Source organism: Bipolaris victoriae (assembly GCF_000527765.1).
Source record: "Bipolaris victoriae FI3 unplaced genomic scaffold scaffold_134, whole genome shotgun sequence".
Lineage (NCBI taxonomy): Eukaryota > Fungi > Ascomycota > Dothideomycetes > Pleosporales > Pleosporaceae > Bipolaris > Bipolaris victoriae.
The window spans coordinates 1-68,034 of NW_014575258.1; the positions used below are offsets into that span (position 1 = coordinate 1).

General features: G+C 52.1%; 17 protein-coding genes across 17 annotated transcripts; 7 read left to right on the forward strand and 10 right to left on the reverse strand.

Annotated features, from left to right (window-relative positions):
* Positions 1–804: 804 nt before the first annotated feature.
* Positions 805–2,467, reverse strand: COCVIDRAFT_20191 (hypothetical protein; the record flags this gene model as incomplete). The annotated part of the gene is made up of 6 exons (XM_014696088.1): positions 805–1,677; positions 1,730–1,926; positions 1,989–2,106; positions 2,161–2,192; positions 2,249–2,329; positions 2,392–2,467. 6 exons carry the CDS (start codon positions 2,465–2,467, stop codon positions 805–807), a joined length of 1,377 nt encoding a protein of 458 aa, XP_014551574.1.
* An 818-nt stretch (positions 2,468–3,285) lies between these two features.
* COCVIDRAFT_30899 (hypothetical protein) lies at positions 3,286–5,202 on the reverse strand (the record flags this gene model as incomplete). The annotated part of the gene is made up of 4 exons (XM_014696091.1): positions 3,286–3,360; positions 3,415–4,805; positions 4,855–5,034; positions 5,091–5,202. 4 exons carry the CDS (start codon positions 5,200–5,202, stop codon positions 3,286–3,288), a joined length of 1,758 nt encoding a protein of 585 aa, XP_014551577.1.
* Positions 5,203–6,735: 1,533 nt separating this feature from the next.
* COCVIDRAFT_112530 (hypothetical protein) lies at positions 6,736–9,087 on the forward strand (the record flags this gene model as incomplete). Its single annotated transcript, XM_014696092.1, has 5 exons — positions 6,736–6,912; positions 6,976–8,169; positions 8,241–8,403; positions 8,468–8,809; positions 8,876–9,087. The coding sequence occupies 5 exons, from the start codon at positions 6,736–6,738 to the stop codon at positions 9,085–9,087; spliced, it is 2,088 nt and encodes a 695-aa protein (XP_014551578.1).
* A 1,831-nt stretch (positions 9,088–10,918) lies between these two features.
* COCVIDRAFT_112533 (hypothetical protein) lies at positions 10,919–12,725 on the forward strand (the record flags this gene model as incomplete). The annotated part of the gene is made up of 3 exons (XM_014696093.1): positions 10,919–12,306; positions 12,354–12,551; positions 12,602–12,725. The coding sequence occupies 3 exons, from the start codon at positions 10,919–10,921 to the stop codon at positions 12,723–12,725; spliced, it is 1,710 nt and encodes a 569-aa protein (XP_014551579.1).
* Positions 12,726–15,904: 3,179 nt separating this feature from the next.
* Positions 15,905–17,776, reverse strand: COCVIDRAFT_20195 (hypothetical protein; the record flags this gene model as incomplete). Its single annotated transcript, XM_014696089.1, has 3 exons — positions 15,905–17,316; positions 17,430–17,718; positions 17,765–17,776. 3 exons carry the CDS (start codon positions 17,774–17,776, stop codon positions 15,905–15,907), a joined length of 1,713 nt encoding a protein of 570 aa, XP_014551575.1.
* A 1,452-nt stretch (positions 17,777–19,228) lies between these two features.
* COCVIDRAFT_30903 (hypothetical protein) lies at positions 19,229–20,987 on the reverse strand (the record flags this gene model as incomplete). The annotated part of the gene is made up of 2 exons (XM_014696094.1): positions 19,229–20,716; positions 20,799–20,987. 2 exons carry the CDS (start codon positions 20,985–20,987, stop codon positions 19,229–19,231), a joined length of 1,677 nt encoding a protein of 558 aa, XP_014551580.1.
* A 5,090-nt stretch (positions 20,988–26,077) lies between these two features.
* On the forward strand, positions 26,078–27,744 carry COCVIDRAFT_112520 (hypothetical protein; the record flags this gene model as incomplete). Its single annotated transcript, XM_014696095.1, has 2 exons — positions 26,078–27,024; positions 27,072–27,744. The coding sequence occupies 2 exons, from the start codon at positions 26,078–26,080 to the stop codon at positions 27,742–27,744; spliced, it is 1,620 nt and encodes a 539-aa protein (XP_014551581.1).
* Positions 27,745–28,191: 447 nt separating this feature from the next.
* COCVIDRAFT_112492 (hypothetical protein) lies at positions 28,192–30,062 on the reverse strand (the record flags this gene model as incomplete). Its single annotated transcript, XM_014696096.1, has 3 exons — positions 28,192–29,047; positions 29,109–29,946; positions 29,996–30,062. The coding sequence occupies 3 exons, from the start codon at positions 30,060–30,062 to the stop codon at positions 28,192–28,194; spliced, it is 1,761 nt and encodes a 586-aa protein (XP_014551582.1).
* Positions 30,063–30,411: 349 nt separating this feature from the next.
* On the reverse strand, positions 30,412–33,002 carry COCVIDRAFT_30907 (hypothetical protein; the record flags this gene model as incomplete). Its single annotated transcript, XM_014696097.1, has 2 exons — positions 30,412–31,572; positions 31,623–33,002. 2 exons carry the CDS (start codon positions 33,000–33,002, stop codon positions 30,412–30,414), a joined length of 2,541 nt encoding a protein of 846 aa, XP_014551583.1.
* Positions 33,003–33,609: 607 nt separating this feature from the next.
* COCVIDRAFT_30908 (hypothetical protein) lies at positions 33,610–40,222 on the reverse strand (the record flags this gene model as incomplete). Its single annotated transcript, XM_014696098.1, has 3 exons — positions 33,610–36,973; positions 37,023–39,957; positions 40,033–40,222. 3 exons carry the CDS (start codon positions 40,220–40,222, stop codon positions 33,610–33,612), a joined length of 6,489 nt encoding a protein of 2,162 aa, XP_014551584.1.
* A 3,711-nt stretch (positions 40,223–43,933) lies between these two features.
* COCVIDRAFT_30909 (hypothetical protein) lies at positions 43,934–45,368 on the forward strand (the record flags this gene model as incomplete). The annotated part of the gene is made up of 3 exons (XM_014696099.1): positions 43,934–44,006; positions 44,066–44,550; positions 44,604–45,368. The coding sequence occupies 3 exons, from the start codon at positions 43,934–43,936 to the stop codon at positions 45,366–45,368; spliced, it is 1,323 nt and encodes a 440-aa protein (XP_014551585.1).
* Positions 45,369–47,764: 2,396 nt separating this feature from the next.
* COCVIDRAFT_42137 (hypothetical protein) lies at positions 47,765–49,176 on the reverse strand (the record flags this gene model as incomplete). Its single annotated transcript, XM_014696100.1, has 2 exons — positions 47,765–48,782; positions 48,845–49,176. The coding sequence occupies 2 exons, from the start codon at positions 49,174–49,176 to the stop codon at positions 47,765–47,767; spliced, it is 1,350 nt and encodes a 449-aa protein (XP_014551586.1).
* Positions 49,177–50,092: 916 nt separating this feature from the next.
* COCVIDRAFT_112489 (hypothetical protein) lies at positions 50,093–50,815 on the reverse strand (the record flags this gene model as incomplete). Its single annotated transcript, XM_014696101.1, has 1 exon — positions 50,093–50,815. The coding sequence occupies one exon, from the start codon at positions 50,813–50,815 to the stop codon at positions 50,093–50,095; it is 723 nt and encodes a 240-aa protein (XP_014551587.1).
* Positions 50,816–51,608: 793 nt separating this feature from the next.
* COCVIDRAFT_20204 (hypothetical protein) lies at positions 51,609–52,646 on the forward strand (the record flags this gene model as incomplete). Its single annotated transcript, XM_014696090.1, has 3 exons — positions 51,609–52,071; positions 52,287–52,552; positions 52,590–52,646. The coding sequence occupies 3 exons, from the start codon at positions 51,609–51,611 to the stop codon at positions 52,644–52,646; spliced, it is 786 nt and encodes a 261-aa protein (XP_014551576.1).
* A 1,526-nt stretch (positions 52,647–54,172) lies between these two features.
* COCVIDRAFT_112521 (hypothetical protein) lies at positions 54,173–61,111 on the forward strand (the record flags this gene model as incomplete). Its single annotated transcript, XM_014696102.1, has 5 exons — positions 54,173–57,598; positions 58,370–58,414; positions 58,483–59,821; positions 59,868–60,266; positions 60,318–61,111. The coding sequence occupies 5 exons, from the start codon at positions 54,173–54,175 to the stop codon at positions 61,109–61,111; spliced, it is 6,003 nt and encodes a 2,000-aa protein (XP_014551588.1).
* Positions 61,112–61,292: 181 nt separating this feature from the next.
* COCVIDRAFT_30914 (GMC oxidoreductase) lies at positions 61,293–63,580 on the reverse strand (the record flags this gene model as incomplete). Its single annotated transcript, XM_014696103.1, has 6 exons — positions 61,293–62,174; positions 62,250–62,738; positions 62,795–62,978; positions 63,041–63,123; positions 63,174–63,367; positions 63,520–63,580. 6 exons carry the CDS (start codon positions 63,578–63,580, stop codon positions 61,293–61,295), a joined length of 1,893 nt encoding a protein of 630 aa, XP_014551589.1.
* Positions 63,581–64,557: 977 nt separating this feature from the next.
* Positions 64,558–66,275, forward strand: COCVIDRAFT_30915 (hypothetical protein; the record flags this gene model as incomplete). Its single annotated transcript, XM_014696104.1, has 2 exons — positions 64,558–64,896; positions 64,956–66,275. The coding sequence occupies 2 exons, from the start codon at positions 64,558–64,560 to the stop codon at positions 66,273–66,275; spliced, it is 1,659 nt and encodes a 552-aa protein (XP_014551590.1).
* Between the last annotated feature and the right edge of the window lie 1,759 nt (positions 66,276–68,034).

A 68,034-nucleotide genomic window follows, 5' to 3' on the forward strand; every position in this document is an offset into this window, starting at 1 on the left:
CCATCCCATCCTTCGAACCCCCACAACAGATATTTACAACGCGTCCCAATCACCACACCCATACTACAAAGTCACACTCATGCAAAACACACCACTAACAATGCAGCAAAGCAACACAATAGTGTCCAAGAACTGCCCATGCCTGCTCAGCTCCACAAACTACCCACTAATCCACATACACTCTCCCCCAAAAAAAAGTCAATACCAAGTATTACTTTCCAACTTCACAATCATACACCCCCAACCCCCCAATCCAAACTCTTAAAAAATAACCCCCACCACCCATTGTTCTCTCAATCATTCATCCCACTTTCCCATATTGAACCAAAGTAATACACACCCATCCACGAACAACTCCCCCCACACACGTGCAGCCTCGACACGATATCCCCCAACCGTCCCAACTTTCAAACCCCCCATGTCGCCTTAACATATACTTACAACCTGTACCAGCAAGATCTACCACTCCGCTATAAGCAAACCAAAAAGCAACAAGCATTCACATCCCCATATCACACACCACATAGAAAACGAAGTGTACATCACTAACCCCCTCTTCTCCCCTAACAAGTTACCATCATCCGCAAGAAAAAAAAATCGATTTAAATACACCCACTACTACACACCTTTCCCACACCTTCAACCAACCCCCATGTCATTCACTTTCAACCCTCATAAAAGAAAAGTTCATAACATTCATATCCCCTCTTATTTTTACAAATTACCCTTTTCCCCATTCCACACACACACCCCCCCATCTCCCACCTTCATTAAACCCCAAGTTACAAATATAACCCTGCACATTCACACAACTCCCCTCGACCTCTCCAAAACACTGCGCTCAAGCGCCTCATCCCTCGCCGTCGTATACATAACCGCTGGTTCCTGTGCCTCCGTTACTTTGGCGCCCGTGTAGGCTGGTTGATTGGAGGAAGCGGCGATACTACCGCGGGGAGTGGTGCGGTCGGCTTCTGGGCCCCTAAGCGTTGAAGCTCTGTCATTACCATGGTTGTTGTTGGTGGTGGTGGTGGTGGGGGGGGAAGAAGAATAGACAGTGGGGCCATGGGCGTTTGTGTATGCGTGGTCTTTGGTATAGTTGGCAGCGGTGTTGGCAGTTGACGCAGCATGGTTGGCAGCATGGTTGGCGGCTGAGGTGGCAGTGTCGGCAGTCCTTTGGGCTGCATTCGAGCCAGTTTGTTGGGCGTGCTTCAAGCTGCCAGTTGCGGAGCTGGAGACTTGCGAAGCTGTGCCTTTGGCTTGGGAAGAGAGGTCCGACGCTGTTCGTTTACCCTTTTGCGCGAGAGCATTGCCCTGGTTCGCTACTTCCTGCGCACCGGAACTGATGCTGTTTGTAGCCGCGCGACCCGTTTCCTTTGTGCTGTTTGCGAGGGAGCCGACGCGGGCGGTGGCGTCTTGGGCGGCCGCGCGGCTGGTTTCAGTCACGGTGTTTGCGAGTTTCTGAGCGTTGAAGCTGGCGTCGTGGGCGAGCATGCGGCCGTTGTGCGTGGCGGCTGCTGCGAGTTCCTGGGCGTTTGTGCCAGCTTCGCGGGCGATTTCGCGGCCGCGGGGGGAGGCGATGAGGGGCGCGGCGTAGATGGAAGTTACGGCTAGGACGGCGAGCCAGAATGGAGGGACGGCTTTGACGAGCCAGTATAGAGCTGTGAGGCCGAGGAAGGACTGTTCATTGGTAAGCCTGTGGCTCATGTATAAGGTAATAGGGACAGCTTACAGCAAATGTCTTTTGTAAGTCCTGTCCAAAGACGATTCTCTGAGTCTGAACTGCAGCATACTGCACAAAGTCATGAATATCCTTCAGTGTCGCATTGAGCGTCGGCTCCGGGAACGTCTTGTATTCCTTAGGTCGTAGCTGAGCGGACAAAGAGCGGTTGCCCAGCATGCGGCTGGCTGACTCGGTAACTGATACCACTGGTAGAACTAAGGTCAGCTCTATACTCAACTATTATAGGGGTGAATCCGAGAACACTTACATCCCAGGGCGGTCACTCCGCCCTTCAGGGCCATTTGGGTGAGTGGGAGATAGTGTGCGCCAAACAGTAAACTGAGAACACCGATGTAAGAGCCCAAGGTACGGGTCGGGTCATTCCACTGCGGATTTGGGTTAGACGCGATATGTTGCGCGCATTTAAAAGATGGACTTACGTTGATGTACTGGTAAAGCGACTCTTGATGGGCTATCGTACGTGAGCATCGCTGTTATCGTCCCTTACATCTAGTGATTATATCTCACCTATGATCTGCTTCAACGGTCCAGGCTGTGGCTGCGTCGGATGTGCATTCTCTTCCAAAGCATGTTGAATTGTCGTAGCGACTGCGTTCATATCGAATATCAGTAACTGAGATGAAATCAACGGACGATGCGTCTAGGCTTACTCTCTGTTGTATCCTGGCCAGGCTGTCGAGCACCTTCACCTGCTACTGGTACGACGATAACGTTTTGCGTGCTCATGATGAATTTGGGTTGTGTCTGAATGGTTGTGTCGTCTAGAGTAGAGCACCGGTGTTGGATTATATCACACGAGGAACCCAAGGATGCATCATAGTGATTGCATTCAGTGAGGCAACTATGACGATCAAGGTTTGTGACGTTGGTGCAACCAGCTGCCAAGAGTAGGCATCCTTTCACGCAATCAACGCGATACTCCAATCTGATTGCCTAATTCCTTTTGCTTGAGTGATACCGCAGTGCGTGATATATGTGGGGAGCAGGGTCTAGAATGCATGGCCCAGGACGTAAGGTTACGAATTTACTTCATGAACAAATAGGAACAGTGTCAAGTGTTACTTTCCATGAAATCAAACCCGCGGAGAGCTACAGATATCCCAATACGTAGGTATGTTGTGATCACTAGCCACAGCCAGATCCACTTCTGTGCATCACCCGTGCCAAGGCTGGCTGTGGCACTTGTCTAACAAGCGGGCAGGCCCACATAGGTCCAGCCCTGCGCTTTCACGTGCAATTACGGTCAATGATGTCACAGGTGTGATGTTCAACACATGTTGACAACGACATAAGACTAACGTAAGTATTTTCTCATAGACAGCTGTCCCACAAATGAGTACAAGAATACCTGTTGAACAGTGTAGTCTTCCCCGCTTGCGCCACATCTATCCACGACGTGATGTTTTAGCCACAGTAACGATTGAAAAATGACGATACTTTCGTGTATATAAATTATGGATATATTGCGAAAATACTTATATGCTACAAAAGAGATATTGAGGTGCGCTAGCAAGGGGCGCATATACTCAGGGAAGACACAAAGTTCAGAAGTGAGGGGTGTTGAGTGCCATGAGGCAGAGGAGACCGGAAATAAGACCAGCGATAGGAAGGGTAAGAACCTAAGCCATGTTAGAAAACGACAAAGTAAAGATGAGTTTGAAAAAAAAACGTACCCATCCAGAGAAGATGAAGGCAATCTGGCGCCAGTTGACAGCGCCAAGATCGTAGTTCATCAGGGCGACACCAACAGCTGATCCAGTCAAGCACTGAGTGGTCGACACAGGCAGTCCAAGCCTAGAGGCGAGCAAAACAGTGACAGCAGCGCCCAATTCAACTGCAAACCCACGAGTGGGTGACATTTGGGTAATCTTGTTGCCAAGCGCACGGACGATGTGGTAGCCGTAGAACCAAAATCCGAGACCAAGCAAGAAACCGGCAACGATTAACATAAAGATGGGAGTCCTTGATCTAGTCGAGACCTCGCCTTCGAGGTAAGTTTGGTATACGGCCGACCAAGGGCCAACAGCGTTGGCTACGTCGTTGGAACCGTGGGCGATGGACATCATCATGGCAGAGACAACTTGGCAGTAGGTCCAAAGATGCTCAACACGAACATCGTAACGTTTGGCCTTGGAATGGATGGCACGGAGCAGGTCGTTGTCGTGCGTAATGACGTCCATAGAAACACCTCGCAGAAACCCGAATTTGAGATAAGCCCACCACTTTTGGGGGTTGAACCAAGACAGGGACTTGACGGGAACAATCCAACGTTCATAAGGCTCGGGCTTCTTCCGGGCCAAATGGACAGGAGTCGTGGGTGTCTCTTCTACGCGTGGCTTCTCCGGATCACTTGGCAGAGGACCCTCGTTACTTTGCTTTATCGAGTCCGACGGGGATCCATCGCCGAGCTTTTTCATGCTTTCGTCTTGGACAGAGTCTTTGCCAGCATTCTTATCGTGATGTGTTCCGGCGCGAACCTGACCATAGGCATCGGCATAGTAATCGGTAACATACTCCTCGCCTTTTCCAGGCCAAAAGAGATGTGTGTTTTCTTTGAGAAGCATGGGGCCAAGAACGACGTGCCAAACCCGGACGCGAGGGTCCTTCATGATCAACTTGCGTTTGAAAAATGGCATGAAGAAGATGTAGCAGATTGCCAGACACCCAAAAAAGACACCAAGGATGATGCCCACAGCTTTTCCAGCGCCAAACTCTTCGAGTGACGGTGCAGTGGGGGCTTCGACCACAATGAAGAGGGCAAGGAGAGCTCCCGTCGTGGCGAAGTAGAAGGGAATAAAGCGCATGGCATTCTTGAACGGATCCTTTCGTTCTAGAACCAAGTACTTGACTGTACCAAAGATTATGGCTGAGAAGGCAGCAGCAATCAATGGTGCAATGGCCCAGGAGGCGGCGACTTGTGATAGGGAGCCATCTTCCCAGGCCCACTTGGCATCAGTCTGACTTGCAAAGCCGGCTCCAACGATGGCGCCGACAACAGTCTGAGTAGTGGAAACGGGCATGCCTAGCTTTGTAGCAAGCATCAACCAGAAGGCACTACCGACCTCTGCCGATTGTTAGCGTGGTATTTTACAGTTGTTAGTATATGTTCTTACCAGCACAGCCCATGACCAGCATGAGTGCCCCCGGATTACCAATGAAACGATCGATGTCGATGATACCATTCTTGATGGTTGAAGTGACACGGGCGCCGAGCGCAACAGCACCGATGAACTCTGTAGCAATGGCAAGTGGTCCAACTTGAGCCATCGTCAACGTTCGTGCCGCAACAGAGGCTATTTTGATAGTTATTCGGCATGCTTCCCGTGAACATGAGTCTGTTGTTACTCACTGGCATATGCGTTGGCGACATCGTTGGCACCGTTACCAAAGGCAGAAAATACAAAAGCAATGGTGGTGATTGCAAGAATCCAGTCATATTTTGCTGTCACTGGAGACGCCATCTTGACTGTATAGCTGTGAGCCTGTACTTGAGTAGTCCCAAAACGCTGGGAGCACAGTCAACTTTATATGATAGTTGTCTGCGTCGAACATGTAGGGTAGGAAAAGCCAAGTCGATGCGACATGGAGAACGACAAGAAGCGCCCAGGATAGCAGGATGAGCGCCGAGTGCCAGGTTGCCGGTTGCATCGAGTTTCAGTGGTCTTGAGCCATTTGGGTCCAATTTCATAATCGTGTTTCCGCTGGTGGAGAGGTCCCGCCAAGTACATGAGATGTGCCTAGAGTTTCCGCTCTCTTGTCTTTGTCTTGGGAATTGCTCAGGCTGCAAACTCTTGTAGCCAATGAGGAATGGCTATTGGAGCACGCGTGTGGGTAGTTGGGCCTTGTGCGTTCGCATGTGTGAAAGAATCTGGCATGCTTCCGTTGCAGTTGGCCTTGTTGGGTACAACTTGAGTGCGATGGTGTTGCTCTATGGTGCAAACAGGTGAACCAATAGTTGATGCCAAGAGGCGGCGGGATGGCGACATGACACGGCGGCTGCCGCCGTGACACCCAGCTGAAAGGGGAGAAGAATCGGCATTACAGTTGCGTGGCGAGGGACTTGAACAGTGTTCGCATGGGCGCATCGTGAGCACATGGCCATGGTGGTTTCAACGCGACATGTACCTTTGTCTTTGGTTTGTATAGGACTAGACCAGGGTTTCCGGATATCGGCAGTCGATCAGACTAGCCATGCGATCCTACAGGCCGAGACGAGATAAGCCTGGGGCCAAAGGCGTGCACACACTGTAAGCATGCGCCTAGGAAACAATGACTGTTGTCGCAGGTCACGTGCTCCTGGCGACGGGCAACCCAGCAACGCTAATAACGCTTGACAGGGCGGTCCGGGGTAATAAGTACTTATTAGGTTGGGATGTTGAGATCTCCCAAATATGTATGTACAGAGTCTTTTGGGCCCGGCAGCTGCAGCAAGTGCCGAGCCCAATTCCATACATACATTTGTATCATGCGTTTATGAGCATCACATACATGCCCTCACTGGCCCTGTGTGGTGGGTGGTGTGGCAGCTGAGGGGGCTTGAGGCGCTCACCTGAGATGGGTTGCGTCATCTCCCATGTCACTTTGTTCGGGCACGGCGGATAGGGCGAAAGCCATAGAACAGCAATGAGGCGAGCAAAAGCGCAAGGCGAGAGCGAGAGCGAGTGAAGACGGATACAGCCGGGCCAGTGTAGGAGAATAACCGGCAGCAAAAATCAAAAGGCGTCAGTGAAGGGACCGGCGACGGACGGGACGGCTGGACAATTGTCGGTTCTGGCGTGGGCGGCTTCCCCACGCTCGCTCTCTCGCTGTAAGATACCCCCGCCAATGGGTCGCTGTTAAAAATTACCTAGCTTACTACCTCCGAGCTCGCAACCTGGCCGCCAGCTTTGCTCCTCGGACGGCGTGTCGGTCGACTCACCACACGCTCCCCAGGGTCAACAGTCTTCTTCACCGACCTCTGCGGCTCCTCTCGAGGCCAATTGCACTCGCTCGCCATGGCCACCGTCAAGGAAGAAGTGCGCGAGGTGCTCCTCGGCTCCACCGAGGAGCCCCAGCTGTCGCATCTTACGCGCGCCGCCTTTATGAAGCACGCCCAAAAAGACGAGTCGGGCGAATACTACCTCAACGAGGACCAATTCATCACGGCCGTTGCCCCGGAAGGCGAAGACTACGTAAGCAGCCGCCAGGTGCAGTCGTGCGTCTGATAGTCCCGCTAACGCCGCGCCCGCTTCTAGCACAAGATCAAACGATATCAGTATGGCATTCTCTTCCAGGTGGCCGACCGCGACCAGAAGGGCAAGGTCAACATCCACGACTGGTCCGTCTTCCAGAACCTGCTGGCAAAGCCCGATGCCGAATACGAGGTCGTCTTCCGCTTCTTCGACAGGCGGCGCACCGGCTACATTGACTTTGACGAGTTCTACCAGACATGGAAGGCACACAAGACCGAGGACAGTCTGCCCTTTGACTGGGAGGGCCAGTGGGCGGCGCTGTACATTGGCTCCAAGAAGCACAGGCACACTATGACGTATCCCCAATTTGCCCAATTGCTGCGTGGACTGCAGGGTGAGCGAGTACGCCAGGGCTTCACTTACTTTGACCGCAACCAGGATGGCTTCATTGAGCCAGAAGACTTTCAGCGCATAATACGCGAGACTGCAAGCCACAAGCTGTCCGACTACCTGCTCGAGAACCTGCCGACATTATGCAACATTTCAGTGGGGAGCAAGATCTCATACGCCAATGTGCGCGCTTTCCAGAACGTCATTCAGCAGATGGACATGATTGAGCTTATTATCCGCAACGCCGTGCAAAAGAGCCCTGACGGCAAGATTACCCGCACCGACTTCCTCAACGAAGCAGCTCGTATAAGCCGCTTCAACCTCTACACGCCCATGGAAGCAGACATTCTGTTCCACTTTGCTGGCTTGGACGAGGCATCTGGCCGGCTCGGGCTGCGAGACTTTGCTCGTGTGCTCGACCCATCATGGCACAAGATTGGCTCTCTGGCCGGGGCAGCGGTTGCTGATGCAGGACAAAAGGTGTTTGCGAGCACAAAGTCAATATGGCACGACGTACTAGAGTCTGTGCATCACTTTGCGCTGGGATCTCTAGCTGGTGCGTTTGGAGCGTTTATGGTGTACCCCATTGATCTGGTCAAGACGAGGATGCAGAACCAGAGAAGCTCTGGTGTTGGTCAAGTGCTGTACAAGAACTCGCTCGACTGTGCCAAAAAGGTCATCAAGAACGAGGGATTCAAGGGCCTGTACTCTGGTGTGCTTCCCCAGCTTGTGGGAGTAGCGCCGGAGAAGGCCATCAAGCTCACAGTCAACGATCTGGTGCGAGGCAAGCTGACGGACAAGTCAACGGGGCAGATCAAGTTTGCTTCTGAGATGTTGGCGGGTGGCACTGCGGGTGCGTGCCAAGTTGTAAGTGATGCTGGGGGGTTTGTCGCGCAGGGTTTGTGTAGAGGTGAAGGGGCTAACGTGGCACACTGCAGGTATTTACCAACCCGCTGGAGATTGTCAAGATTCGGTTACAAGTTCAGGGTGAACTGTCCAAGAACGTCGAGGGTGTTCCGCGGCGGTCAGCCATGTGGATTGTGCGGAACCTAGGTCTTGTGGGCCTATACAAGGGCGCTAGCGCGTGTCTGTTGCGTGACGGTAGGTGCTTGTGGTGGTGTTGAGGTTGAGGTCGAGGCCATGACTGACGAAAGCTTTTTTCTAGTTCCCTTCTCGGCCATCTACTTTCCTACCTACAGCCATTTGAAGAAGGACTTTTTCGGCGAGAGCCCACAAAAGTCGCTGGGAGTTTTGCAGATGTTGACTGCGGGCGCCATGGCGGGTATGCCGGCGGCATACTTTACCACGCCATGCGACGTGATCAAGACGAGGCTGCAGGTGGAGGCGCGCAAGGGCGAGGTTGCATATACTGGGCTGCGACACGCGGCGGTGACCATTTGGAAGGAGGAAGGGTTCAAGGCGTTCTTCAAGGGCGGGCCGGCGCGCATTATGCGGTCGTCTCCGCAGTTTGGCTTTACGCTGGCCGGGTACGAGGTTCTGCAGCGAGGTAAGTGGGCGCGTAGAGGCGATGACGGGGGGGGCTGAGGTCGGAAGGAAGCTAACAAGAGGACAGCACTACCGATGCCAGGGTCATCGCAGGCAGACGCGTCGAGCCTGGAGCCATCAGTGGGTCTGGAAGAGGCAAAGGCACCGTTGCCGTACCTCCGCAGCCGCAATGCACTCAAGGTGATCCTAGACCTGGACGAGAATTTTGGACGTCCCAAGCTGGCCAAGGATGCAAAGTTTGCGGGGATTCCCGGATTCGGCAGGCGACCGGAGGCTTAGAGCTGGGGCGTGGGCGGTCAGTGGGAGTGGAGTGGAGGGGAGGGGAGGGGAGTGGCATGAGGGCGGCACAGCGAGGATAAGGGATGCAAGTGTATTGTGTAAAAGTAGTGGTAGAGAGAGAGGGGGGAGAAGACGCAGGGAGTGAGGGATGAGGTTTAGTCTACACTAGATGATAGGCAGCAGATGGGTAGATGGATACATAGGTATGATACATGGATAAGTACTTGGTACATGGTCGCGGGCCAAGCAGGGCAGGGCGGCTGTTGCATGTTTTGTTTGTTCTTGTTCTGCAGGTGCGTGTAAGTACTTAGTGTAGTGTAGTGTACATGATTAGGCGCCAGGGAGCGGCAAAGGGAGGATTGTGGAATAGGGCCGATGCAGCTGGTCGGAGCCGCGTCTTCTTCTCTAGTGTTTGGTTTTTTTGCTCGTCTTGGTCTCTTTGCTGGCTCGGCACAGAGGATTTTGTTTTTCCCGCGGGCTACTGGCGAACCCCGTGGAGAGGGCCAGGGCTGGGGGAGGGTGCAGTGTGGGGTCCTGGGCAGGCTAGCGGCTGCAAAAGCGGGGGAGAAGGACGCTCGGGCGAAACCTTTGGCTGTGCCCGGGGGGAGACATGTTTTGGGGCTGGTTGATGGTTGGTGGTTGGCGGTTGGTGGGAGAGGCTCAACTGTGGATTGGGCTGCCCGTCTGTCTCCGTCTGCATCCTCCTTGCTGGCTGTCTGGCTGGGCTTGTGCTTGCTGGCTGCCCGGCTGCGCCTCGTCGCCCGCCTGCCCGCCTGCCCACGCACAAGCAGCCAACAGCCATCCAGCCAGCCAGCCAGCCAGCCAGCCAGCGACGATGCCGTTGCCGTTGCTACTATTGCTGCCACTGCTGCGGTTACTACTCATACTCCCACCACCACTGCTGCCACCCCGTCGTGTCGCCCGCCTGTTCCCTTCACCTCTCTCGTCCTGCTTCACTCGCTCGCTCGCGGCTATTAGCCCGTCCCTTGCGACCCGAGTTGCGCCCTTTCCCACTCCATGCAGGGCAGCCCGTCCACTCAATCCAGTCAACAACCGCCCACTACCACCACAACCACCACCCCCCCGCAATCAGCCTCCTCCCCATCCAGTCCACCCCGTTCCTCACATGTCCTAACCACCACCACTACCACCACCACCACTGCCGTCGCCGCCAGAGCCCCGTCACTGCATCTCCCGCTGCTCCTCTCATATGCCCATCGCCCTCGAAGCTCCGTCCTCGTCCGCAGACTCGCCCCAGTTGATGTTTGTCATCGGCACACGCCTTGGACACCGCCTTGAGGCTGAAAAAGAGCCGTCGCACTGGCTCCCTCGGGTATGTTTCGCACCGCGCAGAGCCGCCTGCCTCCTCCCTCACTTCCTTTGTTTTGGCCTATTTATTACTTTCTTTTTTTTCTTCCACACACACAGAGACGCTTTGCATCATCTGCTCCACATGTAAATTGCCTAAGGCTGCCCTCTTCCCCGTTTTTGCGACATGGCAATGCCCATGACTATCGTTCCTGCTCCACTTGCACTTGCCCATCCCTGTCTGCTGCCCCAGTCGCCTTGCGACTTCTCCGCCTCCACCTCCACTTTGGCCTCGATCAACCCAGCCCGCATCACCACACACGCACACGACATCACTCCCTCACAACCATGCTGACTCTAGTCCAGACTGCCATCAAAGACTGGTCTTCCTGTGCTACTCGCTCCTGTCATCGCCCTCGAGGCCTCTGCTTGGGCGCTTTTGCCGAACGGTCTTTGGGATAGCTTTCCCTCGGCCCGCTCGCATTGCTTACTGTATTCTCCCTTTGCACCCTTGGCTACCCAGATGCTCGACACCAGCCACTATTACGCAGACGACGACGCGGTTTTGCACTCCCCTGGCCTGACGGCAGTCATTGTCAAGACAACTCCATCACCAACTCCACCTCCCATTGGCACTTTAATGTTTGACCCCCCGACTCTTCAACAGAGCCACGACTCTGCTTCTCCACACCAAAAGACGCACCATCCACACAGGCCCCGACCACGCCCTACCCAGGGCGATATGGTCCTCCTCCGGGAGATGAATCCGAACAGGCCGGACATTGCCCTGCAAGCAAGCGAACAGGCCTTAAACTTTGATACCGACTCTGGCAGCGACATGGACGCCGAATCACCAGCCGCAGCCATGGGCCCGTCCGGCTCGAGCCGTGTCAACTCTGCATCAGCCCACTTTCAGTCACTAGCCCTGCATCACACTGTACAAGAAGCCCGTGGCCCAAAACTTGATCCCAAGTCGACCCATCGAGATTCGGTACTCGAGGACGATATCAACCTCAGGCCTCTTCACCTGCTAGCAGACCGACGCCCATCTCAGACATCCTCTGTGCTTGCCCCATCAAATGGAATGCGTCATGACACCAATGGTATGCACCGCTCTTTGTCTGGTAACTCTGCAGCCTCGACCACGTCACTGCAACCACCAAATCAGCAATTCGGGGGACTGACAAACGGGGGCTCGCTAGATATCAACGCGGCGACATCCCCAGGCCTTCGACAGTTGACCATCCCACAACCAAGAGGCCTATCCACAGACACTCTCCCAGCATTACAAGCCCCGTCTCCCGCTCGCGATGGATCGACTACTTCGCCCGTCCAGCAATTGCCTTCGTTCAGGCACATGGACGACATTGCACGCTCGGCATCGAGTGATCACGAGGCCAACAGAGTCAACGGATTCCCCCAACGACAGTCTGTGTCTTCGAGTGGGCAGTCACCAACTTCTAGAGTGCGGCAATTATCCATCGGCTCGCACTCACCAGCAACGCCCTTTACTTCACTGAGCGCTGCATCACTAAGCGCCTCTTCGCCAATGAGCGCCAACGACTCACTCCAACGTGGTGATTTGTTTTTGAGATCAGCGGGCGGGAGTGTGTTTGGCGATGCCCGAAGACCGTCACATGCTGCCTCAGACTGCGCCCCGTACAACGCATTGCAGTCTGCATCGAGCGAGAGTTATCAAAGCTCAGATGGTTTGAGTCCTGCTTCACAACCAACGCCCATTGAGCAACGCCCCCGCCATATGAGCCTGGACGGTGCACTTGCATCACGAGTGTTACCACCTCCAGTGGGCTCTGGCTTGCCACAAAGCATCCCCTCACATGCTACTGGGTCCTTCAAGTGCGACTACCCAGGCTGCAACGCTGCTCCTTTCCAGACGCAGTATCTTTTGAAGTGAGTATCATGTAGTAGTTGTTTAATGTTGATGCTGACCATAGTAGCTCACATACAAACGTACATTCGTCAAATCGACCCCATTACTGTCCTGTGAAAAACTGCCCTAGAGGCGAGGGAGGCAAGGGCTTTAAGAGGAAGAACGAGATGATACGACACGGCCTTGTGCACCAGTCGCCAGGCTATGTATGTCCATTCTGCCCAGACCGCGAACACAAGTATCCCAGGCCGGACAATCTACAAAGGTATGTTGAACTGATCAAAAGTGGTGTGCTCGTCTAATAGATGATCCCAGGCACGTGCGCGTACATCATACCGACAAGGATAAAGACGATCCTCAACTTCGCGATGTCCTAGCCCAGCGCCCTGAAGGCGGCAGTCGTGGGCGCAGGAGACGTGTGAGCGACTCTGGTCATTAGTATGCGCAGGTTTCCAGATGTAAAACGACTTTTCCTTTTTTAAATCTCGTACCTTTCCTCTATACGATGCAATTCACTTCTTTTTGGCTTTTTTTTTCTCGTATGACTGGCGAGTCTTTTTCTAGCGGGTTTACTGGTGGGACTAAGGTAAGGATATATACATGTTTATGAAGCAGGCGAAAGCAGGCACAGGATTTGTCTTGGTTTGGGGGTTTTTGGCTGTATGCTATTGCTTGTTCTAGCGCCGAGGATTGATTCTTTGGAGAGGCATGTCGATTGTGCTATGGATATCATGTTTGTAATCTTTTTTCCAAATCCATCAGAGATTTTTATATCTCGCTTTTTTTTTGGCTTAGTCTCTAACTCTTCAGAGAGAAAGAGGGGGATGAGGTGGGATAGGGTTATGTATTTTTTCCCTTGTTGGATCTGGAGTTGCAAACGAAAAAAAAAAGAATACGAAAATAAAAATCCGTCTACAAAAATCACAATTGCATGTAGTAATAGAAACCCACGAACCTCTTTTCACATGACATACATGGAAGAAACCCGAAAAATCACACACGGCACGGGAACTCGAGATCACAAGAGAGAGAGAAAAAACGCTACCTCCGAGCCGCGCTACTCCCCCGACCCACACCCTCCCTTTCTCTCTCTCTCTCTCATCTTTTTTTTAAACCATTTTCACCCGTTAGATCTGGCCCCACCTAAAACGCCCCTTTTTTGCGGCTTCACTAAGCACATGCAACTAGTAAGTGCGGCTCTTCTTTTTTTCTCTCTCTCTTTGGGATATCTCGGTGTACGGATTTTGCTTAATGGGGAAAGTTTGACGTGTGGATGGGTTGGGCTGGGGGGGGGAGGGTGAGTTGTGAGTGTAGCTGTATGGCACTCTTTTTTTTTATTGTAGACATCGAGGCAAGGACGCGATGAGGCTTATGTTCGCCTTGTCTGCGATTTTTTTTTAACTAGCTCGGCGTTTGAAATAACAAGGTGTATGGTTTAGTCATGTAGTAGCGGTGACATACAAATACCCCTCGATAGGTATAGTAAGGTGTGGGATGTAGGGTGTGTGAGGTGAACGGTAGCAGTACCAGCGGCGAAAAATGACGTCTTTGTACTACATAATGCTACGTACGCCCACGCTGACGCTATGTTACGCCCACAACCTCCCTCCCCCCACCACCCGCGCTACCTAGACTCTCTTCCAACCCGTGCGAGTCGCGAAATTGCTACAGGAAAGTATCGTTGCCGTGAGGGGTTTATGTAACCATCTCCTCGCCCCTCTTGCCTCTAAACATTTAGTGGGAAATCGGAGGGGGGGGGGGCTGCCCAGTACCNCCCCCCCCCCCACTTCTCTTTCGCACCGGCGAATTAAAGCTACTACTTACGTTGCATTATCGCATGGGGTCGGAGCAGTTAGCTGTACTAGAGTGCTAGAATAGAAAACCATACTTATCTACCAATCAAAACATACCCACACTGTGCATTTACCAACAGAAGATACTAACTGCCTAGTCACCACAACCTCCAGTTTTTTAAAAAAAAAAAAAATATCGAAATATCGCATGAAAGGAGTATTGTGGATTCGCCGTATAATACTACACCCATCTCCCCTCCCATCTCCCCCCCATCCATCTTCCCTCCTCACTTACTACACGTTGTTTCGCTAGTAAAAGGGTACGTACATGTATACAAACACTTTCGGTTCCAGCAAGACCCGGGTCCCGAACCACAAACACACACACACACACACACACACACACACACCGCTTTCACTTTTTTTTTCGCGAGTCCAGAAGCCCCCCAAAGCGAATGCGACGCGGGGGGTTGAGGTCCGAGGGTTAGGGTTGGGTTCGGGCCGAATTTTCGGCGTGTGCGTGTGCGGTGGGGTGGGGTAGATTTGGAGGTGGTTGTTGGTATCGGAGGTTTTGAGGGTTGGATTCGGGGTGGTGGTGGTGGTGGAGGCAAGAAGAGGGGGGGGGGTTGTGACTGGTCGTTTGGAAAAAGGTACATTCGAATGCTCGTAAGTTCTTGTGACTCGGGAGATTCGAGAAGTAAGCTGGGGGGGTTAGCTTAAGGTACATGATTGTTCGAGGGAAGTTCCTTGTTTGCTAATTCTCTTTGCGTAAGCAGAGAAGATGCTTGTTGTCGTATTTTTGTTGCTTCGTTGTTGTCAAGCATCTTATGATCCGCTGTTTGGTGTTGTTTCTTCGGTGGTAAGTATCGTGGATAAGCGCCAGTCGGACCGATAACATCATGGGCAGTTCCGGTGGAAATGATTTTCCGGGAGAGGGTCAGATACGTACGTAGTTGTGTTAACTATATGTAATTTGGTGACTACGATTGTGTGCTTGTAAGCATGATCCTAGCGAGGATAGACATGGAAGGCTATGTAATCAGCTACTTATTTTCCAATCTCGATTCTAGTTAGACTTAATCGATTTTCAAACTGACTTCACCACAGTAGTAAGAAAATAGAGTAAACCAATTCAACTACACAGATCAAAATATCGCTTCCTACAGAATATTGGATTACGAACAGGAGTATCTAGTCTGCCTATCAACAACCTATTTCACCTTTTACCATTTCTGTCACTCTGACCCTAAATCCACCTACTGCAAGGTCACTTCCCTCTCCACTATGCATCAATTCGCGGAACCACACTCCCTTTCCATTCCAAAGAGAAACTCTGGTGCCCAGATAAAATCCCTAAATTCTCTACGCATACAGCCGTTGACGACTCCGCACACAAAGCCAAATCGCGTATGTAATCCCTCGCCAGTACCTCAGAACAAACACATTGAGAGATGAGTCGCTTAGCGGAGACCCTTGTACGTGGAGTGTTTCTGCAAACGGGTGTGTATTTAGAGAGTTGAGTGGGTATTTTAAGGGGTACTATGAGAAGAGGGGGAGTATGGAGATCAAAGGGGTTAGAGGTGGGTGATTGGTTGTGCCATGAAAGCATGATACAGTTGTAAGAATAAGTGTTTCGTCATGATTAAATTTCGTCGTACTTATACATCTTAAGCAGTAAGACGCTATAGAATGGTAAGAAAAAAACGCAATCATAATCGTCTTGCCTTAATTCCGCAAGTCCACCATCATCCCATCCCATCACCCAAGATCCGCGCATAATTTCCCCTTTCAAGAAAAGAACATCTTTCGAGAAAAAGTATCATCATCACCTCCTTCCACTCCTCACATCAAAAACATCAACCTCCCTTTCCAAAACCCCCAAACTCTTCCTCCTCCTCCCCTTCCCAGACACTACACTCGCACTCCTTCTACTCCGACTCCCCCTCGACGCCGCACCCCCAGTATAACCCACGCCACTATCCCTCTTCCCCACCACCATGACCTGTTCAATAACCTCGACAATATCCTCTTCATGCTTCAACTCCCTAACCTCATGCTCATCAGAAAGATGTTTAACCAGCGCCTTGACATCACCACAAACAGTGTCGGAATCCGAGTGCTTGGAGCAGATAACGCAGCAGTACTGCGCGTCGGGCCCGTCGCGATGGCATTTTACTACGAAGCGGTTTGAGACTTGGAAGGTGCGTTCGGTGTCGCCGGCCCATTTGGAGATTTCCCAGGCTTTTCCCGGGGAGAGATGTAGGGACCCTGCGCAGTGCGGGCAGCGCGCATCTCTAGTGGTGAGGAGCGTGGGGTGCAGGGGCTGCGTGGGGTCGCGCTGGAGGTCGTAGGCGTATTGGCAGTAGAGGTGGCCTGGGTGGGATGGGACGATGGTGGAGGTGCTTTCGGTGACGGAGGACGCGGGCTCGACTTTGCTTTGCCAGTCGAGGATTGTTGTGTTAATTGGGCTATTGGTTCGTACGTGTACGGGTTCATCGTGCTTGACAGTCACGGTAGTAGTCGAATTGGCACCAATGGGTGGCTGAGGAAGTACTAGGACTCGCGATGGTGCTTGAGATGCTGCGTGCGAAGGTGCTTTAGACGGCGCTTTTGATGGAGCTCTCGACGGTGCCTGAGACGGTACTTTAGATGGTGCCTGGGACGGTACTTTAGATGGTGCCTGGGACGGTACTTTAGATGGNGACGGTACTTTAGATGGTGCCTGGGACGGTACTTTAGATGGTGCCTGGGACGGTACTTTAGATGGCGCTTGGGAGGGTGCTTTGGACGGTGCTTTTGATGGTACTTTCGACGGAACTTTAGACGGTACTTGAGATGGCGCTACTACAACCGTCGTCGGTCGTACGCAAGATATCGACTGAGACGGAGTAACAGACGGCGCATAAGAGCTATGGTGAGAAGGCGCATGTGACGGTGCATGGCTAGTCGAATGAGACGTTACATGGGAAGCCACATGCGAAGGCGCATGATGTGGGCTCGAACGAGTCGTAGTAACTGAATGCATCGACCGCGGTGTAACTGGGCGCTCATCCATCTGCCGGTCCTGCAGTGCGACCAAGATTTCAATCGACCTCGCTGCTGCCGCTCTTGAAGCCGCGTTGATATTCGATAATTGATGAGCCGCCGAGTCAGATGACACAGGTCCGTATATGGCAGTGCTCACAAGCACGCTCTGCAAGGCAATGATTTGCCACTGGAGCTCCGTCTGCGCAGTCACTAGTACATGTCTCGTTAGCTGACTAGTTGGTCTGCGACACTCGACTTCAAGAGATGTAGCAACGAGATCCAAAACACGAATGCGCAGGATGGCACGGCGGAGAAGTGCATACCATCACCCATAGCGAACTCGGTGCCCATTGCGTGATATCCAATCTCAAACTGCCGGACCATTGTCGCCTTGTCCGTCATGATGGCTTCTTCGCTGCCCAACCTCTCATCCGAGACATATTCGGCTCTTCTCGAGTAGCTCCTGAGGCTCTGTTCATATTCCCTCTGCTCCTTCAAAGACAAAGTGCGATACAAGTCCCTAGTAGCATCAAACACTCCCGAGAGAATGTATACGAGGGATTGCACCACGTTTGCCGGATCAACCGAGGGATTCTGTCCAGGCTTCAGTATCTAGATATAGAACAATATGTCTTATGACCACGCACCAGATACTTACAGCAATACCCATTTCGTCTTCGGAATAGTATTATCAATATCTTCGGGCTGTTTACCCCAGATATTCGGACCAAATGACTCGTTAAGAAGAGGCAAAAAAAGGGTCTTGATAACTCAAAAGCTTAAACCAACGGAGAGCAACGGGGAGTTCTTTAGTCTAAAGCACACAGATTGACTAAGCAGCAAGTCCCGTGTTCACTTGCATGATCATCGTAAGCTCCGAAGGGGGGACAAATTCCCCATGCAATCCCTACTGGTCTGAACGGTCTTATGCTGAATGATGGCCGTGTACAGCTGGCAAGGCGCCATTGGTGGCCCCATGCTTTCTTTTTGATTGGCATACCCACAGTCGCGGGCCGCACCAGGAACGTGCTCATTGGGAAATCGACGTCATTCCCAGCCGGAGGATTGCTGTGGGACAAAAGGATAGCAGTAGTGCGTAGACCCTGTGGTGTGATTAACGGTCGATTACTTGTCTAGGACCCGACAGGTGTAACAAGGGCCGAAAGCGGACATTATTGGGCTGTAGTCATGTCTCGAATGGGAAATGGGGGAGGCGAGTTGCGTCTACGGGCCGAGATTTTTGTGGTTATCTCCAGAGTGCTCGCCTTGCGTTGGGAGCGGTCAGAGAGTGGCTGCATCTCGCATGTGACATCATTCTCCTCCTGCGACGCGCTCAGAAATGTAGTCTTTGGCACCACGTCATTGAGGCGCTTCCACAGTACGTAGCGCAACCAGTAGCTCTGAACCCGCGGGTCTATTGTAATCGAGGCTTTTGTTTCTAGTGGTGGCTGGTAATCTACTGGGAGAAGCAAATGTGCGACTGCAGACATCGATCGTGGCATGCCGTCGATCATCTGTCGCTAGTGCCCAACTAGTGCATGCTTTCTTCCACACTCTCGGTTGCAGACACAGAGATGACGGAAGATGCTTAGGCAAACCGTTGGAACGTTACGTCGATGTCATATCTGCGGGAAATAGAAGAGGTAGGGAAAGTGTGGATGGCTGAAAACACGGGGAAAATCCATGTAGTAGCATTCACACTAGGGCTATTCCAGTATGGGGTAACCAGCATTACGAGGCTACTCAAGACGTACATTGAGCTATTTCCCACGACCATCACTAGCTAGTATGCTCAGCAACGCCAACATTCTGTGACTTTGTTGCACATAATCACATTGATGCCCAAAGAGAAAGCTACTACGAGGGCATACCGCCTCTTCTCAATTGAGACAGGTGTACCGACTTTCTATCCACTGTAGAGATTTTAAAATTCCCAAAGTACTGGTAAGAGAGAGATGTTCAATGCTGAACAAAGGAGTGTGAAGAATGAATCTGCATCGGTCGCCTCCGTCCGAAATCCTGCGTCCAACTTCCAATAACATATTAGTACAACTACACTTACCATCGGGTCGTTCCACACTTCATCCCCAAACTCTCCACTTACTGCCAAGACCCCGATCTACTACTCCGCCTCGTCCGCCTCAGGTGCTGCAGCCTTGTTATCTTCCAAACTCTTCTCATGGATAAACCACACCAAAAGTGCACTCCCAGCTACAAGCACTATCGCGACCGCCAGTGCCATTCTCGTAGCCTTTCCGTAGCACTCTCGTACAATGCTCTTTAGAACAGGATCTAAAGCCCTGTAGTACGACAATCCAGCCCTTACTCGTTCTGCAATTTCAGCTGCGTTGTCATCGCCCTGCAACGCACTCTGAAGAGTCTTGCGCAAGGTCTGATTGAATGCCGTTGCGCACAACGAGATGCCAAAGACCGAGCCGAGCGAGCGAAACAGGTAAGAACATGCCGTAGCAACTGCCTGGTCTGCATGTGATGCGTTTGCGATGAGTCCAATAAGCGTGGTTGTTATACCAACGCCGGTACCGAAAGAGCATATGGTTGTCCCCACTACCATAAGCGGGATACTCTCGATCAGGACCCCGGCGAAGAGCAGAATGAACGAGAGACCAACCGTGAGCGCTGTGTATGCCGAAACTGTGATCCAATAGTATCTTGCCGTCCGCTTCATGTAGAAGCCGCCAAAGAGTGAGCCTGTGACGCTAAAGATAATGGAGGGAACAAGAAGAAGCCCAGCGTGTGAAGCATCGTAGTCGCCGATAACCTGCCAGTAGAGGGGTATGTAAAACACCGCGGCTATCCAACCTCCCAACGAAAAGAAGTTGCAGAAGTAATACGCAGAAAGCGTTCTGTTCAGAATAATGTGACCAGGCGCAACCGGATTACTCGCCACATACTTCTCCACCAAAACAAACACACCGAAAAACGGTGTCATGGAGAGTCCAGCAATGGCAATCGGGTCCGACCAAGAAACATTCGATCCGCGATCCAGTCCAACAAGGAGTCCGAAAACCGCCAGAATCAATATCGCCGCCCCCAGAAAATCAACCTTCTTAACCTTCTCTTTCCAATGCGATTCGTCTTGTTCCGGGAGCTCCAATGCCAGCGCCACAGCCACCATAGCCAAAGCACACATGGGGCCCTGTGCCAGAAACGCTGTTCTCCAGCCAATACTATCCGCCAGCAGCCCACCTAGGGGCGCTCCCGCAGAAGCACCCACCGCATAAACCAAGTTGAGGTAACCCTGCCAGGTGCCCCTCTCCCTCAACCCGAGAATATCGCTCATCAGCACAGTAGTACAAACGCTCATCCCGCCTCCCCCTACTCCCGCGAACGCCCGCGCGGCAATAAGCTCTCCGATATTACGCGCTAGCCCGCATCCCACGGATCCGATGCCGAAAATCAGATAAGCGGAGAGTAAGCATTGTTTTCGTCCGAAGATGTCACAGAGTTTGCCGTAGAGTGGCTGGAAGGCCGAGAGCGTGAGGAAGTAGCCGGTTGCGATCCAGGAGGTCGAGGAGAGGGCGTGCAGGTCTGTTCCTATGGTCCCATACGTGGTTATTATGAGGGTTTGGTCTGCGGCTGAGAGGAAAACCTAGAATGCAATTGTTAATTACAGATGTCTTTTTTCTTTTTTAGGTGCTCTGGAAATGGGATCAAGAGCGTTGGGAGCTTACACCGATGGCTAAGGCTGGGAATATATATTTCATGCGTTTTCGGACTTCTGGTAGGCCCTGGTGCTTGAAGGAATCTCCATGGCTGGCTTGTTGTTCAATGTCTCTTTCATGGTCAGGAGGTGGGTTGCCTAAGAGTGGTGTCGTCTCGCCAAGAGATGCATTTGGGGGCGAAGGAGCATTCAGTGCCATTGCAGGGTGTTGTGTGCAGACAATCTCAAGACGCAGCCAACTCTAGAATGCAAGAACCAGAATGCGTGTACATGTATTTGTACCTTAGCGAAGCAGATGACTCAGAGCTATGGGTTGCCAAAGGGATATTCATGCGAAGTGCACATTTAATCACCGCTTATGTCCGTGGACGGAGCTATGATGCGATACGTAGGCGACTTTACTCAACTAAGCACGGGAACTCGCGATAACGCGTACATATCACGTCAGCACGCAATTGGAGGAGCAATTTATTTTTGAGAAGGAGAAGGTATCGTGACTTAAAGCTTTGCATATCCGGTAGAGCAAACAACATATGAGGAGATAACACATTAAACCGCCATGTCCAGGTCGTAACGAAGAAAACCATCGTCGCCATAGCAACAGCGACATCACGTTGTATATTCGTTTTTATGAGCTTACGCGGGCTGGTACCTCCGGAGCTGGAAATAATGTTAGCGTCCAATTCTAAGAATGAGGCAGGACCAAGGTGACTTACATCCAGACTCAGGTATTTACTAGACATCTTCCCTTGATCCCGCATAACACCAACCAATGTTTCACTTTCTTGGAAGAAGCCCGCCTTGAGGGAAATGACGATGAATTGCATACCAGGGCTAGCATGTTCGCGCACATACTTGGCCACACGGCTGACATTGACATTATCCAGCGCCGCGTCAACTTCGTCAAGGACAAAGAAAGGAGAGGGCTGATAACTGTGGATAGCAAACAGTAGAGCCAGCGCAGCAATCGTCTTCTCACCACCAGAGAGATGCTCCATGTCACGGAAGCGCTTGAGCGGCGGCATGGCGTGGTACTTGAGGCCAGCAAGATACGGCTCTGTGCTGTCTTCCATATCAAGATACGCCTGTCCTCCCAGCGGGAACTGTGGCGATTTTGTCAGATCCTTGTATGTGCCACCAATGTTCTCTGAAATGTGGTTAAATGCCTTCATGAAAAGATCGTAACGCTTCGTCTTGACTTCCTCGAAGGCTTTCTTTGCTGCTGCTGCACGCTTACGTGTCTCGGCGAACGCCTCGTCAATGGCCTTTAGACGCGTTTCGGTGGCTGCCAGACGCTCAGCAGCACGCATATTTGGCGTGGCCTTGTTGATGTCAGTCTCCAGGTTGGTAATGACATCGGTCAGCTTAGACTCTGCAGCCTTGAGGCGGGTTCCTGCCTGAGATTGGACACGCTCATCTTGGTCGTCCTCCTGAAAAGTGTTAGTAAGATCCAAGCAGCTGTACATATTTGGCACACTCACGCTCTCAAGTATCTCAACAATCTCCGTCTTCAGCTCCTCTTCCAGCTCCTCAAAGTCCACTTCTATGCCGTAATCGTCGACCTCTGCAGGTTGGATCTGGGTCGAATCAGGGTCCTCGTCAATGTCCATTGCATCGGCGTCCGGTCGCGGCATGTCAGTCATCGGTAACGATGTCAGTGGACGTGAGTCTTCAGTGAGCGGAATCTTGATCTCATTGACACGGCATTCCTTGAGCACATTGTATCGGTTGGTTGCGCTCGATTTGATCTTTGCATCCTCTTCATCAACCTCCTTGAGCACGTGTTTGACCTTTTCGTTCCGCTGATCAAGGGCGCGGCGTGCTTCCTTGACAGCAGCGACTCGTTCGGCAAGCTTCTCTTCCAAGCGCCTTCTCCTGTCTTGCAATGTCTCGAGCTCAGCTTGAAGGACATCTCTTGCGCCTTGCAGCTCTTCTTGCTTGGCCTGAAGCTCCGTGATGTCGGCGGTTTTGCGTTTGATTTCGTCCTCTGCTTGCTTGAGACGTTCTTCAACACCGCGCAGTGATGAGTCGACTTGCTTCATCAAGTATTGAAGTCTGCTCCGCTGTTTGCTGAACTCGAGACGCTTTTCGGCTGCTTCTTGCTGGACGGTACCTTGTTGGGCCTCGTAGTCGCGGATAGATGCATAACCAAGTCGCTGACAGAACGCGGCAAAGACTTGGTCATTGACCTGGTTGACGGTATCTTGGTAGCGCCTAAGCTCGTCTTCTCGACTTTGCAATCGCTGTGCCTGCTTGTCGTAGTTGGGACGAACACCCTTCAGCTCAGCCTTGTGATGCGCGAGCTCCTTCTTCACACTCTCAATGTTACGGCTGAGTGCTCTGGCTTCCTCCTTGGCGCGAGCAATCTGCTCCTGCAGATCAAGGAGCTCGACCTCGAGTGTTTGCTCTTGAGTGTATTGACGATCTTGCTTGGGAAGCGCACGAAGTTCTTCTTCATACCTGTTCCTCTTGTCTACTAGAGTTTGGTAGGAACGCTCGTCCCACTGCTGCTCGCTCGAGTCATCATCCCTATCAAGCTCACCACCCGTCTGTGTACCGCCCTTTCCGATGACGCGACCGTCTAGAGTGACAGCCTTGACCTCAATCCGCTTGGAGTACCTCAGCTCTTTTGCAAGCTTCTCTGTGTTACAGATCATGGTGTTGCCACATGCGGCTGTCATGGCTCGCTCATGCTTGGGTTCGTAGTTGATGCAGTCAATGGCAAGACGCATGCCTTCGTGCATTCCCTTTAGCTGAGGGTCGACGGCTTGGATCTGGATCGAGTCCAGAGGGTTAAAAGACATGACGCCGATGCGCTCAGCCTTGAGATAATCGATACATGCTTTGGCAGTGGCCTCAGTGTCGACAATGACCGTGTCCATCTGGTGTCCCAGCACGCGACCTATGGCCTTGCGGTACTTTTGCATCTTGGGCGTGATGAGGTCCTTGTATCGGCCATGCACCTTCTCAGACCCAAAGCGGGTCTTGAGGCGCTCAATGGTCCTGCGAGCCTCTTGTTGCTTCCTTGATTCGCGGCGGCTGCCTTCGACTATGCTGAGTTGCTTGAGGACCTCCTGCAGAAGCTGGTTCTTTTCGTAGTATTGCATCTCAATCTGCTTCCGGTCGGCTCTGAGTCTGTCCAGTTCTTGCTGCTTGGCGGCTCTCGCGCTTTCGAGCTCTTGAGTCTGCGCCTTGGAAGACCGCTGGCGTTCCTCGAGCTGACTGATGTCGGCGTTCAGTCTCTCAACGGCCTTTTCGTGGCTTTCAACGCTCTGCTGCAGGTTCCTGACATGATCTCTGTCCGTCTCGACTTCTCGCTTAAGCTTGTCTATTTGCATTTGGTCGCCGTGGGTGCGCTTCAAGACTTCGCTGCGCAGGCGGCCGTATTCTTGGAGGTCTTGTTCTGAAAGCTCGCGTCCCTGGTTCTGGGCAGCAGCCTTGAAGTCATCCTCCCATTTCTTCTCAGCCTTTTGCACAAGCTCAAGGTCCTTTTGGCACTTTTCGACAGCCTTTTTTTCAGCGTCTCGCTTCTTCCTGAGCTCGTCAATCCTGCTTTCGTACTTTCGGCGGGTTTCGTTGGAAAGACGAATCTTCTCTTCAATTGGCGCAAGCTCATTCGAGGTATCCTCGATTTCCTTTTCTTTGGCTTTTGTGTTTTGATCAGTCTTGGCTAGATCTCGCCTGATCTTGGCCTCGGCCTGCCTTTCCGCCTCGTGTCGCTGATGGTACTTTTCTACGCTGCGCTTGTGCTCCTTGAGCTCTTCCTGGTGGCTTGCAATCTTGCTCCTCGCCCTCTCCATGACTTGCTCGTAGAGATAGAGCTTCCACAAGTTCTTTGTGACAACAGCTTGGTCTCGCTCAGCCAGCTTCTTCTCGTACTCGTCAGCTTCGGCCTTTTGATCCTGGTATGTCTTGAGTTCTCCATTGATTGCGCGACGTTCGTGTAGATGCTTGGCATTATCTTCGGTTGCGGCCTCGGACTCTTCCTTGAGGCGATCGTACTCGGCCTTTTGCTCCAGACTGCCCGAGATGCGCTCAACTTGCAGGGTAAGCTGCTCGGGTGCCGTCGTGGCAAGCTTTTCAACGTCTCCCTGGAAGACGAGAAAGTTTCTCGCCTTGACCAGAATGCTGTGCTCTTCCAACGCGTCATTGTACTGCTTCTGAGTCACAACTCGGTTGTTGATACGATATTCACTGGAGCCGGAGCTGGTGATGGTGCGCTGCCACTCGTGCGTCTGCTCTGCGTCGTCCTCGAAGACGGCCTTGACCCATGCATTCTGGGGATCGATGCGCTGGCTGCTCGTCTGCGATTCGCCATTCTCTTGGGAATCGCCATTGGAGGCTCCATTGGAGTCGGCAGCTTCAGTTGCGGTGCCGTCTGCTGCAATACGTGCTTCCTGGATGATTCTGCCGCGATACACCATATCCTTTAGCTTGTCGGAGCGCAGATGAGACGACCTAACTCCCAGGACAAAGGAGATGGCGTCCATGCTGTTTGACTTTCCGGATCCATTGGGGCCGATGATTGAGGTGAAGTACGAGTCGCCAAAGAGCAGCGTATGCCGTCCCCGGTACGACTTGAAGTCTGGGCAAATTAGCAGAGCACACCACGTGCGCGTAGAGACATAACTTACTGTATATCTCGAGCCGCACAAGCTTGCCCATGGTTGCGGATTTGTGTGGTGGGATGTCGCGGGGGTGGATGGCGACGGCCGCGGTGAAGCGCGTACCTGGTCGCGTCAAGCAGCGCACAAAGCGCCCGCCGTAGTTGGCGTCTCAGGTGGGCCGCAGTGACGAAACCAGGCCCTCTGCCCCATGTGCTTGGTTGATTCACCGTACATTGTCATACACGCACAGATATACTCTCACGTATATCCCGCATATACACTCTTGTACATACACCAACACCGCCCATACACAAGTACACAAACTGTGTATATTCTCTGCTCATCAGGCACACGCGTTACTCATCCTCGTGACCTTTTGTCCTCACACGCCCCCCGCCGCCGTAGTGCCACCACCAGAACAACGTTGTCTAGCTTGCCAATCAACAGCTGGCATTTACCCACGATTTTTTTCTCGACAGCTGCGAGACGGAACAGCATCGAACCCATACAGAACCCCCGCAAATCGCTCCTGTCTTGTCTTGTCATGAGAACATAGGCCCTGACTGCTTCCGACTCAAGCTGCCCTCCATCACTGTACGCTCCTCCCCCAAGTGTCGGTCCTTTTTCTCCACCATGGCCCACGCCAGGCAAGCTGGCTGCTATACACCTGCTAACAGCTGTCATGGCTCCAGTCTCTCCTCCTCGCTCCCTCAAACGACTCCTCCACCGCCGAACCCCTTCGAACCTCGAGATTGTCCCGGAAGAAGTGCCTGCCATGTCAGCTCCAGACGATGACGCTGGCCCTGTGCCCCCCAAGTCCCACTCAGAGCCCCAGCTAGGAGTTTCTGTCCTCTCAGCACGTCCGCTGCCTGGCGACTCTACTCACGCAGGTGCTGCTTTCCTCGACGACACTGCGCCCTCATCCGTAAACCAGCCAACTTCTAGCCCCGGCCTCTCCCGCACTGCATCCTTCTCCAATAGCTCCTACCATGACGAGTCCGACCCTGAAGATGCCTCCTTCTTCCCGCCTGTCGAGAAGCTCACCATGTTTGACTTTGTCGAGAACCTTGCTCTCGCCCAGCGCATTGAGAAGATACAGAGCTCCATCTCCAACCAGACGGAGCGCATCAGGAACCAGGCAAAGAACAGGGGCATAACCAGAGATCGCGTTGTCGAGGAGTGGCGACGCAGAGTGCCAACTGAAGCCGAGCAACTCGACAAATATAAGAAGCGCATGCGCCGCTCGGTCGACCGTCTGAACCAGCGCTGGAACGAGTCTCTCACAGTGACTGCGCGCGAAAAGACATCCTTTATCGCCGCCGTCTTGAACATCTTTGTCTCGGGATACTTGGTCGGATCCCATCCAGAGTGGTTCCCTCACTGGTACACGGCCCAGCTGCTCTACTTTATGCCAATCCGCTTCTTCACGTATCACAAGAAGGGCTACCACTACTTCTTGGCTGATCTGTGCTACTTTGTCAACATCCTCTTGGTCCTGACCATGTGGGTTTTCCCTCAGTCTAAACGACTCTTCATTTCGACGTACTGTCTTTGCATGGGAAACAACGCCGTAGCCATCATCATGTGGCGTAACTCGCTCGTCTTTCACAGCATGGATAAGGTTGTCAGGTTAGTATTGCATAGTCGTGTTTATATTCATGTACTTACTTTTGTAGTCTTTTCATTCACATCATGCCATGCGTCACCCTACACTGCATCGTCCACCTGCTCTCGCCAGAATATCAACAAGAACATTATCCCGCCATCTACAACATTCGCCATTCGGACCCAACCTCGCCCCACCACTATGGTCTCTTCCAGATGATGCTCTGGGCCACTTGTCCGTATGCGGTTTGGCAGCTATCCTACCACTTCCTCATCACGGTGCGCCGTCGCGATCAGATTGCAGCAGGTCGACCAACCAGCTTCACGTGGCTACGAAAGTCGTACGCCAAGACCTGGATTGGCAAGATTGTCCTTGCACTGCCCGAGTTCCTTCAAGAGCCCGCTTTCATGTTCATCCAATACAGCTATGCTGTCCTCACCATGATTCCCTGCCAAGTGTGGTTCTGGTACCGCTGGCCTAGTGGTCTCTTTCTGAGCATCGTCTTCGTCTGGAGCGTCTACAACGGGGCTACCTACTACATTGACGTGTTTGGAAACCGCTTCCAGAAGGAGCTTGAACAGCTCAAGAAAGACATGGCAAAGTGGCAGTCTTCGCCCGAGGGAGGCTTCACGCCTTATACACCTGCAGGTGATAATGCAGAGAAGCAGCTAGGTTACATTCCTCCACTCGAAGGCAGCACCAGCGTGAAGCCGGTTGATGGAGAGACGCGGGAGAGGAAGTAGCATGCTGATATTGATTGATTTTTTTACAGATTTACAACGAGCATGTAGTGAATCTAGATCTCCTTTGCGAGCTGCGAAGTCTATTTTAGAGTGAGGGATCCCTGTTTGGCGTCGGAGTTGCGGGTAGTGTTTTTATTCTTTTGAGTAATGGGACTTTTATTGGGTTACGGGATGCATGTGCTATTTTCGACTGGTTGATTAGATATACCCTCTTTCCTTCGCTTGGTCTGCGTCGTTGTTATCCGTAGCATGCGTTTAATATTAGAGTTGGTTATTCTCGATTTGCGTCGAAGTTGTGCAGTGGGTGTGAATGAGGTAGTGTGTACGACTTCATCAAGTGTGATTATTAAATAAATTCATTACTGCGTGGATTATGTGGTATTACATACCGAGAACATGCAACCCCATCCTTTATCCCATCATCACCCCCTCCCATCCTCCACTCACCTATCTATGCCCCGCATTCTCCGGAAACTTATACCTCTCCGGCTCGCCCTCAATCCCATTCTCCTCCCTCCACTGCCTACGATCCACATCACTAACGCCCGGTCCCCTATACACACTCCCATACAACCCACTCGCCCACTCTTTGCCGGGCCCCTCTTTACTCTTCCTCGTCGCCCTCCTCCTATACCACTTCCCATAGCACAAAAGATAATACAACCTAAAGCACAAAAACGCAAAGCGATCTCTCTCCAAATCAGCGGGATACTCGGCACCAAGATCAACAGCAGCAGCGATGCCGCTCATAACCGCGACTTCATGCGCATTTATCAGCGTCCAGGCTGCCGCGAAGCGCGTGTGGCGGCGTCCTTGCAACAGCCACATCCATGGGACTACGAAAGCGTAATGGGTCCAGGAGTGGCAGAGCTGGTGCCACCAGTCTTTTCGGATAATCTTGTCTGGATCGATTTCATCAATGGACCAGAGATGGCCGTCGCGTTCTTTGTTGAGGTAGATTGTTTGGAAGACGTGCTTGTCGAAGGGGACCGAAGGGGGGAATTGGGATTGGTAGTTTGTGCAGTCGAAACACATTTCTAGTTTGGAGCGGTCTGAGGGGTACATTTTTATGTAGTACATTGGCTTGAAGTTTTTGGCGGCGTAGGCGTTGCGTTGGGATTGGTCCATGGTGCTGAGGGTGGAGACGGCACGTTGTTCGGTGTAGAAGTTTTCGTAGTGGTTGAGCATGTAGGTCGAGTCCCAGTGGGTTACGGTTATGTCGTTTGAGAATTTTGCGGAGCCGAGGACGTAGGATTCGCGGTGGGAGGCGGTGGGGGTTAGGATGCGTTTGGCCGTGTCGGCGCTGGGTGGTTGTTAGGATTGTAGGAAGATATGGTGTTAGGGGATTTGGGGGGTAACTTTACAGAACGCAGAGAATCAACTCATCGTAGTGCTCTTCCTTCTCCTGTGCATCGGCGTCGTAATTGTGCTCGTCGTCATATGGCACATGGGCACTGTTGGGGTTATGCGCATCAGGCATCGGCGAGCGCTTGATCAACCGGACTGTAACACCAGTCTTATCGCGCTTAACAACTTGCGTTACTTCTGTCGAAAGCCGGACGTTGACACCCCTCTTAATCAAATCCTGTCTCCAGCGCTCGTAGAATTCGCTGAACTTGGGGAAGACTACCATCGGCGGCAGGTTGCTCGCAATACTGTGTTTGTCTGGTGGATACCACATTCCGTACGTGGGACTCGTGCAGAGCCGCTCGAGAATGATGCTAGGGACGTTTGGGGTTTCGTTGCCGGTACCGAGGAAGAGGGCGATCATGGGCATGGCGACGGTGTTTGTGAATTCCTCGGAGAACATGAACATTTTGAAGAGGACCTTGATGGGGATGAGGGCGAAGAAGAGTTCGAACCAGCGGACGATTTTGAGCATCGTGTTGAAGCGTCGAATTTCCTTCTGGTGCCGTGCGAGGAGCTCAGTGGGGAAGACATTGGTCCAGAAGATGTCGTCTTTGCCGAACGAAACGTGGAGATTGACGGGGTCGGCGTGGTGGCCTTGTCGTGCAAACATGGTCATGGTGTGGTGGAAGATGTAACTTCCACCTTGAACACCTTGGTTGAGCCATGCGGCGCCATGACGCTCCTTGTCAATGTCAATTGAAAAGGCCTGGCCTCCACAGTAATCTACTGCGTCGATGAGTGTAACGTCGAATTTGTCGGGGTGCTCAGAGAGATGGTGAGCACACGACATTCCTTTTTCACGTCAGTAACGACATCATCTACATCAATCACATGTCCGTACCAGCAGCTCCCGCTCCCACAACGAGCACTCTCTTCTTCTTCCCATCCTTGTTGTTGCCGCCCGCCATGTTCGTCGTAGGCAAAATAGGCTCCGTGTCGCGTGAATGTGACATCAGAAAAGAAGAAAAGTATCAGCACTTTAGCTGCCTACTTCAATGCCACGAGCGACCACACGGCTTGTATTTGTTCGTAGTTATCACGACATAAATGTCGAGCAGATGCGTCATGGAGTTCCAAAAGCGGAATAGACAGATCTGATCGATCGTACATGCGGCACGCCGATCGCTCCTGGCGGCTCGCTAATCATCAACACCATACTAGAATGTGATGTCATTTACGCTGTACTTCAAAACTCATGACGGCAAGATAAATTCGCTAGTATTATGTGCTGTCTTCCAGCACAGGTTCAACTTTGAATTATATAGTATGTAACCCTTTTAGCGTCTTGGACGTCCAATCCTCGACATCAGTGTTAGCCGTCTCAATGGTCTGTTCAGCGCCCGAAGGGGGATCTGGCATAGCAGCAAATGCCACGGGGTTTGTCACATGGCCCAAATCGAAGAAATCTAATCCTAGGTCCGCGGTCGCGTTTGTGAACCAGTCCTCACCCAGATCTGCGAGCTGCATTACGTGCTCGACACCTGCGTCGCTCGCCGCGGGGGCTACGGGCTCGAGCAATGCATCGTGCGGCGTGTCTGTCGGCGTCGGCGACTTTCTGTCAGCAGCAACCTCTGTTATATTAGCAAACTGCAGCGCGATCCGGCTGAGCGTCTTATAGGTAGGCGCAAGAGTTTGCATGTCGCGGATTTGATCTAGTACGGCCCGTACAGTCGTCTTGCGCTCAGTATCCTTGGTTGACTCTGCCTGTCCCTTTGGACGGGCGAGAAAGTCTGCGCATACAATCATGATGGAGTGAAAAACATAGTAGAAATCCAGCCACGAGTATCCGATGATGCCAAGCTCGATGCCGGCCCTGATGCATTGCAGGCTTTTGTGCACAGACTCGACGCAGTCTTCGGCCAGTGCAAGGGTTGTTCGCCAGTCGTCAGAATCGGTAAACATTTCGTTTTCAAGAAAGGAGAGGCTACTTTCAATCTTTTGTACCAAGAAATCCCGGGTAACCATGCAACGCGTGTGGTAGTAGTAAATATGCAGCAGCAATACCATAGATCTGTGCTCCGACGTCAATGGATAGCAGTCCAGCGACATGTTTGGAGGAACGGTTGCGATAAAAGCGTCAAGTTCTCGCAGTAAAGCTTTTGCAACAGCAGGCGTCGGTGAGCGTTCTTCAGCTGAAGTTTGATCAAAATAGGCACGTTGCCGGATACTATAAGAAAGGCGGACGAGATCGAAGCAAAGACTAGCAGAGTCTCCGGATATACTTGGTTGCCCAAATGTCTGGAATTCTGGCATATGAAGTGACATTTCGCGATCATCAATCGCGGTCGGGCGGCCAAGAACACTGCACAAGGTTTTTTCAAAAATGTAAATGGTCCACCAGACTTGGCGGCGTATATTCCGCTCGACAAACTCGAATTCTTGATTCGAAGCGTCTCGATGCATTCCCATGGTAGTTGCCTGCGACACGTCATTAATCAAAGACTCACTCTACCTGATCAGTTACTAACCATGCGTGCAGCGAGGCCTATAAGCAGCCATGAACTGCTCTTTTGCCCAACGCTGTGATGGTGCATGTTGAGCAGAACAAGTGCCTGGACATTATCCAGGCAGGCCGTTGTTAGGAGCCGCCGAAAGTAGTTTTTAGAAAATTTGAGGTACTTGACTCGCAGCTCACGGGCTTGCTTAGAGTCGAGTCCGTCCAGTTGCTGACATCCAAACGAGAAGACCAGGGCTAATGCCACCAGCCAGCCAATGTCCTTGCATTCGTCGATCAATTCGGCTTTGCGAGAATATGTTGCTTCCATACGAAGATGGAACACGCTTCGATTGAACAAAGGCATGTACATGTGAATCCGGCTAAAGTAGGCAGACACCAGGGCCTCGGCGGTAGCTTTCGGCGGTAAGAGAGTCCCGATGGAATCTCTGCTCAGACTATGCTCGCGAGACAGAAATTCATCACTGGAATCATCCAGTTCTGACCTGGATCTTTTGCGACTTCTTTTGCCAGACAGGGGAAGTTGAATTGTTTCAGGCAAGGTAAGGTCTTCGTGGGATGGGTCAGTGCTGCTGCGTTTCAGAATGGAGCCAGAGTTGCTGGATGGGTCTGAGATGAAAGAGTGGGCGCTTGCGCCCGTGATTGATATCCATCGAGCAGCAAGAGCACGTATTGTCGTGGCAAGGCGAAAACTGCTCGAGGGACCAAAGTAGTGGGAGGTACGTCGGTTTGCTCGCAAGAGTTCTTCTGCCCGAGAGGGGGGTCGCTGGGGATCGGAGAGGGTGATTGGGCGATTATGTTTGCTTTTGATGGGTGGAAAATCAGTGTGAGAAGAATGGGTAGTGTCGTGTGTGGTGGCATATAGACCAGCGGGTGCCTGTCGGGGAAAGGAAGATGCCTGAAAAGGCTGAATTGGAGGTTGTGGTTGCGGTTGTGGTGGTAGTTGTTGTTGTTGTTGATGTTGCTGCTGCTGCTGCTGCTGCTGAAGTTGTTGTGGTTGTTGCTGCGACGACGACGAGGAGCGCTGGTCGCTGGCAGTGGCGGTGGTGTTGAAGATGTTTGCCGGAGTAAAGTCATCATTGGCGGGCATGGTGATATTCCTCGCGGCCGCGATCCTAAACAGCGTCTCTGTATCCTGGACATTATCGTTGGGGAACAGGCCCTTGACCAAGGCCTCGAGCGCCCTATAGCGTAAACTCAGCGTCTCGACACTGCCGTAGACGCGCTGCTTGCGGGGGAGTTTGGATTCGCAGGCCACACCACTGGCCTTGCAATCGGCGCATGGCATGTCAGCATTGTCGCGAATGCATCGCGCCCGGCGGATCTTGCATCGGTCGCAGCTCACCAGCGCCCGCTTGCGAGACGAGCCAGACTTTGCCGGGCGTTCCGTCATGGCCGTGTCGCGTGCGAGGCCGGGCGCAAGGGGATGTGGAGGAGTAGGTTCAGTGAGGGGAGTGAAGGGCTTCCGGGAGAGGAGAAGCACTACTCTACGAGCGCGACGCCATCGCGGCAGATCAGGGTCTAATCTCGTTTCTGGCTTCTGGCTTGGGGCAATTGGCAGCAGAGTTTGTCGTTACGTCGCTCTGGGTCGAGCGGAGCGTCTTCCGCGAAAAAGCACACGTACGCACATGCCCGCAGCTGACAAGTGGCCCAGCAGAGCCGATGTCTTTATATGTATCCAACGCTATACATATCTCTGTACATGTGTAGAGTACATCCATCCATAAGACAGACATACTCGGTCCCATTACCATGACCGTTCGGCGTGAAATATTGGCGCGTCTTAGTCTGCTCCATACGAACTTCCCCTTTCGGCCCTTCTCATATACCCCGACAGTCCGGCAACTCCGGCCATGGCCAGTTGGAGCACCGCGCAACACGCCCCGTCCTGGCGACAGATCATCTAGGCGAGGCGCTTGCAAAAGACAAGTAGGTACAACATTAACCAAGAATCTTCAAAACGCCTTGCTCGCTGCCCAAGCCACTCCCGCTACTCTACTCTACTCTAGATACACAGGGATGCCATACACCACCGCAGCCGCCCCGTTGAGATATCGCAGCACACAGGCCTTGCGTGCTTCCCGGACGGCTTCGTCCAGCCCGACTCCCCTCGGTCTCTCGCCCTCAATCCCACCATCGCCATCTGCTGCCCTGGCAATCTTTTTGCCCTTCTTTGCGCTTTCCCCACTTCGCACTCCCTCCACCTCGTCTATCAATTGCCCAGCTCTACCTTTGCCTTTAGCCTTCTTTGCAGGCGTCTTGCCCACACTCTTCACCGGACCACCACTGTCGTCTTGCGACTCGGGCCACAGTCCCCATAGCTCGCCAGCCTTGACGGCAAAGCGATCGCAGTCCTTGTCCGTGACATCCCAAAGCATGCCCACAACAGCCGGTGCCCCGGCAGTAAGATAAGAAGCGAGCATCCCCGACGGTTCGAATATGCCGTTTTCACTAAGGTGGACGGAAGAGCAGCCAAACAGTAGCGTCGTCGCACATCCTGCTTTCCTGCCCTCCTCGTCTCCTTGGCCTGCATACAGTCGTCGTACTGCCTTGGACTTGACATATTGTGCACCGCTGCCGTGACCAAAGTACAGCACTAGATCCTTTTCTCGCAGACTGCTTTCAAACTCCTTTTCTGATGGCGCCCGATTGCTAATGCGATCCCATGATCCCTGGAGTTGGTCTAGACGCGGCGCGATCGTCTTAGATGTGTGTGCCAGGTCCCCTGATGGGTTGAGCATGCTCGTCCCCCTCATATTGGAGCAAATGTAATGGCCAGCCGGCGCAGTCTCCGCTTTGGATCCGCACGGTCGTGCCGAGAGCAGCCTTTCGCGAAGGGCCGCAAGCGAGGGTAGTCTAGAGATTGATAGCTGCTCTAGGCATGGCAGCGACTCCCATGGGAACCCGTGCAAGTCCTTATCCAAAATGAGTATCGTGTGACGGCAAGCAGCTTCCAGCTTTTGTGATGCACTATGGTACGCCCGGAGAGCTTCATACGTCTCGACCACCATGGCATCAAAATCGAGTTCGTCATATGCATTGCGCTCACCGTTGAACTGGAGGATGTCAACAACAAAGTAAATCAGATCCATCAGCGCTTCATCCAAGTCGAGTTCCTCGTTGGTGGCGTCCCCAAGCCCAATAAACAGCTCCAGAACTCGTGCATCCAGTACCGGTCGCTTTTGTTGACTCTTCTTTTTCCGAGACGGCAGGTGATCGTTTAGGATGTTCTCCAGTGACTTGCGGAACTCTGCAAGCAGAACTGGTTGTCTCTCGTGCTGTGAAAAGACACCCTTGAAGCCGCCAAGCCAGATGTTCTCCATGTTGATGAGTAGCTCGTGTAGCCGCGTGTCGAGAGCCTCACGTTCAGCCCACCACTGTTGTCTTGCCTCCCTCGAAGTCATATCCTTGGCGCTTCGCGTGCTAAAGTCGCTGAGCTCGATAATCTCGTCAAAGTCTCTCTTTCCGTCGTCAAACGAGAACTCGTCCTCGTCCATGTCGCGAGAGGCGTGGCGAGCCAATGGCAGGCGCAACACAAATGGCGACAGACCCTTCTCGAAACGAGTAATGAAGAGCTCATCGCGGGCTTCACTAAGAGCCAACGATACCGCATTCCACGTCTCCGGGATGATGTCAACGTAATCTTTTTGAAACTCCGATACTGACGCAAATGAAAAACTTGATGCATCTGTCACCGGCCATTGCATGCACTCGTCGCGGGATAATTGCTCTTTTTCCGCCTCAGTCGACTCCTGCACAAGCCTCAATGCGTTGACCTTGGGTAGTTCACTCATGTATGCCGCATACATCGGGTGTAGAGAGCCTGGCAGGTCGCTACCCGCCACAGCTGACATGAGCACCGTAACATGACCCAGCGCCATGGAAGTCTGGCGGAATAAATGGTTCGAGCCATTGGTGGCACACAGAGCATGCGCTTCTACAAGTCTGTCTCGTGCTTCGCGGAGTGTGTCCATAAAGTCCTCTTTTGGTTGCTTCTTTGCTCGGCCAGCTTTGCTAATAGCAGAAGACACAAGAGTCCCTTTCTTGACAGGTTCTACCTCGGAAAGCCTGCGGTCTTTGAGACCAAAGGCAGGGAACGCAATTGTCGACTCTGGAAGTGTGTTGACAGTGAAGTCTTCCGCAATCTGCTTTGCGCTCTGTGCAAGCCTCGCTTTGAAAGTAGCCCACATGTGCGATACTTCCTGGTTCAACCCGTTCTGCAGGTCTTCCGCTTGACCAAGAAGCTTCAGAGCTTCAGTGAGATCGTCGTGTAGGATATTCGCAAGTACAGCTCGATCCCTCATGCTTGCTTGGAAGACACACAATCCGGCACACTGGTCGGTAGTGGTCGATTCCTCTGACGCTGGTGGAGCACTAGGTTGGCGGGTTAGTTTCGGTGCCGTCTTTCCAGCTCGGGTTGTAGCTGCTCTAGGCCGGGTACCGGTGGCAGACTTTGCGGTTGTCCGTGGTGCGGCTTTGGCCGCAGGCTTACGGCCTCTTGTTGCCGGTTTTGCTTTGGTTACCTTGGTATCCACTGTCAAGGACGACAACTGATCTGTAAGCGCATCAACCGGAGGGGAAAAAGACTCTAGAGTCTTCATGTATACAGGCGAACTCAAATCTTTCAGAAGCTGCTCCATGAGATTGTATGACTCTATCTCCTGCTCATACTGACCATTCCAGTGATGTGTTCTGGCAACAGCAGAATAGTAGCCGGCAGTCGATAAGCATTTGCGTGAAGTAGGCGCATCCAGCGATTTCAGAATAGCCTCAGCTTTATCGGGTCTGTTGCTCTGGGCCCAACAGTCAGCACGCCAGCTGGCATTGTCAGTCATGAGTGTCGCAGATTGTGTTGCAGAAGCAACCTTCTCAGCTTGTTCAGCGACATAAATGGCCTCATGCAGCAACCCTTGGTGAGCAAAGATTTGCGATTGCTGCATTAGAGCCCGGTACATGGATGGGACCAAAGCCCAGAAGTCAGGTCCGCTAAGGGCGCCGTGGGTGACAGACATGACAACAGGTACCCCCTTGTCAATACGGAGAGAACTCAACGGGTCAAACGCTGTTTTGCTCGGCCCATCTGCTTCGGACTCAAGTTCGTCTGCAGATGCAGCCTTCTTGGCGTTTGACCGCGATTCGAGGGCAGCCCAAATACGCCGATTCAGTGTGACACACTGCCTCGCATGCCGAGCCGCTTCTTTGTATGATCCAGCAGCAGTAGCAAACAACGAATGAACATAGGAAGCATCTGCCACTATTCTGTTGAACCGCAACCGGCCGGAGAGTGTGGTTGTCGGCTTCGCCAAGTCCAAAAACTTGGAGTCTCCAAGTGCAATAGATTGGGCATTTTCCATTATCGCCGAACTATGGTATATCAGTACACGATAAGTACAGAATGAAGATTTTTCCTTACCATTTCGCCGGATTCCCTACACCCAGCAGATATTCTGCATATGCCACGTGCCACTCCAGTCTGGCATCGATAGAACAGGTCCGGGATTTGATCAGTGCTTCAGCTTTAGCAAGGCAGAGGCCTGCTTTCCCAGTGTAACCAAGACGCAGCAGCTGTAGCCCCAAAGCGCACAGTGTGGTGAGGAGCTCGGATCCGTCGGCACTTTTTTGAAGTTCAAGAATGTTCACTAAAAGATGGAGAAGCGGCAATGCGAGGTATTCTTCGCCCTTTGCATTGAGATATTCTGCACATGCATGAAGATCTTTTAGCCAAACATCTATGTCGTCAATTCGATCACTCAGTGTATCCCAGGAAGATGCAGAGGTGACGAGAGACTCCCACATGGCAAAGCATTGCTGAAGAGTTGACGTAGGAGGAGATGATTGCTGCATCGAGGATTTGAGATCGTAAAGTGCTTTTAGATGAGCTTGATATCCCTTCAATGCTTGGTCTTGAGACTGCTCTGTTCCTACGTTCTCGTCCCAATCAAAGCCAGAGGTTTGGTTGTCTTGTGACAAGATTTGCGGATCGCTTTGTAAAAGCTGAAGAACGGCGATAGACGACCTCAGTCGTCGAACCGGGTAGGTTTCCTGGGCGTACACTATACGGAGTCGTTCGATCAAACTGCGAATTGATTTGTCTAGGGTCGAGTCCCATTTCCGATTTTTCGACAAAGTTCGTAAGTTAAAGTGCAACTGCAACTCCAACAAAGCTCCTTCGACGTCTGCATGAATTGTGCCAATGTCAAAATATGCGATTTCATCCGTCTGGCGAATCCCAAACTTTAAGAACGAATGATGGTAACCTTTCAGAAGCCTGGCAATTACACTAAATGGACCGGTATCGCTGAATGTTGTGGAAAGAGATGACTTTGCTGCAGTTTCGGAAAGCTGTTGCAGGATATCTGCAGTGAGGTGACTTTGTATACATTGTCGAAAAGCGTCGCGGGAACTTTCAACTTGGCCGAGATCTTCCAAGGTCTCGCCTAGTTGCTCAAGCTTCATCGAGAGAAGTCCGCTCTCTTGCTCAGTTGGGTCTCTTGATTGTACAAGGTCAATGGAGCGCCGCATAGGCATGACCAAGGTATCGGGTTTGCAGCGGGCCCTCCGTAGTTGCATATAGAGAGCCCAGTAACCGTTGGATAATTTGACAAAATATGATCCAATGATAGATTCGGTTTCCTCGGCTGAGACAGTTCCCTCCTTGGTCTCTTCCTCGAAACGACGAAGTACGTGTGAGCATTCTTGTAACAATATGTCGTAATCTTTCCACTCGTCCTCAGTCTTGATGGTCTGTTTGCAGCATGCCATGACCGAGTCAATGGTACCCTTCATGTATTTCCAGGCCAAAGTTACCCGTTCGTGGTGCTGACCTTGTGTTTTTGAGTCGGCTTCATGTGGGTATGTGGTACCCACAAACCTTGCTGAGAAATGAATACTTGCAGCGATGACTGATACAGCCTGCTGCGCTACAGCCAGCTTTTCGTCGTCGTCTGAAGGCTTAGACAGACGTGCAATAAGGATCTTCGTCGCTGCTCGTCTCAGGGCATTGACTTCTGCAAAGAGCGACTCGAGATCCGCCGCTGACCCACCCAGGCTTCCATTCAAGGCATCGAGGGCATTCGTAATTACGTCGTTCAGATCATTTTTCTTTTCGCCCTTGACGTAAGCCTCTATAGTGATGGTAGCTATTCGTATCGTCCTCGCTGTTTGCTTCACGGCGGGAGTTTTGGACGTGGTGGAGGAAGTTGAAGAGCCTAGCCATCGAAGAGCCTGGTCAGACAATCCCGCAGCCTGGGCAAGTGAGGACAAAGTCTTGCTCGCGGTGGCCGATGCAGGAGCACCATTTGGTGAAGTAGTGGCACCATCAGACCATCCTAAAAGGTCTGTGTACAAAGTCTCGGCCAGCTTGTACTTCTTGATAGGAATAAGTTGGGATCTCCGGCCAAAGGCGATCAAACACTTGGCGAAGGGCTCTGACAGCTCTTGTTCCTCATTACTCTGGTGTTTGACGAGGCCCCACCACTGCTTTCTCACACTGAAGGCCAGATGTTGCAGAAGCAAAACTTTCTCTGCAGATGGTTGCAGAGTGTTTGCGTCGTCCGCGCTCGAAATACTCGGGCATAGTGAGAGAATAGTCTGGGCTAACGACTCAAGCTGCCTAGCCACTTTAGCTTGGCTGGCTGGAGACTTTGCAGTGCTCAAAAGTAGATTCGCAGGTGAGGACGGGTTGGTGGGTTTCAGGAATTCCCAGGTGGCTTCAATTGTTCGTGGTCGTTTTAGTTTGGCGATGATACGCAATGTGTATGATTGGAAGCTGGCGGCCAGTGGTATAACAGGGCTACTGGGGTCTATGACTGCAAAGTCCAAAAGTGAAGCCAAGCTTTCCTTGTCGATAGCGCCATTTTGTTGTGCAGTATCACGGCCAATGTATCTATCCAACCTCCTTTTCAAGGTCCTTAACTCTTTGACGGCCATGTTATCTAGACCGTGTGCAACGAGCTTCCCAATGAGCGCGAGCACACCATTTTCGTACTGCAACTCCCTAGAATCTTTCCCCAGGACCTTTGTTGCTTCTGGGGTACCCAGGAATGCGAATGCCGTCCTTGCGCACTCGGCCGTGGCGACCAGGCCTGGATCAGGGCCTGGGGACAGGAACGACGAATATGACGACGACCGGCGCGGGGCGCGTTTGTGGGGCGAATTGTGTACCTGAGAGGCGGATCGTTCGCGGAGAGGCTGTTGTGAGAGTGGCGGGGTCTTTGCTTGGCCGGGTCGCGCTGGCTTGCGAGCATCTTCGGTGGGTGCTGGCTTCGACTTGGAAGGGAGACGGGCGGCGATTACTGGTGCTGGGTTTTTGAGTGCTTCAGCAAGTGTTTGGAGGGTCTTGTTTGCGACTTCGGTAGCCAGTATGTATTTCTCCCTGGGCGCAATTGTGTATGTCTTTTGTTTCTGGGCATCGGCAGNCGCACCCGCCGCTGCTCTCCTCCGCGCAGTCGTCTGTGTCTTGCCCTTTACATTTTCTTTCTGTGGTGGCTCGTCTTCCTTTTTCGAGAGAATTTCCTGGAGCGCGCTGACTGTGGCGTTGGAACATGTCGAGATTGATTGGAGGTCGGTTTTGATGTTGCTGATACGCGCGTGCGCTTCATTCTTTGACGCCATTTCTTCGGGTATGGGTGATTTCGTCGTATGCGCTACTTCTCATAGGGCAATTTGATTATACATTATTAAGAAGACGGGGTGCGCTGGTGGGTATGCTCTCATACAGTGAAGTCGGTGTTGGGACGCAACAGGGCGGCCAAACATCCCAACAACACGCTACCGCATCCGGTTAGCTTGATTCGCCGCCAGTTCCCGTGCCGGAGCCGCGTCGGGCTGAACCCGTGACCGTCTTCCTTGTTGCTCCAACGTTTGTTCAACATGTTGTACTACACACGGCATGCTATGCCTCTGTCCATGATGGTAATTCTGCGATACTTTACAGATGGTTCACGTAGTAGGAATAGTGAATTTCAACACCAACGGTCTCGCCTCGCATCGCTTGCGACATCAAACAAACAGCTAGTGATTTGTAAGGGGTACGGTGCCAAGGATCGCGTCTTGTAGTTATGCTTTGGGTATCTATCAAGGGGATATATATCGGGTTATCCCTTGCTTAAGATTGTTCACGGCTTGACATTGGCGACGAATAAAGAGAAGCTTTGCAACGCCCATCACGGGCAGCTCATGCATTCAGACTAGCCTTCAACACCTTGGACCCCACAGATATTAGCGAGGCTGTTGAATGACCCTGAAATAGTTCAGATGTATTCAAACCTAGATGTGTGGATTCACATTGCGGCTATGTGAGCGATGGCTGATGTAGAGGATTTCGCCTGGGGTTTGGTGTACACAAATGCTATGACCCTCGGTAAACAAGTCGCGTTATGCAGAACATCTCAAGTTCCACCGGCTGATTCGTTGCTGGGTAGGAAGCATGTGGCGCAAGCCATATTATGACAAACATATGAGTAGGAATATCATACATATTCTTACGCTAAGAGTTCTCTTGGCTGTTAGGAGACGGCATCTCTCCATATCCGAGTCTTGAGAAGAGAGATTAGGCATAAGACTTGCATCCGTCTCGCATCTGCATACTCCTTCCGATGTAGCCCCTCGGTCCTGTTACTGAGAGCAAGCAGGCGGGAAAGGCTGGCTGACCGGCTAATAATGGCTTGTTTGTCGGGTGTCGCGAGCACCTGGTACAGCCATCACTAGTTGGCATCGGATCCAGCTGAGCCTGCTAAACAGACATTGAGATATCCCTTGCCCTCACTCGACCTCCTTTTCTCGGTTGCCTATCATCAATTGCTTCCACATGTCAAAGAAGCACAGATTTGGTCCGTCACAGATAAACTGTAAACGGCTGTAAGCAGAGATCGTCAACTGTGACAGCAAGAATGATTCGTGGCCCCGAAGGGAAAAGGCATAACAGCTTACATCCCATGTCCTATTCTACATGCCCTGATTTCGCATCTTCATAGCGTACTAGTTTCAAGCGGGCTGTGAAAGCTTGTGTTGCGTTTCTCCTATATCAACCGACGAGGTGAAATAGTGTGTAAAAGTACTTCTCACAAGAGGCTTCCTTTCGAGCGACACAATATCTCGGCCCTTCTTAGATTGACTGTTGGTCACTCGGATGGTCCGGATCCACCAGCAGGTGCAAGACGGCACAGAGTGTGAGTTGTGCGAACAATACTCGTATAGCCCGAGTCAGCATGCTGGTTCCGACAAGCCAAGTCTGGGGTGCAATGCACTGTACTCTATTGCTACAAGGCTGACGCAACACATCCCGCCTCTAGGCCAACCCTGTGGCCTGGTTGGCCAAGACGATGTGATTTTAAGCAGGGATGCACTGATCTCGTACGAATTTCAAGTCCTGCGCCAATTGGTGTGCTGTGTTATGCAGTGTCACACTTTCCGCGGATCGTCTTCTTCCAATACGACAGAACGATGGCACCACGGTTTCCGAATGTGAGGAACGATGCCAGATGCCGATATATGTATACGGAATCGATGGATCGTCATTTTGTAGAAACTGGAGTCATTGAGACAATTGCAGAAGTTCCTCTGAATGGATCCATTGGTTGGTTTGCCGGTACGTGCCGACTGGATACAGCCGTAGTTTATGGCTAACTACTGGAGATTGATTGTGGCATTTAAGCACCTGCACGCGAGCTTGTGTCACATGTACCCTGGCTGTAAGTATGTCGCCCGATCTTGCGGTCCGGCCTTCGCGATGGCGCGGTCGGCTAAGTGGACCTGCTGTCGTTCATGGAGAGTCATCGTGAGTGTTTCGGTACCTAGGAGACAGCTGTCAAACCCATCATGGGGCACGTCGACATGTACGCATGTACCAGGAAAATGGACCAGGATATCTATGTGTCCGATGCCTTCCCCCGGCAATCAATGCGTCGACGTGCCGATTTGGACCGCGTCGATTCGCATTGTGGACAATTGTTTTTCCATGGCCCAACACCAACCCAACCCAACCCGTTACTAGTAAGCAGTAGTACATAGCATTAGTATGTATCTATGCGCACTCCCCTTAGGCCGTCAGTCGCTAGACCACAGTTGGTAAAAGCCCCTCCCCTGGCGGCACATCCTCCACAGTCTTGTCGGGCCACCAACCTGTCGCCCCACAAACACACAACGCGGCAAAAGGGAGACGCCTCGAGGCTTGCGGCACCGTTCGCCCAGACGTTGGCTTCAAAGGAAACCGGTCCGTACATGCTGTGGCACAGTCCCAACGCCTCATCAAAGACCAACATGGAGTCTGCAGAACAAACTACACGCCATGGGCGGGTGCCACATCGATACGACTGTCGTATGGCTCTTGGCCATCTCATTCGCTTCCACTCTCTGCACAGCACAGACAGGACTGACTGACTGAGCTCCAAGAACATCCCAGCTGCCATGTGCAGCCGTGTCAGGGCCGTGCTCCACGTGGTAGCAGACTGCTGTTCATTCCCTATCCCGTGTCGCGTGAAACCCGGTCGCAGCAGGATCAACAACGTCGCGCCACCTGGCTGGCATGCTGCCACTTGCTCATTGCTTCACACCATGTCAACATTGCTTCTACGGCAGCACGGAACCTTTCTCGGTGAGCACGGCCACATGGCGCCTCGCTGGATAATGTAGCTCCCCGTCTGAGGACAGCATAGCCCTACCCAAAAAGGGACAGGCGCTCGATTATCAATGCGAATAGGTGATGGACAGGGAGCGGCCGCTAACAGCTGTGGCCCAGGAACGCGAACTCTGCTCTATTCACCCCTGCACAGGTAGCGTGCTGCGCTGCTTTCGGCGATCATCGAATGCCCGCGGACCCAGTGCTAAATGTCAGGGCTGGCCCACCTGCATGTCCGTTTCGGCAATTCAGAAGTCAATTGGGTGGTCCCCTTGTTCCCGACTATCTATCATTGCCATAACAAGGCGCCCGACTCCACCCAACTAGCCTTCGGGCCATATTTGATATTTCCATCCTCCACCTTGACCCGTTGTCCGGGGTAATCTGACGGAAGGTTTCTCTAGCGCTAAGAACCGCCTTTGCCCTCGCGGCAGCGCATGGTGTCAACTATCTAACCTCCTCCATCCATTGCGACATTCATTAAAGGGACCCTGGCATCTCCTCCGTACTTCTGGAACGACCCGTGGATCGAAACGCCTGAAAGCTGTTCACTGGATACATCCGAGTCACAAGATCCCCTTGTTTTGCCACAGGAATCGGACACTGCCTACTTACCGACCATGGTGCTTGCATGAACTAAGAAACGCCTACCTATCTGCCTCATTACGAGCCAATTCATTCCTATCAAGAACGCAACATCCGACAACATGGCCGACACACTCTCTGGACTGGAACTCCTTGCGCCCAGAGAGCAAGACAGCTCAATTCCCAACAACATGGGTACGTAATACACACGCCCATGTCATTCGAATCACACTGACCCTGCATACCCGCCCCAGACCCACTCACGCCTGTCTACAAGGCTGGCCTGATTCCTATAGCCGTATTTGCCATGATGAGCTTGGTATCAGTAACCGCCCTACTTGCATTCATCACCCAGCGAATGGTGTCTTGGCGGAAACACTACAGGCAGTATGTCGGATACAACCAATATGTCATTCTCATCTACAACCTACTTCTTGCGGATCTTCAGCAATCGGCTGCTTTTGCCATATCCTTCCATTGGTTAAAGCTTAACAAGATTGTCGCTCCTACTGGGGCGTGCTTTGTCCAAGCCTGGTTCCTCCACATCGGCGATGTTTCAAGTGGCTTTTTCGTCCTTGCCATCGCTATTCACACCTGGCTAGGTGTGGTCAAAGGATACAAAATGCCATTCAAGTGGTTCGTCATATCGATTTTGTTGATTTGGTCTTTTGCACTGTTTCTCACAATGCTGGGACCAGCAATGCATCAAGAGCGATACTTTGCTCGCGCTGCAGGATGGGTAAGTCTTCTTTGAGTGCCAGACTTGGAAACGGTGGAACTGACTGGCAATAGTGTTGGGTGTCACACGAATATCAAGACGAACGCCTCTGGCTACATTATCTCTGGATCTTCATTGTCGAGTTTGGCACCATCATCATCTATGCGCACCTGTTTTTCCATCTGCGTGGCCGCATCCAGAGCATCATGGCAAACGATACCAGCAAGCTGTCACGAGCAACCAAGTTCATGGTCATGTATCCCGCCGTCTACGTCATCCTGACTCTGCCTATTGCTGTAGGACGTATGGTCGCCATGACGGGTCAGCCTATGCCAGACCTCTTCTTCGTCGTCTCGGGCTGCCTCCTCACATCATGCGGGTGGATCGATGCACTTTTGTACGCCCTAACAAGACGGGTATTGGTATCTGGAGACTTGAGCACCGGCCAATACAACAGGACCGCCACTATAACACTTACCAACAACGTGCGCCCAGGCGATACCGAGCGCTACGGTCTCCAATCTATGAACTCCAAGGAGCCTTCCGCCACCTCATGCACCATCACAATCACAGGTGGAAACGGCAGGCTATCGAGCATAGTCGAGCACCACCGCACACGCAGCTACATGACACGATCACGCCATGATGCCACCGACTACGATGACGAGAATGTCACGCGAACAGGATCGCAAGATTCCATCATGAAGCCATTGCAATCACCAAATGGAATCAATATCATGACGGAAACCAGTGTGCAAGTGGAGCCTGCAATCGACAGAGAATTGGAATTGGGACGTACACCACCGAAAGAATGGAGCGACGTCCACATTCACCCATGATGATATTGGTATGAATTTCAAATGTTCAAAGGAGGTCATCTGGTATACCAAAAAGTTTGCGGTGGGTGTTTGCTTGCGACCAGTGATGTACTGGCGTGGATCCTATTAACCTACGTATCTTGTTTATTTCTCTGTTTCATTTCCCTTTCTAAGCAAACACCTGTATCGTATACAATATCTACCAAGAGGTAGGAAACCCCATGTACCATAGAATCTAAATACCTTTGTTCAAATATACACATGAACACTTCAAACTCGATATCCTTCATCCGAGTATGCATAATCACCGGCACTTCACGAAAGTCAAAATCAACCCATCATCAAAAGAAAGGGGCCAACACATCTCACCCCATCACCGCTCACAACCCCCGCAAAGGCAAAAAATTACGCACGTGGAATCGGCATGGTGCATGTTCAGCATCTCACGCACAGTCGATCCCTACAGCCCTACTATTACCGCGACCTTCCCCGCCCCACACCCCCCGATTTCCCACGCCCTAACCTACCGTATACCGCCCTGCCACGACCGATCGGCCCAGCTTACACGAGAAATACCACCGATCGCCCCAGCTTACTCAAATCAACCACCGAGTAGTAACATCGACAAAAAGATCACCGACCACCGACGACCACCGACGACTTCCCCGACCAAAAATACCTACTGAGTAGTACGACTTACGACCGATCGTCTAGCTTACACCAGTCAATCCCCCCCCCCCCCGAATTCTCATCCGCACATCACGAAACCCTAATCCTCACTCCCTCCCCCCGTTTCCCCATGGGGCAACTCTACAGTCCAACAATTCAAAAAGGGGCAAGTAACGACCGAACAAGGGAAAAAAGTCCTCCGTAGAACCACACACGCACATACCGTATTTCCTCGCCATTTTCTAAATAAAAAAAATGAAGCGAGAATCTATACTGAGTCAGCGTAGTAAGGTAGGTAGCGTGTGAGAATGTTGCTCGTGCGCGCGGTTTAGTAGTTCCGCGGCGAGGGGAGATTTCCGCGGTAAGATGTGTGTTTGTGTATGTATCTGTGTGAATGCTCTCCGCGGACGACAATCGACATGTTCAAGACAAATTACTCAGTTGGGTAAATGACAGAAAGAGAAAAAAAATAAACAAACGGGATAATGCCCTTGCTACCAATTTTTCTCTATGTAAGTATTCGTCTTATACGCAGACGTATGTCTCTTTCTTCCACCCCCCCCCCCCTCCCATCCTTTTCTTCGTCGTTTTTTTCGTATCGCAATCAAGCCTACCCTATCCTCACCCTTACTCTACACAGTAACCAAGAAGAAACACGACGGTCAATATGGAAAATCCCGAAAATTACCTAGTACCAACCTATTTTTCCCTCTTTCGCCATACATCTTACTCATCCATTTCCCCCCCCCCTCCAACCCAATATCAAAATTAGCAAAGTAAATGGTGCTACCCACATCTCTCACACCTCTCTCTCTCTCTTTTTTTTTCCCTCTTTTTTTTCTTAAAAACACAGACACACACACACACACACAGACACACACAAAACTCTCCCATATCGATATTTATAACCATCAACGCAAAGCAAAACACCCAAACCCCATCCAAAGCACACACTGAAACCCGTGTTTTACGAAACCAGTAAAACCCACATCCCCCTTTTAGCTTTCCTCCCCCCCCAACCCCCTCTCTTTCTCTTTCTTGTTTTTTTTCCTTTGCGGCGTTTTATCTTTCCTCCTTTCCTCCGTTTTCTCTTTTTGGTCTTGCGACTTGCTTTTTTCAGGCTAGAGGGACGGGGAGGGGGGGGGGGAAGAAAAGGGAAAGAAAAAGTGGCGTGATTTGTGGCTGCGGTCGAGATCGCGATGGGGTGGAGATGGGGAGTGGGGTGTGTTGGTGTAAAGGGGGGAGGGATTAGTCAGGTCGGTGTGGATTGGGGGCTGGAATTGGAGGTGTTGTTTTTTTTCTGGGTGGAGGGGGGTGGGTTTGTGGTGAGTTTGCGGTGGTTTGAGATATAAGCATGTGATAGGTATGGTACATAGTAGGAGCTTGAATTGAAGAGGAAAAGGGAATGGCAGGTGGTGAGGTCGCGCATATGACGAGGAGATGGAGTTATCTTGATGTTGTTACTTATTTATTGACAGGGTATCGTTATGTGAGATTTGAGATATACATGATACAGTACTATTTCCATGACATCCATATAGCTAATCCAGATACATTCCCCGGCTATTTTCGACGTTCCTTCTCCTTTTTTTCATGTCTAGCAAGCGAGCTAACAACATGGATCGATTCTTTCAGGGGTTTCAAAAGGCTGAACGCGGTCGTGGCAAGATGTGGCTTTCCTTGTGAGTCTTTACTCCTGAATAAGCCAAAAGCTGTGACTTTTGAGATACAAGGCTCCACGGATCACATCATCGCCGTCGAGTCTCCCTACCCACCATCATCATCCTCCTCGTAGGTAACTGGACACCCGATCTCAGTCTCTCGAGAGCCTCCGGCGGTGTCGTATCATCAAGATTATAACCCCTAGGCCGACTTTGATTCGTACCAGCAAATCCCGAGTCCAGATCTTCTCCTTTGTCCAGTTCAATGTTGGATGGGACATCTCCATCACGCTCTCGTGCGCCCGCCTCTGTTCCACGAAATTCACGACGAGGCGGAGAACGAGCAGTGACTTGCGCGAGTTTTTGCTCTAGAAGCCAGGTCTTACGTTTATATCGCAGAAGCTCTTCTTTTTGCTCGAGTGCTCGTTCTCTTGCTTCGATAACCGCGAGTTTTGCGTCGGTCGAGGGGTCAGGTGAGTCGTGTGTTTGCTTTCCATGTATTTTGTCTTGGTTTGATTTGATACTTTGAGCTTGCATGGTCTGGAGTAGCTGCTGCTGCAACTGTATGATTTCCTGCTCTCTCTTTGATATTTGAGCTTCTCGACGCTCAAGGTCGAGATCTCGGGGGTTCCTTCGTGGTGGCAGCGTCGACTTCCCCAGGCGCCCAGATGGTGTTCGCTCTCTCGAAGACGGTACGCTCAACTGGTGCGGTTGCTTCACGGGTGACTTCAATGGTTGATACCCGCTTTCATCAAGTCTCCTGGCTTCCTGATTCCGTGCCCGCCTCTTAGCAGTTATTTGCGGTTTCAATATCTCAGGTTTATTCGATAGGCGCAGACCGTTCCCCAGACGCACATTAGGTTGTAGAATACCGCCAACCAGTGTGCCTCGAAAGGTCTCCAACGCCTGACTATTCTGTAGGCGGTATTCGTACCTCAACTGCGGAGCATCACTGAAGCGGGCCGAAACTGGGTGGCTCCCCGTAGGATCAAGGCTTAATTCGACGTTTTCAAACGGTGGATCAACGACAGATACTCTTTGTCCTTCTTGAGCATTGCGAGCTAGGATACGAAGCGTATTGTTGCGTATTTGGATACCGTCCTTGCTGAAGGGCTCCAGTCAGCGCATTCGCCTTGTAACAAACACAGCCGTACCCGCCCGACTTACTTGATGACGACGAAGCGCTTCATATCCGAATTCTTGGCCCGCACCTGCTGCATCCTTGGCGTAGGGCCATTGACAAAGTGCGCAGCAATTTTCATGCGCGACTCGAAGACATTGTGGGCGCACCATCCAAAGGGCAGGATGAAGACGGAGCCATCTTCAAAGTAGGCCCAGCCCGAAGGACGCTTGGATTGGGCGCGCGAGTACAGATTGCCAAGATTCACAGAGTTACTTTGTGGCCTGACTAGGCCATAGGGTGGTACGATGCCCCAAGGCGGAATGCTGTACAGTTTGCCCAGGTTGACATAGTTACCGTATGCTCGTCGGAAGGCCATCGCTTGCTTGCATGCGCCCCTCCCCACGCCGCACGCTACTTGTTAATCTACGGTATTACTTACCGCAGACGGCACGCGCTTTCCGTGCAGCAAGAAGGGCCCGTATAGCGTATGTGATTCGTAGGCGGCAGGGCCATTGCAGTCTGCTGATATTGCGTGAGTAGGGCTATGGAACAGCGAAGCAGCACATCCTGGCCGACATTGCAGCAGACAAATTGTTGCGCACGAGCCCCATTTGACGGGAGTACCGACCCGCCACTACCCCTTCGTTGATCGACATATGTCTTAATTGCACTTCACATCATCTGTCCTCTGAACCAGACGAGCCTTGTGCACCTTTCTTCCAAGGTCTGGAATACCTGCACAAATGGCCACTTTCGCCCTCGCACGCCTCTTCATCGCCAACTTGGATGACATGGTGCTCTTGTCGCCACTACCACCACATGCATGACGCAAACATACGTAAAGACTAACATTTTCACATTCAGGGCCCTGTCCTAGAACACACAAACTCGCGGCTTCAGGCTACACGCACAAACGCCATTGGAGGCCTTGACTGGGAGGCCTGGCCCGTCCCGACATGCTCCCTATACTTAGTCGTCCCTTTCAACACCTCGACGCCTTGAACATCAAAACACTTTTCGCAGAGGAGCGACTTGAACACTGACCCGACAAACGACCCAATATCTCTTGGCCTAGTCCAGTGGGTTGCAGAGTGCGACTGAGTAACATGACCTCGCATTCCTGTTTTTCCTCTTCGACCAAGGTAGCCGCTCCGTCTGCCAAGAGACGTCTGATGAGAAGACGCATTGCAACGAGCGTGCCTGATAGTTATCTTCTCGGCAAGGCCCCCTGTCGTAGACCTCCGTCTCTGAATGCTTCGGTCGGTGCGCCACCTAGTTTGGGCATTTGGTGCTCAGGATGCGTCCACCTTATCCACGATGCTGTCTATCGCCATTGATCGAGTGGAGGGCGTAGTTGGCGTAGGTGGTGCTTGACCATCCGACTTGTTGGACGCGGACTGTTGCTGCGGCTGCGGCGACACCATCTGGGGCGGTGACAAGGATGCGTTGGGAGCGTCTTCCTCAGCTGGCTCATTTCCATCGTCCAATACCTCGTCCACCTCTCGTAGCCAATTTGCTTTTAGTACGTCCATGGGAGGGTCCAAGTCGCCAGGCTTACCGCCGCGTCGAGCTTCTGCTGCCGTCATTTTTCTCTCACCACGTTTATGGGGATGGAAATGCATGCGCCGGAGGTGGCTTGCGGCATTGTAGCATTCATTATATCGTTTTCCAGTCTGGCAGGCTTTGCAGTTTGCGAGGAATGACTTATCCGGCGAGGTGTCAATGGTCACCCAGACCTTGCGCACCTTCTTATGGACGCGGTTGGTATGGCGCCGCAGCTCATGCTCGCTGCGGAAGCCGTCGGGATAGTCGGAGCATACCGGACACTTGAGTCGCAATACTCTGCGAGACGGCGTCTTTGAGCTGGGTCCAAATGCAGGAGAAGTGCTGGGGGTGGTGTCAACGGCAGGAGCTGTCACGACGGTTTCCCTTGAGACTGGAGAGGGCTCTACTGCTTCGCTAGCGCTGGTAGTGGTAGTCGTTGTGGGAGTCTTTGGCGGCGCTCCTGCTTTCATTCTTGCCCGGGTTCTTGATGGCGGCATATACTTTGTTGTTGATGATGATATGCTAGGGGATTCAGACGGCTGGGAGACTGCGGAACCGTCCTGTTCCGTCCCAAAAGCGAGCAAGGTGGGAGCTGGGCTGGAATGCTTGGTGGGGCGGGCGCCGTAGGTCTAACGGCAGCTAAATCGGACAGGATTAGGCAGTCTGCAGTGTCGAGTGAACAGCTGGGGTGCTCGCGACGTGCCTCCAAGACGGCCTTGGACAACGCGGGGGCCAGGCAACAAGATATCCCGATTTTTGCTGGGCCCAGCGGAGTGCGCGCACAAGGCTGGAATGGCGCAGTCAGCCTCGTTTCCCTTCATGAGTGGGTGAACCTTGAGCTGCAAGCCACGCCATAAGCGGCAAGCTGGCGAGCCGGGAGCTTATTGGACATGGCCTTCAGGTTGAACGACATGCCTTGGTAGAGGGCGAATCAACCCGGCCTGCCGCGTACAACTCGACCGGTTTCCAGGCCAGTCGGTCGAGATAATAAAAAAAGAAATGAGGGAATGCCGTCCAAACCTTGCTCGGATCATGCCGGGTATCGCAGCGAACGGCGAGTCCAAGAGTCGCAAAGGGTTGCGGGCACAGGCTTGCTTGCTTGGTTGCTTACCGGGGCAGAGGGCAGGCTGGCTGTGGTCGCTAGCCCGGTCATGCTTTTCCTATTTGGATGCGCTCCTGGCCTTGAGCCGAATTTCACGAGACAAAGCTATACAGTACCTGCACTCTACTGTATACACACATGCTCCTCTTCCTCCTCCTGCCATGGTTTTATGGCATGGTGGCCGTGGCCGCCCCAACACCAGACGCACTGTCACTGTGACGGCACTGCGCCCATGGAGGAGGGGTGCTTCTGACATGGCGACCATCAGCACCCGGCCCTGTTTTGACTCGCCCGTTTACTCTTCAGCCTTGCCGCGTCCGAGTAGTGGAACAGTCCGCCTCTCTGCCAGCCTAAGCGGAGCCGGGGGCAGCGGCGAATCAGCGGCCGGAGGGGTCTGGTTTGTTTTACGCAGACGTGCCGATCCACGATCCAATGCGTCCCATCACCAAGCCTCCACTCCAGCTGGGAAAACACTGGCCTGCACGCCCGCGACGCACCTCGTCCCTGCAACCTCACGCTTGCGTGGCCCCTCTGAGACGCCGCCTGTTGTGCTGGCTGTGTGCTGCCATGGCTTACCCGCCTGGCTGATGAGAGAGATAGCCGTCCTGGTGGAGCGTAATCTGGGTATACGAAGACAAGGCTGATGGGCTAGCCCGCTCATTGATCTCCCGCCTCGCATGCGCCTGGCTCGTTCGCCGTCATTCTGGACTTGGTTACGGAGAATGGGAAATGGGCGTACAGGTAAGACCGGTTGGCTAGCTGATCCGAGGCTGACGTCCACCTGCCACGAAACCTTATTTCACCGTCTCGACCCATAGCACACCACACCACCCACCCAGGCATGCGGTACCATATTGGCTCCCTACCAGACAACGCTGATCGCGAGGCACCGATCGTGTCTTTGCAAACGGTTGCTCCCATCGAAACCTTCTTGGCCTCTTGTCCTCGTCGGCCCAGCACTACCAGCGACATTCATCTGACAATCCTATGGCGCCTTCGCAGTGCGACCCTGACAGGCTCAGCTCGCGACATGTCAGCCTTTTCCCCGCCCCGTGCTCCACACGCCGTGGCCGGGCCAAAGGTGCGAGAAGACGCTTATCAATTGGTAAGCTCTTCTGTAGCTGGTACTTGACCGGACCCAGTGTTTCATGTCTGAAGGATTCTCACTCGACACCGATAAAAAGGCCATTCAACCGTGACCCTCGCAGAGGCGTCGAGACCTCGCTACAGACCTAGTACTGTGGTATCTGGTTACTCACCCATCATGTGAAAGCGGGTGGTTGGGGACAAGGGTCTATTTTTGCGTCCATGTGAAGTTTATCTGCACCAAATTTCCACTCAGTATTATGCCGTGTTGATTGTCGGCTCACCCAAGCAGTCAGTAGATGTACTTTTGCTCAGCCTCAGCCTCCGTCTCACTGTCAGGCTACGAAAGCGAGAGCCAAGCAGCCCTCAACACGGTGTGAGATGCACCATGGCGATCCACGCCGATACCGGAATACAGTGCAGCAGTCTCGTTGTCTTGAAGGACATGAGCTGAGCGTGCGACAAGTGTCCTGGGGCGGGTCTAGCTTGCTGTGGTTGGGAGATTGAAATTGAAACACAAGGGTTCATTGGGGGCCCTGGCTGTCAATCGTTAGCACCGGGTAGGCCCGTCGAAGCTCGATCAAAGCTCTCGAACGCAAAGGTGTGCTCCTCACACCACTCTCCTGTGCAAGATAGTCGCATGTTTTTTTTCATCAGGTGTACCTGATCTGCACTGTGGTATTTTCAGGTTGACCATGCTTTTGACAAAGCCCATTGCCCTCTCTGTATTTGAGGCTCGGAATGGGACAGAGTGGGTTTGCGCAAGTATTTAGCCATTATGAATGTAACCTGGCCAATACGCTTTGACGCAGACGGTGATTTTTTGATAACTAAATGTGCCATCCAATAGCTATGGAGCCGTTGGAACAATGTTGACTCGCCAGGGATAAGTAAGTACTTTGCCTCGGTTTCTGTTGGAAATGACCAATGCGTGGTTTCATAGTGTGCAGGTGCAGGACTTGGGTGTTGGCCGATGAAGCATGGCAGCTACGGGACATTTGACGTAGACTTGCTGGTGGGTCGAGTATTGATGCCGTAGCACTGGGTCGCCAATGCACATGCAATCCAGCATCTTGTTCTCGTTCTACACAGGAGACACGAAAGCGATGGGGTGTTTGATCTGATGCTTGGTTTTGGTGGAAGCAGCCTGCTAGAGCTAGGGTCTGCAGTCAGCATCGCAGCGACACGGTGACGTCAACAATCGTGTGGCTGACGAAAAGTGTAAATTGCAGCAAAAGTTTGCGCGATGCCATTTAACAACAGCAGGACCGGACAAGAGAAAGCATGGTGGAATAGGGCTTGAGCAGCCATGGACCCACCCGCGGACGATGGGGGTGGACGACAGGGGGCAACAAGCGACGGTACGGGTACTATGAATTCCAGCGTAATTACAGGACAGGACGTCGTCGTCTTCGGCCACGAGGATTGCGTCGTCCCAACCCACCCCACATGTGACATGGTGTGCGCTCCACTTGCTGCGTAGGATTTACAACTGCATCGCCAGTCGCCCATATCGACTGCCCGCCAAACAAGCATCACACCGGCCGTCTCTGCGCCGCGCAGCCGTCGTCATCGCCATGCACTCGCCCCCTGGCCGCCCCAGGTGACCCGACCGAAGCCGAAGCCGCAACCCCACGACATGTCGGCGCCGTCTAGCCATGGCCGTCCTTCTGGAGACTCGGACCGCTGGACGGCTTCGTCAAACACTTACATTGCCAGCAATGCGGGCGCGAATACTGACAATGGCGAGGGAAGCTCCTCGCCACGGCGGAGCCAGGATTCACGACCCAGCAACGGTGCACTACATGGCCTGGGAATAGCCATGACGAGCGGCGACAACGACGACTCTGCTCAGCGCAAGCAGCGCCCACGACGAAGTGGCGGCTTTCTCCTCGACTCGACCTTTCCTAGCGGCCCTCGACAGCGCCATGGCCACCGCGATGCTCATGGTGCTGACGACTCGAAAGGCAAGCGCAACTCGCGACACCAGGCAACACACGAGAACAAGCGAAGTTCCATGATGGGCGCATCTCGAGAACACCACGGCGACGACATGAACACGGACAGGACTAGGCGGGCCATACACCAGATGCCGTCTGTAAGCCACGACAGAGACCCTTCGCCCCGGACAGAGCCAGCGCGGCAGGCCATCGACCCCACCCACCTCGTACACATGGCTCTTAACCTCAGCGAGAGCCGGCGCAGAAACGTCAGTACTGGCCAGCTTCTTGCATCTCAGCCGCGCGCTGCATCGGGGTCGCAACGTGAAGGTAGCTTTGCCAACTATGCTGCTGGCGGCAGTCTAAGACACTACCTCAACGAGCAACGACGAGTCTCGAGGAACATATCTCCGATGGGTGGTAGAGGCTCCCCGTCACGGCACATGTCTACGTCCATGCAGGGGAGTGGTTCGATGGCGTTTCCAGGCTCACAGTCTATCCATCCATCTGCTTCTACACTTGCGCGAGTAAACAAGGCTAAGGCATATATCGAGCTTCAAATGGAGTATATGCGCCTACTGGATTTCCTCCCACCTCTAAAGCCTGACGCCTGTGCTCCAGGCAACTTCATCTTCACGTCAAGCAGCTCCCCAGGAAGTCCCCAAGCGCATCTCACCCGTACGCCATCGCATGCTGGCAAACAACACGATCTCGGCCGGGCCTACAACCCCCTACAGTTCATCCGTAATCGCCGTATCAGAGCTCGCGAGCGTGTAGTTTTGGATCATCCCCCAGAAGAGTTTGAGGACGTTGAGCAGGTGCGCCATTGGGTTGACCAGATCGAGCAGCAAGCCAAAAGTGTTGGTTACCGTCGAAATGATGCCGTGCACTTGCCCAAGATTCACCAAGATCATGAAGTCGCCGCTCCACCCACCAAGCCTCCAAGGCCGCACAAGGGCTGGTTCTTCACCCCAGAAGAACTGCTTGCGGATGCGCACTGGCTAGAGCAGGGCGACAACAAGACACTTGTGGAAAACCGGCGTGGCCAAAAAATATTTCCCCCCAAGGAGGCACAGCCTAGAGATTCCCTCCAAACGCGTGCTAGCAAAGAATTCGGCGACAAGCGAGGAAAGAGCTGGGCTGATGCATTGCCTGCAATTGCACTTGATCATACAACGGGTGATGAAAGTGACAAAGCAAGTGAGCGCGGACGTAAGCGAAGATTGCTTCCAGCACTTCGCACAGATAGCCCCAGGGGCGGGAAGCACTCCAGAAGAGGTTCAAGGTTACGGAACCATGACGAGCCTGATAGCTCTGGGTCAGAGTCTGACACAAAGAGGCGCAAGACCCGTGTGGCTACGGACCCAGAACACAACACCGGACCGCTTGCTCTGCTTTTGGAGCAGCAGGCCAAAGAGCTCCAAGCCAAATCACCGTTGGCTATGTCGCCCAACACACCCGACAAGTGGGGTCGTAACGGAGATGTCGCAATGGATGAGAAGCCCACTCGGGACTCACTAGATGTCCCACGGTTTTCAAACGGTTTTTCGTATCTCAAGGATCACGGCAACTTCAAGATTTCGCCTACGCCACGCAAACCTCTGAATTTGTCTAGTGACGATGCCGAGCCACGGTCTTCACATGAGCAGCAAGACAGTACTGCTCCAAACACACCCCTTACCAAACGATTTCCATACATTGGCAGCGAAGCCTCGCCACCACAAAGCCGATCCAATTCGCAGACGAGAAAACCTAAGCGACACAAGTTTAACAACATTTTCCACTCGCACGACCACAGTGAGGAAAGCCAGCATGAGGGACGGCCAGGCTCCTCTGGCACAGACAGGAAGGGGAAATCTCATCAGAATAGTGGAGAGGCTGCAGATGACAAACATATTGGAACAGCAATACTGGCCGCGCCAGGTGCTGTAATGAACCTCCTGGGTCATCGGAAGAACGACAGTGTCAGTAGTTTGCCCAGCCCAGACAAGCTACGTCGCAGAGAGGCCCAGGAGTCACAGTCTGCTGTTACACGATTCTTCAAGGGCGTCAAGCATGAGGGCACAAAAGTTGGAGATATCATCTTCAGACGTGATCGAGCGGACGATTCTGATTCGGACATCATGTCTGACAGCAACTCGGTAGAGTTTGACGATGACAATGGCTCTGCTCAAGCTAAACAGAGCAAACGACCATCGATGGCCCGTACAAATACAGGGGGCACGGAGGGTAGCAGAACTTCTTTCCAAAAGGACCGTAGCCGTCTCGACCTTCCATCGTTCCGCCCTGTTCACGCCATTGATAATGAAGATTCTGACGAAGAACATCACATTTCACGTCAGACTCGAGACCGGAAGGGCAGCCGTTCCCCTCGTATTGATCGACTTTTGCCCCCACGTATGGATTTAAGCACAATATCCGATCGTTCTTCTCAGGGCTCTGTCACTCTCGGCCCAAATAACAGTCAAGAACAACTTGAAGAATCGCTTGCCCACCATAGTGATACAGGCGGCCTCCCTGCTGCTGGCCTGAGGAATGCGCAGGACAGGAAAGCCAGTGGTTCGAGACCAGGACTGAGTGGAAGACATTGGAGCATTGCCGACGGCGATGATCAAGCCGTTGACCGTAAGACTAATGCAGACATCATCGCACAAGCAGACATTGCTCGTGTTCGCGCATTGTTCCTCTGCTCTGGTGTCAAAGCAAACGAAATCGTGCGCCGCGCCCACGCTACACGAAACCCACCTGCTGATTTCCTCGTACGCGCAGCTGATTTGACAAATACGAAACTGTATCCCGTTCCGCGCACACAAGAACACGTTTTGGCTGCACGCATATTGGTCAAAGATCTCGAGGCTTCTACTAAAGCTTTGCAATCAACTCTCGAAACCTTCCGTAACAAGGCTATTCAACAGCTGACGAGGCAAATATCTACTTTGCAATCGACTGTGGATTCAGATCTTATGCCTCGTATCTTGGAAGGCGGCGACAAAGCCGTGCGTGTCACGAGCGAAGTATCTGGCCAGGGATCACTCCAAGTCAAGCAAATCACCGACGAGATTGACCGCATGATCAGAGCACGGAAGCGCCGAATGAGATGGATGCGGGGCTTTGGCTGGATGCTGGTAGAGTGGGCGCTCGTCGGCCTCATGTGGTGCCTGTGGCTCACCGTTGTCCTTGTTGGATCGGTGAAGCGCGTCTTTGGTGTCGGTTGGAGCGTTGTCAAATGGCTGTTATGGCTTTAAACATACCCTACATCGTATTGCATTTACTAGGCGGCTGAATTTTTCTTTTGTTACTCGTGCATCCGGCGTTTGAATACTAGGTTGCCTTTTATTTAGGGTTGGATCTTACAGATAACAGACTGTGTATATAATGTTGTACATGTATATACACCGATTGATTATTTCTTAGACTTTGTTTTAAGCTGCGATATATATAGTCTTGTAATTAGCCATCCCAATATCTCTGTGTTGTAGCACGATTTAGTTCCGACGTATTGTATAGGGTTAGCCAGCAAGACAAAATACGGAAATACATCCTGCGTATAGTAAGTACAACTACTGCAAGGTTAATGATCCTGTACTGGGATGATAACGCAATCGAATGCTGGGAACCCTATCTTTACTATGTCTGGTTGGCGTTTCAGGGGGTGTCTTGCACGTGCCTGGGTGGCATCGCGCCGCCTCCTAGTCGCGTCTACGTCATTGTCCCGCTTTCCTGACAGGCGCCCATCTTCTTCACAACACTAAACCAACACACTGCAAAAAGTTCCAAGCTACCCAAGCTACGCTCCCCGCGCTTCCGCCAATCTCCGTATACGAAAGGTTCCGGCCATGACCTGTTACTGATCTTAATTTTGTATCGACATCCAAGCTGCCGTGATGGATCTCCAGAAGGTGTTTGTCGCCCAAGGCAGCGAGAGCAGTCATGCTCAGTCGGTACGTGTTTACGACTACACCCAGCGTTTACTTGATATGACTCTTACTGACTCGACGTGTTGCTGAAGTCCAAGGGTCCGTCTTCGTTCGCGGCACTTGCTGCGGCTTTTGTCCCTACAGCCGTGGTTGCCGTTCTATACGTAGTCATCTTCATCTTCATCAGGCCGAGCTTCCCCAAGATCTACTCTCCAAGAACATACGTTGGGACCGTTGAAGAAAAGCACCGTACGCCATGTCAAAAATCACTAGGTTACCTTGACTGGGTTCGCACTTACCGGACACTCCCTGACAAGTTTGTGCTGTATCATCAGTCACTCGATTCGTACTTGTTTCTTCGCTTCCTGCGGACGTTGATCTTCATCTGCGTTGTCGGTGCCGCTATTACCTGGCCGATTCTTATGCCGGCGAACTGGACAGGTGGTGGCAGGTCAAAGGAGCTGAATCGCCTTGGTATTGGCAATGTCAAGGACAAGAACCACTTGTACGCTCATGCCATCGTTGCTTGGATTTTCTTCAGCTTCGTCATGTTCACGGTTGCGCGCGAGCGACTATGGCTCATAGGGTTGCGACAAGCGTGGAACCTGTCGAAGACCAACGCAAAGAGACTATCCTCACGCACTGTTCTTTACCTCTCAGCGCCTACTGCAGCTCTCGATGAAGCCAACATGCAGCGATTCTTTGGTGACGATGCAGTCAGAATTTGGCCAGTTACCAAAGGCGATAAGCTTGTATCTCTGGTCTCTGAAAGGGACTCGAAAGTTGAGAAGTTAGAAAGTGCTGAGCTGTCGTATATTCTGAACATCAACAAGGAAGTCAAGAAAAGCCACAATGGCAACATCAAATACGAACAGCTGCCAAAGCAGATGAAAAAGTCACTTAGACCTACCCATAAGTCGAAGACACCAGTTGTTGGTAAGGAGGTTGACAGCATCAACTACTATCGAGACCAGATCAAGGAGAAAGAGGATGAGGTACAGAAAGCTCGTGAATCGAACGAGACTGCTGGAAATCTTGGTGGAGCAGCAGCGGTATTCGTCGAATTCCGCACACAACCTGCAGCCCAGCGAGCATATCAACAAATTGCATCCGCCGACATTCTTTCTCTTACACCTCGATTTGTAGGGACGGTGCCTAGCGAAGTCGTTTGGTCTAATCTGGTGCTGCCACCCGCTCGCCGTATATCACAAAGCGGCATCGCGCTATCCCTAGTCATCGCCACCATCATATTCTGGTCCATTCCTGTGTCAATCGTGGGTGCTATCTCCAACATTCAGTATTTGGCTGAGAACTTTAAATGGCTTGCATTCCTCAACAAACTACCGCCCTCCATCATGAGCCTCCTGAGTGGCCTGATTCCCCCGTTGTTGCTGAGCGCTCTGGCCCGATGGGTGCCAGATATCTTCAGGTGTAAGTTCCCTTGTGAAAGGTTATTGGATGATACTTACCATTTCAGACATTTTCACGACTTTCGGAGACCCTACAAAGTCTGTGATTGAACTCAAGGTGCTGAAATGGCACTATGTCTTCCAAGTACTTCAAGTCTTCCTTATCACCACGTTATCGTCTGGAGCTGCTGCAGCAGCATCTCAGATTGCACAAGATCCAAGCTCAGTACCTCAACTTCTAGCGGAGCGTCTTCCTAGGGCATCAAATACCTACCTCACGTACTTTGTCGTACAGGCCTTGACAAATGCCCCGAGTAACATCTTGAACTACTCTGACGTCCTTTTCTACATCTTCTATGATAAGTTTATTGACAAGACACCTCGCCAAAAGTACAAGACATATACGACATTGAGGGGTATGGCTTGGGGCAAGCTGTTTCCGAAATATGTCAACTTCGTGATTATTGGTATGTGAGCAAGAGATCCTTCTGGGCTGCGGTTCAACTAATCATTTGTAGCAATTGCGTACTCTTGCATCGCTCCTCTTGTGCTTGGCTTTGCTGCCATCGGCCTCGCCATTTTCTACTGGAGCTACCGATACCAACTGCTTTACACTGTGCAGCCAAAGATCGATACCAAAGGACATGCCTACACGATTTCCCTCCAACATATTCTTACGGGGATATACATTGCCGAGCTTTGCCTCATTGGCATCTTTAGCTTGCGCAATGCCAGGGGTCCTTTGCTCATGCTTGTGCTACTGCTTATTGCCACGGCCATATTCAACTACACCACCAATCGCTACTTTGCCCCACTGGAGCAGTACCTTCCTGCGGACCTTGCCCTCGAATCGGAAGACGATGAACAGTCGCCCCTACTCTCCTCAGCAGAAGAGGGCGAGTCAGATGCGTTGCAACATGCAGAGTCAAGAGTTGCTCGTATAAGTGAACGAACGCGCGTGCCACCAAAGGTCATATCACCCCTTGCGCGCTTCTTACAACCACATGTATTCGACAGCCATACAGCTATGAAAAGCTGGGTCCGTGACGGTGATTTCGACGACGAAGAGCCCGAATACAACGACGACGAAGTCAAGAAGGCGTACCTCCATCCAGCTTATTCGAGCAAGACGCCGGTTGTTTGGCTAGCGAAAGATCCTATTGGCGTGAGTAAGAACGACATTAGTGAGAATGAGAATATGGGATTGGATGCTAGTGACGAGGGTGCATGGGTTACAGGGGATGGCAAGGTGAAGTGGGCTGTGGATAACTTTGAAGAGGTGCCTATTTTCAAGAAGGATATCAAATGGTAGGGGGGTATGGGCGTTATGGATGGGAAAAAAATCACATTAGAGGAGAGAGTACTTTTAATCTCAGTCATGTTTGTCTCTTTGTTACGTAAGACATGGCAGTCTTGCATTATACCGAATGAAAAACTTCATCTACACATTCATGATCAGACTTTCCTTTACCAAAGCAAAGAATCCTGTAATCTCACGCCCAGTGTCCCGAATCAGGGCGTCTCCTCCTCCCTCGAATCATGTCCGCCGCCTTCTCCGCAATCGCATACACAAGACTAACAATATTGCCCTGTACATGCAACGGAAAAATACTGGCATCCACAACACGCAGTCCCTGTACCCCATACACTCTCAACTCTTCATCCACAACCCCACCCTTCTCCCTCGGCAACATAGCACAAGTACCCACAGGATGATACTCGGTCACCGTATTCTTCTGCACCCACTCCTTGGCCTCCTCAACATCCCTCGGCAACGGACCCGACGCATTCTGCGGCACCACCAATCCTCCCTTTTCATCACGCTTGAAAATCTGCTTCAAAGGCTCTACATCCGCAAACGACAGCGCGTGCATTACGGAGCGCGCCATGAGATCGATATCGAGGGGGTGCGCAAAGTACGCTGGATCGATGGCGGGATATGCTTCGGGGTTCGAAGAGGTAATGTGCGTGCTGCCGCGGGAAAAGGAGCGCGTGCTGCAGACGCCGAGGGTGGCCCACATGCCGGGGTCCTCGCAGGGGAGGAGCTGGTTTGCGTTTTCGGGGCGGTAGGTATTTATGCCTAGGGGTAGGAAGACTAATTGGCATACGGCTTCCTTTGGGTTGAGGAGTTGGCGGGCGGTGAGGGGGTCGCGGCCTGCGGGGTCGCTGGTGGTGGTGGAGGCGAGGAGGGAGTCGATGTGGGATTGGGGGTTTGAAAGATCTGGGGATACTTTTTGGAGAGAGGCGAAGCCGGCTGTTGTGGGGCCTGCGGCGAAGGGACCGGATTTGTGGGTTAGGTAGGCTTCGAGGGCTTGTTGGGTGAGGGTTGGGTCGCGGAAGAGGGCTTCGGCGGTGGGGTATTCGTCTTTGACGCCCTTTGGGAGAAGGTTAGTTGGGGGGCTTGGATTTCACCATGTTTGAGATAGGGATGGAGATGGCATTGTGCTTACGAGAACGACGGCTGTTGCTGAATGATCGCATAGGTTGTCGCCAACTCCAGGTAGATCTACAATCACTTCTACACCGGCTTTTTGGAGTACGTCGGGCGATCCGATACCAGAGAGCTCGAGGATTTGGGGAGAGTTGACGACGCCTCCGCAAATAATGACTTCCCTGTTTGCCTTGACTGTAAATGGCGAGCCGTCGACTGTGAACTGAACACCGGTGGCCTTGACAGTGTCGGCATTTTTCTCCAGTTCAATCTTGGATACGAGTGCGTGGGTCAAGAGAAATAAATTGGGTCGATCCTTGGCCGGTTCATAGTAGTCTCTTGCAGAGTAGCTTCGTCTGTTGTGCCTAGGATCAATAGTGCACAGCTGATTGAAGCCGCCAATGGAGGAACCAACGCGAGGATCATTGGCAGGTAGGTATCCTGCGTTGATTATAGTCTTGGGCCACATGTCCTGGCTCCAAGTAACGTCGGTTTCCGCAAAGCTTATCTATCACTAGTCAGCCATGGAAGAAGATTGAACGAGGCTTTTCGCAAACGACTAACATGAATTGGACCTGATGTTCCGCGCAAAGACTTGTCGAGGTATTTGTTGTCTATTTTTTCGCCATAGGCCTCGGAAGCCGGGTGGTAGGTTTCGAATTTGCGGTAGTAAGGCTTGAGGTCTTCAAAAGACCAACCCTTGTTGCCGAGTTCTCCCCAGTTGTCCAGGTCCTGCTTGGAGGCCATGCTAATGAATACGTCAGCAAGAATAGTGTATGAATATATCATCAGGATGTGCTCGGAAACTACCTGAACATGCCGTAATTGACAGCGCTGCTGCCACCTAGAACTTTGCCACGGATCCAGCCATGAACTCGACCCGCGGTCCCTTTCTATCACGGAAGTCAGTAAGTGGAATTGGTTTCAGAAAGACTTGACATACCTGGGGCACTGTCTTGTAGTCCCAATCATAATTTGGGTTCCCCCAGGTCTGCGTGTACATGCTTGGGGCATCAACAAGCAAATCGTTTAGCGCATTGCCCCCAGCTTCGAGGACCGCAACGGTGACATTTTCGTCTTCACTAAGACGAGATGCGACGGCCAAACCTGCTGTGCCACCACCACAGATGATATAATCTAGTAACGACGGATAATTAGCGATGTGTATTTTACAGTACTCGTCTCGCGCCTTGTCGAGTACAATTGCATATAAGGAACGTGTAGAAGAACACATGCTCAATGCTGTAGCTCTCAAAATGAATCAGGAGTGTTTTTATTCTTTTACATACCGTATGATCGGCTTGTGAGATCCTCAGCAGGTGCTCTGCTTGTGACACCCTCGTCAGACATAATGACCAGATCTTAGGGCTTTGGAGGGGAAGAAAAGAAGAATCTGAATGTCAGAATTTCAAATCCTAGAGTTTAATTTGGGCCCCCCTCCATGACTTTATAGTACTACGGATCGGTCTGCGAGTTGCCTAGAAATGCATTGTAGGATTCTTAAAGTGGTACTCAGCCCCACCCGTCCTGGGCCTAGGTTTCTCCTCTTCGGTATCCAAGCAACGAGTACCAATAATCGACTGCTTTCTCATGTGACTACACCCGATTGGTCCATAGATTAGTAAGTCGGCCACAGCTACTCATTGCATAAGCTGGTGTTCAGGGCAGTAGATAGTTATCGGTACAGTCAGCACCAAGAACCTGATTCAGGCCAGTGAAGGTGCAGCAGTAGTACACATGCTTTCATCAGCTCAGTGCGGGGTAAACTTCCCGATTGATTTTTCGCAAGGGATGAATTGGTCATGGAGCTAAAGGTATCCTCTGGCATTGTATGATTGTCCTCATCGCTCATGCCTCGCAGCACATATGCGAACTCACTTTTTCTTTGTAAGCCTTGGTAGATGAGGAGTTGAAATACAATGCAAGATTGCTTTGCAGATGGAATACTATCATTTGCCCTTTCAGACAGGGGCAGTCGCGCAACCCCACTCAGGCAACCCTCGAAGAGTGGGTACAGTTCGTTGCCGGCAGGGAGGACAGCTTGGCAAGCGGCTGAGTGTAGCCCGCTGTTTGGTCAGGATTATGACGCAAAGCGGTTCAGTGAGCAAATAGGCAGAACTAGACCTGGTGGTGTGTGGCCACAGTTCCTTGATGGTGTGGTGTAGGAACACGTGATGTACGGCGTTTAGAAAGCAGCTATCCCCGGATGTGGGTACTAGGCCTAGTCGCACGGACCCCTGATGATAGAGATGCTCCACCAAAATTTCTAGAGCTCTAACTTTTAAAACTTAACCACCATTGTCTGCCTTCGTTCCCCGCTCCCGGCCATGCTCACCGAACAATTCGCGGCCGCTATATCGGCTTCGACCAAGCCGAATACTGGAGTTCTCAAAGATGCGGGTATTTTTGTTCACGAGTTCCAGCCGCTGGCTGCTCAACGACAGGTCTTGAAAAAGAGCGCGACTGCGCCCAATGGCATCGCCGTGAGCGCTACACACGTTTTCGCCGCGCAGTCGGAAAAGGCAGTAGTGCATGTGTATAATAGGGAAAAAGGCAACCAGGAAGCCCTTGTGCCCTTCCCAGAGAGAATCCATAGCATCGCGCTGGCAGCACATGATAGCGTGCTGTTGGCTGGAACAGAAAGTGGGCGAGTACTAGCTTGGGAGGTTAGTCGCGACACTGTCACAGATACTATAGTCATGTATGGCTCTAATGTGTTCTCTAGATCAGCTCAGGCCGCCTCGTCTCTACCTCTACTTCGCATCTCCAGCCAGTGACGTGCATTGTCGTTGATCCGTCCTCCAACTTCTTTCTCTCTGGCTCCTCCGATGCCATGATTCACGTATGGGCCCTGCCCTCGATACTTTCCTTCTCGCCTGATGCCTCGCGCTCCCCCGTACATACCCTCTCTACCCACCGCGGTCCCATCTCTTCTATTGCCTGCGGGCACAGTTCAAGTAGCGCCAACATTGCCGTATCTATATCGGGTGACAAGTCTGCTATTGTATGGGACTATCAAAATGGACAGGCGCTACGCACATACCTGTTACCGGAGATACCCACTGCCGTCACCCTTGATCCTGCCGATCGCGCATTCTTTGTTGCCTACACCGACGGTAGTTTGCAGACAATTGATTTCTACGACGAGGTGCAAAAGACTACCTCGGTAAATGTCCTTCGTGACAGTGCTTTGTCTCACCGCCCTATCCAGCCCTCGTCCAAGACCCGATTCAGTGCCGATTCGCAGAAGCTCGGTGGAGCCCTCAGCCTGAGTTTGAGTTGGGATGGCACAACGCTCATCTCTGGTCATGCAAGTGGCAAGATTGCTTCTTGGGACGTCGCCAAGTCAAACTATCTTTCAAGTCCAGCCAATCTTCCAGGGCCTGTCTCAAATTTACAGTTCCTTGCCCCCACAGGCTTTCCCAACGCACATGAACCAACGTTCACCATCCAGGCCATTGTTAAACCAAAACAAGACACCGGACTTGCAAGTAGCGGGAATGGCTTAGTGCCACCACATTATACCCTGAGCATGCAGCTGACGGGTCGGCTACGCAGCGCTCACTTGTCTGCTAGTGAGCAAGGACGTGCAGGAAAAAGCGAGTTTGACGAGGCCCTCACCCATCCCAGTTTTCCTACTAGCATGCTTGAGGAGAGTCTAGCCGAATTGAACTCTTGGGGCACTCAGGCCAGGGCCACCGTCGCTCCGGCAGCCGACTTCATGGCCCTGGACACAGATGATGCAGGTGCCTCCGGAACTACAGGCAACGCCCAGCAAGCCGAAGTCAAAGAGCTCAAGAAACAACTGGCAAGCCTCCAGCGCATCCAGAAAGTGACCTTTTCGCAGCTTTCAGAGCTGCGTGAGGAGAACGATTACTTTGTGGCCCAAGAGAAGAAGCGGGCAGAACGTGCCAAGACACGAGCAAAGAGGAAGACCAATGGCGCGAAGCATAGCCTTGATACTGCGGATGTGGAAATGAACGATGGCACCGACGCCACTTCCGACTCAGGGCTGAGTGATGCTCGGGCAGACGAAAAGCCTTGAGCGTTGGCAATGCTCGAAGCTCAAGCTTTTTCTCCTGCATTACAGGGGAGAAGAAATGACGCATATGATTGCAGGTGTATCCTTGGCTTCCGAATACTTGGATTCAAGTGTGAGCTTGTGAGACTTCCACGCCCGGTCCGCATGTCACAGCAGGTCAAGATGGTGCGGAACAGACGCTGGCTACCAACACCCCATACCACCTTTTCCAGCTTGCACCCATGGACGGCAATTGCTGCCGTGTTGCGAAAACCTCAAGAACGCCTTTTCTAGAATTTCAGCCACAGATTACAAGCCCTCTAAGCCACGACGCCCACAGAGCGGGGCCCACCCTGGGCGGTTGAATCTTGTCATTGTGTAACCATTGACGAAATTGGTTACACGACGCAAGCACGACACTGTGCCTTGGATTCTGCGCTCGGATCATAGTCAGGTGTTCTCACGGAAGACACTGAGGCGGCTCAATCCAGTTTTGATCGATCACGCATCACATGCTTGACCTCTGTCGCTGCGTTACAACAGCGACCATGCGCGGTGGGGACCTCCAAGCTTTCATACCGGGATATCGTTGCTTGTGAGCAGAGTAGATACTGCAAGAGAAGGAAAAGATAGACCTATGTAATCTTTTGTCTCACTGTTGTAAAACACAGCCCCAACGTATACTAAGCAACTGCATAAGGACACAATGACTAGCAGTTTTGCGATCCGAGAAGCCGGTGGAAAACCAGGCGGAAAACTAAGTTCAATTCCATAGTGGGGGTAGGGCGAAGCAAATAGGCCTAGATACGGAGCCCTTCCTTCTTGTGCCCGATCGGCGTTGGCTTCTCGTATACGCCCGCCCCCTGTCTTTTTACAACAAAAAGCCCCCGTCAATATGATAGTAATGCCGAAGCTACTACCTTCTCTATAGGATATGGCCTCCGGTTAACTCCGTAAACTTTGTCCTTCCATGGCAACACGAACGGACCAAAAAAGATTAAGTGAAGAAACAGGGCGAAGAGAGTAGATGGGAGAGAAAGAGAGAGACGGGAAAAGCAAAAAAACAAAAAACACACCCTTGCATACGGTTAGGGCTACTATCTCTCTTTCTCTCTCTCTCTGACTCTCTGAGCCTTTTTACCCGGGATGTTCCACGTAACAAACCCCCGTCTCCTGAACTTGGTAAAATCTGTGAACAGCCGTTCCAGGTGTGTATGTACATGCAACAAACAGGGTACACGCAACCTTTTTTTTTTTCAAGCGTTCGCGTCTGACATACAGTATACCATCACTTTTTTTCTTGTTTATTTTCTTCTTCTTGGGTTGGTCTTTTACTTTTCTGAATTGTTTTTTTTCATCGATCCTTTTGCTCCCCTCCGTGGCGTGGAGAAGGTGAAGAAAAAAAAGAAGTTGCCGAGGCGCGGGGGAAGGGGAAAACGGAAAGAAGAAATGAAGGAAAGAAAACGGTGAACGCAAATCAAGAATCTGAGCTACTTTGGTTAGTTTCTTCGTCTTTCCTATCTCTCTCTCTCTCTCTTCATGCCTGGTTATCTGCCTGTATCTGTGTACGTATACGTGTGTACGTGTCTGTGTCTCGATATTAAGCGTAGTAACCCCCATTTCTTATATAACCACCGGGACGCTCAAACGCCTAGTACGTTTACCAACCCCCCACCCCTGAACTCCACAATCAAGTGTTTGAAGAATGTTGGAATAGTTTACAATGATAATGTTTTACTTATTAGCCGTTCCCCCTCCCCCCCCCTAGGTTTCTTTTCCAGCG